This window comes from Gossypium hirsutum, chromosome A02 (assembly GCF_007990345.1).
Source record: "Gossypium hirsutum isolate 1008001.06 chromosome A02, Gossypium_hirsutum_v2.1, whole genome shotgun sequence".
NCBI lineage: Eukaryota > Viridiplantae > Streptophyta > Magnoliopsida > Malvales > Malvaceae > Gossypium > Gossypium hirsutum.
In genome coordinates this window covers 5,016,940-5,068,609 of record NC_053425.1, presented here as the reverse complement: position 1 = coordinate 5,068,609, position 51,670 = coordinate 5,016,940, and the positions used below count along the sequence as shown (strand labels likewise).

General features: G+C 36.5%; 1 protein-coding gene and 1 long non-coding RNA gene across 2 annotated transcripts; one reads left to right on the top strand and one right to left on the bottom strand.

Moving 5' to 3' along the window:
• Nucleotides 1-18,035: 18,035 nt before the first annotated feature.
• LOC107936249 (repetitive proline-rich cell wall protein 1) lies at nt 18,036-19,226 on the top strand. Its single transcript, XM_016868941.2, has one exon. The coding sequence runs from the start codon at nt 18,111-18,113 to the stop codon at nt 19,026-19,028; it is 918 nt and encodes a 305-aa protein (XP_016724430.2). The 5' UTR covers nt 18,036-18,110; the 3' UTR covers nt 19,029-19,226.
• Nucleotides 19,227-29,091: 9,865 nt separating this feature from the next.
• Nucleotides 29,092-30,070, bottom strand: LOC121214880 (uncharacterized). Its single transcript, XR_005910626.1, has 2 exons — nt 29,637-30,070; nt 29,092-29,440 (listed from the first exon to the last, which is right to left on the bottom strand). It is a non-coding gene; the product is annotated as an uncharacterized lncRNA (long non-coding RNA).
• Nucleotides 30,071-51,670: the final 21,600 nt, after the last annotated feature.

Below are 51,670 nucleotides of genomic sequence, written 5' to 3'. Positions count from 1 at the left end.
GGAGTGGGTCGGGTCGACTCGACCCGGGGCCAAAACGACATCGTTTTTCGTTAAAATGGAGGGGGACCAAAACACACCGTTTTGGTCCCTATAAAAGACAAAATTTTTTAAAAAAAATCATTTGAACGGGGAAAGTAGAAAAAAAAAGGGAGAGAAGAGGGAGAGGGGGAGGGAATTCGGCCATGGGCCGGTCACCGTCCTGTCATCGGACGATCGTCAGAGCCGGCGCCGACCACCGTGTACGGTGGCCGGAAAAGGTAAATTTTTTTTTTGTTTTTTTTTTTATTTTCGAATATATGTATGTATATATATTATATATGTTTAAGAGTATGATGAAGAAAAAATCGATTCGAAAAATAAACAATCACCTTGGTTTCTGATGTTTGATATTTTCATTTGTTTGATTCTCTGATTTCGGGTGTTCGAATCACCGCTTTTGTATGTATTGAAATCTAACTTATGTATTGATTTCTTCCTAAATATTTGAAAAAAATAAAAACACTAAAAAAGAAGGAACCCTTTTGCTATGGTTTCCATTCGGTTTTTATATCTGATTTGTTACACTGTCTGTTTCTCTTTTTGGTTGCTATTACGTGCTCTATTTGCTTTGCAGGTGGTGGGTGAACGGTGGAGGTGACTACGGGGCAGGTGGCGCCAGGAGATGGGGTTGCAGTGGGCAGGTCGTGGCAGAGGCAAGTGGGAGCTGAAAATAGGGCTAGGGTTTCGGGTAGTTGGGGTTAATGATATTGGGCTTGCTGTATTGGGTTTGGTTTGTAATGGGTTGTGGGTATTTGGGTTTTATGTGGGTTAATTTCGATGGGTATTAGGTTCGAATGGGTTGTAGTGGGCCATTCGGGTTTGGGTTAGATATTTGGGTCTTAGGGTTTAATGTAAATGGGCTTATGTAATGTAAACAGGCCCAAAATTGGCCTACAACAGTTGCCGCTCTTTGTTCATTGTTGTGTAACGGGAATAGAGCAAAGATACAAAGAAAGGCCAATTTTGCCCAGTCTTGCTGAGTCTTGACTTCTTTGGTGCTCTTCTTGTTCAGATAGTCTCTTTCCAACCCGTCGCATTTTATAGCTTTGGTTCGATCCACTGCATCTTTTGATATGACTTGTAGCTTCAATTTACTCACATCTTCATGGGTATGAGGTTCCTAGCTTCGATCTGCTTCACTGTAACTTCGGAAAGATGAGATTTACAGCTTCAATTTGCTCTTCTATCGCTTCAGTGAAATAAGGTTTGTGATCTTTTCTTCTACGACTTCAGGAAGGCAAGAGCTGATATCCTCGATCAGCTCCACTGCAACTTCAGGGAGACAAAATCAGGTGTCTTCAATCAGCTCCAATCTTTATTCTTTACTTGGCATGTGATCCTGAGCTCAACTCATTTCTCGCAATATGAATTAACTCTATAAAAACAGACATTAAAAACAGAAATTGAAAATAGCTCAGCATGTGAGCCAAAGCTCAACTCACCTCTCGCAGTATGAGTTGGTTTTTTAAACTTAAAAGCAGATTTTGAAAATACCTCGACATGTGACCCGAGGCTCAACTCACCTCTCGCAATATGAGTTAATTTTTGAAAAATATAAATTGAAAAAAACAGAAACTGAAAATACCTCAGCATGTGAGCCGAGGCTCAACTCACCTCTCGCAATATGAGTTGATTTTTTTGAAAAGCAGAAATTGAAAAGCAAGAATTGAAAATTCCTCAGCGTGCCCTGAGGCTCAACTCACTTCTCGCAATATGAGTTGATTTTTGACAAATAGAATTTGAAATTACCTCAACGTGTCCTGAGGCTCAACTCACCTCTCGCAATATGAGTCGATTTTTGAAAAACAAAAATTGAAAATACCTCAGCGTGCCCTGAAGCTCAACTCACTTCTCGCGATATGAGTTGATTTTTTGAAACATAAATTAAAAAACAAAAACAGAACATACCTCAGCGTGCCCTGAGGCTCAACTCACCTCTCGCAATATGAGTCGATTTTTTGAAAAACAAAAATTGAAAATACCTCAGCGTGTCCTGAGGCTCAACTCACCTCTCGCAATATGAGTTGATTTTTTTTGAAACATAAATTAAAAAACAAAAACTGAACATACCTCAGCGTGCCCTGAGGCTCAACTCACCTCTCACAATATGAGTCGATTTTTGAAAAACAAAAATTGAAAATGCCTCAGCGTGTCTTGAGGCTCAACTCACCTCTCGCCATACGAGTTGATTTTTGAAACAGAAATAAAAATATCAGAATACCAAAACAAATCATCTGGTGGAACTCAAGTGTCTCTTCCTTGATCTAGTATAACTATCATTCAAAATTTCTTGCTCTGCTGGAGTACCTGTATATGTCACGCATGATGTTATCATGATATGCACATGTTGGTCTTAAATGCCTTTATGCCTACATGATCATGCTATGAGCCTTGGGCTTGTTTGTCATATGTCCCTTTCTGTCATGATTTTTGATGATCTGCGTTCATTGCTTTGATTCTTGACTTTCTTTTCAGGCCCTGTACCCGTCCTCAAGCTTCACAAATAATCTGCGTTTCTCAGATATCGCTCTTTTGCCCCTAGTTGAACTTTGTCCTTGCGTTGAGGCTCTTGTACTTATCAAATTCTTATCCGGGTAATGCTTAACATTTCTTTTGTTTAGAGTATGTCATTTCACTATTTATCATGTGAATAAATCACACAATGAAGTGCATGAAATTGGTCAGGTAGGGACAAAAAGGGTATCTCACATTTATTTATTTCAAATGTAGCAAACGAAAAAGTTAATCAATGATAGTAAGAAAAAGTGTCATAAAGAGAAATGGGATCGCATTCAATGGATACAAATGCTCTAGATATTCAACACATGAACTCTTCCATGTTTCTTAATCAAGAATCTTTTCAAACATGACTTCTTGCTTAGAAGATTTTGAGCTGCTGAAAATGCTTCAAATATTATAGTCTTGCTGTTTAACCCACTATTCAACCGCCTTGCTCTTTAAGCCCGGGTTTGCCTCATTAGAATGCCCTTTTGGGTTTTCATCCTAATCTTTTATGTTAATCAAGACGGCCTTTTCGGGTTTTCACCTTGATCTCCTTTTTTTTTAGGCATAATATTTCTTCACAGCATCTGAATTCACTGGATTAGGTAACTCCTTCCCATCCATCTCAGTGAGAATCAAAGCTCCACCCGAGAATGCCTTCTTTACGACGTATGGACCTTCCCAATTTGGTGCCCATTTTCCTCACAGGTCTTTTTGTATTGGGAGAATCTTTCTTAGTACGAGTTCTCCTTCGTGGAATTCTCTTGGCCGTACTTTCTTGTCATGGGCTGCGATCATTCTCTTCTGATACATCTGTCCATGACACATTGCCTTCAAACGTTTTTCTTCGATGAGGTTCACCTAGTTATATCGAGCTCGAACCCATTCTGCGTCCTCTAATTTCAACTCCATCAAGACTCGTAGAGAGGGGATCTCAACTTCGATGGGTAGCACAGCTTCTATTCCATAGACCAAAGAGAAAGGGGTTGCACCCGTAGATGTCCGCACAGATGTGCGATATGCATACAAAGCAAACGGTAGCTTCTCGTGCCAGTCTTTATATGTCTCGGCCATTTTCCTAATGATTTTCTTAATATTCTTGTTGGCCACTTCAACAGCTCCATTCATTTTTGGGCGATAGGGTGAGGAGTTATGATGCTTTATTTGAAATTGCTCACATACTTCTTTCATCATCTTGTTGCTCAGATTCAAGGCGTTATCTGAAATGATTCTTTCAGGCAAACCACATTGACAAATGATTTCCCTTTTAAAAAACTTGCAAACTGCAGTCTTCGTCACGTTGGCAAACGAAGCGACTTCTATCCACTTTGTAAAGTAATCAATAACCACAAAGATGAATCGATGTCCATTAGAAGCTTTTAGGGAAATTGGCCCTATGACATCCATGCCCCACATAGAAAAAGTCCACGGAGAAGTCATAACATGAAGGGGCGAAGGGGCCACATTAATCTTATCGCCATAAATTTGACATTTGTGGCATTTTGTTGCAAAACTATGCAGTCGCTTTCCATCATCAACTAGTAGTAACCGAGTCTCATAATCTTCCTGGCCATAGTGAAACCATTGGCATGTGTCCCACAGATTCCCTCATGGACATCTTCAAGTATTTTTCTAGCTTCAACAGCATCCACGCATCTCAAGAGCACCCGATCTTTTCCTCTTTTGTACAGGATGTCCCCATCAAGAACAAATCCCGCTGCCATTCTTCTGATTATTCTTTTGTCATTCTCATTGGCTTGTTCGGGATACCTTTGATTCTTGATATATTCTAAGACATCATGGAACCATTGCCGTCCATCTAGCTCTTTCCCAATGCTGAAACAATGTGTAGGGACTTCATATATGCTCATTTGCAGAGGAATTATTTTTGTTTCTCTATTTTCTTTGAACATTGAAGTCAAAGTGGCCAGGGTATCAGCCAATTGGTTTTCTTCTCGTGGGAAGTAACTAAAAGTTACTTCTTTAAATTCTTTGATCAGTTCCGCCACTAGAGCACTATATTTGACTAATTTCGGATCTCTTACTTCCCAATCTCTACGGATTTGGTAAATTACCAGCGCCGAGTCTCCGTATACCTCTAAAGTTTTGATTTTTCGTTCAATTGCTACACGAAGTCCCACGATACAAGCCTCATATTCCGCTATGTTATTGGTACAGAAGAAGTTTAATCTGGCAGTGAAAGGATAATGGTTCCCTTCTGGTGATACTAAGACTGCTCCAATCCTATGCCCCAATGCGTTCGATGCACCATCAAAGCTCATCTTCCATGACTTCTCTTTAGGCAACTCACACTCTTTTTCTGTAATGTACATTAAGTCTTCATCCGAAAAATTAAATTTGAACGGCTCGTATTCATCCATTGTTCGAGTTGCTAAGAAGTCAGCTATTGCGCTTCCTTTTATTGACTTTTGGCTCACATGGACAATATCGTATTCTGATAGTAAGATCTGCCATCGTGCCATTCTTTCTGAGAGTGCAGGTGATTCCATCATGTACTTTATTGGATCCAGCTTTGAAATTAACCATGCCGTATGATACAACATATATTGCCTGAGTCTCTGAGCTACCCAAAACAATGCGCAACAGAATTTTTCAAATGACGAATACTTTGCCTCATACTCTGTGAACTTTTTGCTGATATAGTAAATCACATTTTCTTTCTTTCCTGACTCGTCGTGTTGCCCCAGTACGCAACCCATTGAATTTTCGAACACAGTCAAATGCAATATCAATGGTCTTCCCGGAGTTGACAGTACTAGCACTAGAGGACTAGACAAATATTGTTTTATCTTATCAAAGGCCATCTGACATTCCTCATTCCATTCTCCCGGGTTATGTTTTCGAAGAAGCCGAAAGATTAGGTCACACTGGTTAGTAAGTTGAGCAATGAACCGAGTGATGTAGTTCAACCTCCCTATAAATCCTCTGACTTCCTTTTGCGTGCGCGGAGGTGGTAACTCTTAAATGGCCTTTATTTTATTTGGATCAACCTCGATACCTCTTTCACTGATAATGAAGCCTAGCAACTTTCCCGAGGTACCTCCAAACGTACATTTAGCTGGATTAAGCTTTACCTGAAACTTTCTCAGCCTTTCGAACAACTTCTTGAGGTTCACTACATGCTCTTCTTCCCCTCAGGATTTAGCAATCATATCGTCGACGTAGACCTCTATTTCTTTATGCATCATGTCATGGAATAAAGTCACTATAGCTCTCTAATATGTTGCCCCAGCATTTTTTAACCCAAATGGCATCTCCTTGAAACATTGTTACGAAGGTAGTTTTTTCCATATCCTCAGGGGCCATCTTGATCTGATTATATCCCGAGTATCCATCCATGAAGGAAAATAATGAATGTTTTGTTGTGTTATCCACCAATGTATTAATGTGTGGTAAGGGAAAATTATCTTTAGGACTTGCTCGATTCAAGTCACGATAATCCACGCACATTCGTACTTTGTCGTCTTTCTTTGGTACCGGGACTATGTTAGCCACCCATTCTGGATATTTGGAGGCTTGTAGGAAGCCAGCATCAAACTGTTTCTTGACTTCCTCTTTTATTTTCAACAACATCTCAGGTCTCATCCGTCTTAGCTTTTGTTGAATGAGTTTTCATTCTGACTTTAATGGGAGCTTATGGACCACTACATCTTCATCCAATCCTGGCATGTCTTGATATGACCATGCGAATACATCTTTGTACTCGCGGAGTAAAGCAATCAAATTATGCCTAGTGCCCCCTGAAATAGAGGTCCCGATCTTCACTTCTTGCTTCCTTTCTTCAGTTCCCAAATTTACTGTCTCAACATGTTCTTGATGAGGTAGAATCTGTTTATCTTCTTGTTCTACCATTCTTAGTAAGTCAGGAGACCAGACATAGTCTTCAACATTTCCCTCAACTTCAAACTCTCCTAAACAAATAGCCTTTTCGAAATCGATTTCAGGACTCGTAACAGGTTTGTTCATGCCATTGATATCTGAGCACCTGAAAGCTGAATAGAAAAGGAAACTATAGAGGAGCATCAAAGTATTGGGACCAACAGGCATAATGTGAGATATATGCAATGACAGGTTGTGAAAAGAGGGAAAAATTATGAAGTTAATGAAAATGTAAAGACTATGACACAATGCATCTTCATTAATGTTCATTTAAATGATAAAGAGCAAATCATAAGCTCTTACAAAAGAATCCCTCTATTACTTAGGGACAAACAAAAATAATAGTGTTAATATTGAGCATTACTCTGGAGAAGATTTAGAAACTACAAGGAGCTCCACAGCAGTCCAATTGTTCAAAACAAATCCAAGAGGACAAGGGCGTATCGTTGAAACATCTTTAATTGCATCACTTCATTTGTCAATGACATTTATACTGACATTCTGAAGACCCTTTCAATTAATAACATCGTGCTTCGTGGATTATCTTGCCCGGGGTATATCATTCCTGCAGATGTAAATGTTTTTGACAAAGGAGGGTACGTTATGGGTCCCCATTCTATTTCTCGGCCTAAGGTTCTTGCGATCCTTCTTTCTTGATCTTTCTTCCATTGTTTTCTTCTTTGGTGCACATCTGGTTGGAACCCTAAACCGTATCGAGCTTTGTGATGTACTGGCTTTAAAGCCCTGACTATTCCTTACAGGTACCTTCGCAAACCTTTCCTTGCTCGGGCTCCTCTTCCCACAGTCATCTTGATGCTCATCCTAGTATTTCTCCACAGTTTTGGCACGGGAATTTTGTTTCCCTCAACGACGAATGTGACGTTGACAAATTTAAGGGATCGGAAGGAACATTCTATAGCATCTTTACTCACTTCAATGTATGGTGCGTCGGTAGAAATAGATGCTACAATGTCTTCTTCTCCCTCGGCAGTGACCAAACAACCATCCATGATAAATTTCACCTTTTGATGGAGGGATGATGGGACCGCTCTAGCGGAATGGAGCCAGGGTTTTCCCAAAAGGCAGTTATATGAGGGTGTAATGTTCATGACTTGGAACTCGGCATCATATATATAGGGACCTACTTTTAGAGGGATCTCGATCTTCCCTATGACTTCATGTCTTGTCCCATCGAATGCCCTTACTGTGGAATGACAGGGCCTTAAATAGGACAGATCCATCGGAATTCTAGAAAGCATGGCCAAGGGCATGACATTGAGTGCCGACTCATTATCGATGAGCACGTTCGGTATTATGTAACCCTTGCAGTGGGTTGTGATATGCAATGCTTTCACGGAGCCTCTACCATTGGGTGGCATTTCATCATCACTAAAAGAAATGAAATTATCTGCGTTTAGATTATTCACCCATCTGTCAAGCTTCTCAACGGATATATTGTTTGCTACATAAGCTTGATTCAACACTTTTAACAATGTGTTCCGGTGTGGCTCTGAATTTAACAGTAGAGATAAAATCGAGATTTGTGCTGGTTGCTTATTCAATTGTTCTACCACATTGTACTCACTGTGCTTGATAAATTTCAAGAACTCCTGTGCTTCCTCCTCATCCACAGGCTTTTTAGTTTCTTGCACGGGTGGAGTTTCCTGCTCGACTTTGGCCTCATACATCACTGCCTTTCCTTTTTGCTTCTAGTCACTGTTTTTCTTTATCGGCTCAATCTCTTTAAAATAACACCGCCCACTGCGGGTAAAATGGCCTACCTCCCCAACATCTCCTGTTGTGGTTTCGGATTTTTCACCTTCAGGTGTAACGATGTTGATATCGTATTTCCACGGTACCGCCTTGTCGTCCTTGTAAGGGAAAGGAGATGGTACTTCAATGATCATCTTTGGTTTTACCGGCTCCTTCTTCGCGTCGTAATAAATTATTAACGGTCGATCGGCGCTATATGGGAAACCTGACGATTGATTGTCAGAGGTGCATATTTCTCCTCTATCGGCCTCTTCGCCTTTATTAATGATCCCAATCTCCTTATTATCCATCCGGTCTTGAAGTAACCTTTTAAATTCCTCACACGACTGAATGTCGTGCCCTACAATTCTATAGAAACTGCAAAAACCTTGATCTCCTTCTCTGAGATTTCTGTCGGGGCGACAGAACAATCCCTTCTTAACCAGTACCTCCCAGATTTTCTGCAAAGGCGTCCTTATTTCCAAAACACATCTTTTGACTTACCATTCATCTTCTTTCCCCACCACGCTCACATTTCCTTCGGTATGGTTAGGGAATGGGTTCCCAGCCGTACCGCCAGTACCATCAAATCGCAAAATGCCCGCATCGATGAGTCCTTAAACTTTCCTTTTGAAAGCAAGACAGTTTTCCGTAGAGTGTCTCTGGTTCCCAACGTGATATACACAATTAGCGTTTGGATCGTACCATTTCGGGTATGGAGGCTTAAAGTGTGCCATGTAATGGGGAGATATTAATTGTTTTTCCAAAAGTTTTGGGTAAAATTCCTCATACGACACAGGGATATGAGTAAATTGTGGTCTCTCGGAATTGGGCCTTACTGGTCTTGGTTTGTTTCTGGGTTGGCTTTGAGCAGGTACAGTGTTTTATTGAAATGTGGTGGCGGGTCTTTGATTTTTCATGGCGTATACGAGGTAGGAATGAGGCAGTGCTTGGTAGTAAGGGGTTTGAGGAGGATAATAGAAATTCGGAGGTGGATAATTTCGAGGTCGGGGTTGGTTTGGATACGAATTATGGGTATAACAGCTTTCCATTCCCACCATATGGGCTTCTGGTTCTTTCTTCTTCATGGGCGCTACCCTTCTTGAACTTTCTTGATCTTCCATTCTACCGCTTTTGACGGCGTTCTCTATAAGCTCACCGGATATTACAATATCCGCAAAGTCCTTCGTGGCACTTCCCACTAGTTTGTCATAAAACGGTTCCTTTAAGGTGTTGATAAAGAGGACGGTTATCTCCGTTTTTGTTAGCGGGGGTTCCACTTGGGCCAAGACATCTCTCCACCTTTGAGCGTATTGCCTAAAGGTTTCTGCTGGTTTTTTTCCATCATTTGTAGAGTCATTTGATCAGGCACCATATCCGATACATGCTTGTACTGCTCACAGAATGCTGACGCCAAGTTCTTCCAAGATCAAATCTTTTCCCTACTAAGCTGGTTGTACCATCGAAGAGTCGATCTTACTAGACTATCCTGAAAACAATGTATGAGTAGCTTATCTTCATTCACATAACCAGTCATCTTCCGGCAAAATATGATGAGATGCGCTTTTGGGCATCTTGTCCCATCGTACTTTTCAAAATCCGGTACCTTAAACTTTGGAGGCAAAACTAAATCGGGTACCAAATTGAGCTCTTTAGCGCTCAGTGCAGAGAAGACTTCAGTGTATTCTATCGCTTTGAGTCTTTCCTTTAGGCTCCTATATTTCTCCTTTGTATCATGATCATCCAATTTCAACCTGGCTATCTCTATCGAATCGTCCAAATCTAGAACGAGTGGATCAATAGGACTAGCCCCCGGGTTTGATACGAACATTCCTTGCCCCAGATTAGTAGGTGGCGCAAGTCGTTGCTCCAGGCTTGTAGGTTCCCATTGAGCGTACCCTCTTTGTGTTAAATAGGCGTGCGGTGGAGTAAATCCTGGCGGATGGGGCGGATCCTGATCGAGGTTAACCCTTGACTGTGGTTCCACAACGTCAGGGTTCATAGGTCCCTTTCCTTTTTCCAGAGCCGACATCATTTCCATCATCTTGGCCATTTGATCCTTCTGTTCGAGCGATTCTTCTCGATATCTCACTATTAAATCTCTTGTCTCTTGCTGCGACTTGGCCAACTGCTCTTGTAATTCCCTTTGGATTCTTTCCATCCTTTCAATCCTTTAATTGAATTCAACCTCCATTACTCTAGCTTATCGGCGTGTCCTATACGAATGACGTGGTTCCAGTCTTGTGGTATTACAACTGCGAATTGTATGTTTTAACCTCAGCGAATGATTATGGGATATGCAATGAATGAATAAATGAATGAATGCATAAATGTCAAATGAATGTTAGTCGTGAATAAATATGCAAGAATTTAGTGTTGACTTCAAGACGGCCCCTATTTAGGCATTTCATTTATCAAAAGAGTCCATTACAAAATATTTTTCCATTTTTGATTAAGCCATTACACAAACTTCCTAGCTATATCGCCATATTTCTTTACTCGTGCTAAGAATTCTGATATGTTTGATCTTCGACTTGGAGGGAATTAGCAAATGAGAGTTTCAGCTTCTTCCGATAGTTGTACCACGTGCATGGCTACCCTACGAATTTCATTGATCAAATAGCTAAGTTGCATTTCTTTTTCTTGGAGGCCCTCTTCATAAGCACAAATGTCTCTATCATACTGACTATTCTTTTCTTCCAAAGCCTCCAAGAGAGTATCTAGCTGTTGTTAACGATCTTGTAGCATGTCTTCTAAATCTCGTATCCTCTCTTTTAGTTCTTGACATTTAGATCGACTAGTCATTACCTCGGCAGACACAGCTTTATATTCAGCGTTCTTCTTCCTTAGCTCCATCATAGCCCGCGCAGCCTTTTCTTCTTCTTTCTTTGCTTTTCCTTTCCAGAATTCCATCCCTCTATTGATGTTGCTAATTTCCTCCTTCCATTCTGTTGACGATTTGCCCAACCTACTGTTTTTTATTGTGCCTCTTAACTTTTTATTTTCCAGATGAAGATCCCTTAAGTCATTTTTTACAACTTCAGCTTCTTTTTGCGCTTTCTCAGTTCTGGATCTTTCAATCTGAACGTTGATCTTCAGTTGGTAGTTTTCTCCTAAAGAGCACTAAGGTTCTGAGGTATCTTGGCCTTCTCCGTTCAAATTCTTGTCTTGCCATTTTTAGCTTAGATGGCACTTCTTCCGATAAAGGATTCTGGACAGTGTAATTTGTCGACGAGATGTGTTGACTATTCATTCGTTGCTTTCTCCATATGACGTAATCTTGGGTGAGGGTGTCAGCGTATAGAGCTAACTCCATGAGATGAATTCTCCTCCAAGACTTTGCGGTATCTCGGACCCTCTTCATATATCCCTCACCTGCAAAAGCAAACTCAGACTGTGCTAATCCTCCGGTGGCGGGTATGAATTGTTGTGAAAAAAATTACCTTTGAACCATTAACGGAGCGTATCCAATTCCTCCCCATAACCCGAGTAGTGGCACCCAATCTTGATTTCCAACCTTGTATAACAGAACCGAAGGGCGGATCCACGGTGCTCTCCAGGTTACATCTTCAGCTCGAAGGTTCTAAAAAACTAAAACACAATACTCTTCGGTGACATCCCTTGGCCATTCTTTCTCAAGATAGGCTTCCAACGGAGCGAAAGTTTTTGAAAACATGTGGTACGGTGTGTGCTCTACTTTCCAGAAATGGCTCAAAATCCAGACATTGTGTAACTGCGCGCATTCGATAAAGCATCCTTCCCTTTTTCTCCTACAACTGCTTAGGGATCTGAAGGTCTTGGCCAAAATAGTTGGGATAGGGTTGATTCCTTGCTTTAACTTTTCAAAGAAGTCCACTACTGCAACCTCTATATGTCCCAGAACTTTTGGAAAGACGACCAATCCGTAAATGGCCAAAGCGAATAGATTCACTTTTTTCAAAATATCGGGATGATTTAAGACTAAATCCCGTAGAGAAAACCACGGAATGCAGCTGATTTCATTCTTTTTCTTTATTTGTTTCTCGGCCCACGTGTCGGTCAAGCCAGTCAACTTTACCAGCTTTTTCTTGAAAATCATCGGCTTGGGCTCCTTCACATAAATCTTGTAGAATTGCACATTATCAATACGAAGTAAAGCAGCGTACTCTTCCACGGTTGGGGTCATATCTTCTTGATTGAAAATGAAACACTGGTAAGCCAGATCCCAAAATCTAATCATGGCCTGAATCAATCTTTCATCTATGTTGATGGCGATTAGGCTGGCTATATCCCCGTACCTCTCAGTGAAGATACCCCTAGTGTCCGAGTCCCACTAATTCCAAACCCGAACCAAATCTTTAAGGTTATTCTGGCAAACATTCACAGTTACGTGCTCGGGCAGATTGGCAATACATCCCTCCGCTAGACTATCCCCTTTTTCTTTCTGAGTTTTTAGAGACCAGTCCCGAACCACGGCATTCTTCTCAGTTGTTTGTATAATTGACTCTTCCATTAGAAACCCGTTTTTTGGCAACCGATCTCTAGTAACACCTTCCTAATATGATGCCTATAATGCATGATGAAAAATAATAATAAAGATAAACAACCTTGGTTAGTAATCACAACAAATATAAATTACAGAAAATTCAAATAAAAAGTATAAATGCCAAAGAAATAAAAGGTAAGAGACATTTCTCCCATGTACTTATTTTGGTGACTATTAACGGACAGAGGTTCGGCATGGCTCTAATTAGGTGGCTCATACAGTTCACCATATGTGATTTCGGTTCTAGACAGGTACTCGAATTGTTCACACTATCGTCTACTAAGACTAGTATGAAGCATCGATCGTAGCCCATCACAGGCTCACGAGTTCAATTCGAGGGATTACATTTACTTATGCCTATGCGGAGGGACAAGTTAACTCATGAAAGCATAAGTCATATGTAATCCGAAAGTATTCACTAACCTGTGTAGAGGGACAAGTTAACTCACGAAAGCGTAGCGTTTACTTTCACTTAAACGGACGGAGCCTGGGTAGAGAGCTCTTGTTATGCAAAATGCAAGTGCACGGTGTGTGGGGAAAAACTCATAATCTTTTATGTTTTATTTAAAAACTAAACTACAAAAACTAAAAAACTGAGAGCTGAAAATCAACAAGCTAAAACAAGTTAGAAGAATATTTACAACATGATGCATATGCATGACTTTTCAAAAACACAATTTTGGGATCACGACTAAATACTAATTTGAACAAGGAATTTTGAAAATTTTGACAATACACATTTAATTCGACTCGACTCTCAAAAATATTTTTCCATTGGAGTTGCCAGCTGTAGCGACGTAAAAATTTTAGCTTGGTCGCTAATTGTGGCGATTTAGTGAAAACTTGAAAACTGAAGTTTGATTTTAAAATAAAAAGGGAGTCGCCACCGATCTTTTTTCTAGGTGTGATTGGACACCTAATAAATCATTCTTCTTTTGAGAGAAAATTCATTTTTTAAATGAAAAGAAAGCCGAGTTTAGGTCTACATTAAAAGCCAGAGGAAAAGTAAGGTTCGGGAGTCGGTTACGCGCGAGGAAGGTGTTAGCACCCTCGCGACGCCCAAAATTGGTATCTTGTTAAACACATGTTGTCTTGATTTTCAAAAATACGAGTTTAATGTAACATTTAATCGTGATCTGATTGAAAAGACGAGAATTTTTTAGTTTTTCGAATTTTTTAGAAGAGTGTTCCGTCTTTAACACGAGTCGATTGATGTTCACCCAACATAGCGATGAAATTGATGACTTAATGTTAAATCAGTACATTGCCTTGCTTATTGAAATTGATTTAAATCATGAATAAGAATATTTTTTTATCAAAAACAATAGAAACTTATAACAATGCTGTAATAAAAGGCGACTTACGAATATATGAAGCGGATGATAAAATAATAACTATAAAGTATTCACGATGTGTTTGATATTATGCACGATAATAATAACATTAAACACGAAAGAAAACAATGGATTATATATATACATATGTTATATAATAATATGTAAGGTGACGGAAAATGTAATATTAAAAATACTAATAATACTACACCTACATAGGCGTATATATGTGTATATATATATTACATAATAATAGTATTGAAGTACGCATAATATATATAAAATGTAGTATTTAGAATACATACATAGCATAGTATTCAAAATGTACATATAAGATAGTATAAAACTAACTAATATAGTATAAACATATACATATATAAAAAATGCATATACATAATATATAAAAGAAAATATATGCGTGTAAATATATGTACATAAGATCGTATAAAAATATATAATTATGATACCAAAGTATATACATAATATATATATATGAAAACGTAATATAATATTAGAAATATACATACATAATATAGAATAAAAAATATATATATATGTAGCACATGCTAAAAGAATATTCACACAAGTACACATATATATGTACTAAAATATATATGTAATAATATCATTTAAAGAAATACATATTAGAAATGTCTATACATAACATGGGATTTAAAAATATATATACATAATTAATAATAATAATAAGTAAATATAATGCAAATAGTAAATATAAAAGTAAAAAGAGAAAATATAACATATAAGCACAAATTAAATATAATGATGATATAAAAAAATAAAATAATAATATGTTAGAAATAAATAATAAATATAATAATGTAAAATGGTAAAAAAAAAGTATATTCATACGTATATAATAAAACATATAATAATAATACCAATAACAATAAATAATAGTAAATATAATAATAAAAAAATTATCAAAATTAATTAATTTAATAATAAAGGAATGAAAATAAACTAAAAGGACTAAAATTGAATAAAAACCAAAGTTTTAGCGTTGATTTGAAATAAAAATAAAAGAAAAGGACAAAATTACAACATGCGCTAACCTGGAGGGGCCAAAAGAGTAATTTTCAAAAACCTTTAAAACGATGCCATCACTGAGGATCAATTTGAGAATCATAACAAACTTCAGAGCCAATTTGTAAATAAATATAAACCTGATTTAAAACACTAAAAATGCGGAAGGACCGATTGTGCAAATAGCCCCTAAGAGCAAAAACACACGGATCCTAGCTGGAGCGGGTCGAGTCGACCAGACCCGGGGCCAAAACGACATCGTTTTTCGTTAAAATGGAGGGGGACCAAAACGCACCGTTTTGGTCCCTATAAAAGACAATTTTTTAAAAAAAATCATTTAAACGGTGAAAAAAGAAAAAAAAGGGAGAGAAGAGGGAGAGGGGGAGGGAATCCGGCTATGGGCCGATCACCGTCCGGTCATCGGACTGTCGTCAGCGTCGGTGTTGGCCACCGTGCACGGTGGCCGGAAAAGGTAAAATTATTTTTTTTTTGTTTTTTTATTTTATTTTTGAATATATGTATGTATATATATTATATATGTTTAAGAGTATGATGAAGAAAAAATCGATTCGAAAAATAAACAATCACCTTGGTTTCTAATGTCTGATATTTTCGTTTGTTCGATTCTCTAATTTCGGGTGTTCGAATCACCGCTTTTGTATGTATTGAAATCTAACTTATGTATTGATTTCTTCCTGAATATTCGAAAAAAAAATAAAAACACTAAAAAAGAAGGAACCCCTTTGCTATGGTTTCCATTCGGTTTTTATATCTGATTTGTTACTGTCTGTTTCTCTTTTTGGTTGCTATTACGTGCTCTGTTTGCTTTGCAGGTGGTGAGTGAACGGTGGAGGTGACTACGGGGCAGGTGGCGCCAGGAGAAGGGGTTGCAGTGGGCAGGTGGTGGCAGAGGCAAGTGGGAGCCGAAAATGGGGCTAGGGTTTCGGGTAGTTGGGGTTAATGATATTGGGCTTGCTGTATTGGGTTTGGTTTGTAATGGGTTGTGGGTGTTTGGGTTTTATGTGGGTTAATTTAGATGGGTATTAGGTTGGAATGGGTTGTAGTGGGCCATTCGGGTTTGGGTTAGATATTTGGGTCTTGGGGTTTAATGTAAATGGGCTTATGTAATGTAAACAGGCCCAAAATTGGCCTACAACAAATTTGATCTAGATTTTAAAAGTTTCAATAAATTTAGTCTCAATATTTATGTAAATGTTAGTAGCTAAATTTGTTAAATTGTTATCAAATTGACAAAATGTGCAAACTTTGAATATTAAATTTGTTATTATACCAACCAATATTATTTACAATTGACAAAATATTTAATGCAGTAATTAATTATCTTTAATTACTCGCTTTCAAAATTAACAAGAATTAAATTGCTTCAATTTTTTTAAATAATTAATTTACTCAATTTCAAAATTAAAAGAGACAAATAATTATTTACCAATTTTTTTCTATACAATACCTTTTATCCTTCCAATCCTTTAAAAATAGATCATATCCCAAGTTTTGTGTGGTTAAACTATGGAAAATAATAAAACAAATGATTATTTTGATTTATTTCATATCATATCCCATTTTCTAAAACAATTTATGGAAAGATAGAAATGATATTTCGCATCTTAAAAAATATTACATCTTTTTCCTAATTTTTTCTTAAATTGCAATAAATAAAAACTAAGTAATTTAAAGAAAAATTAAGAGCATTAAACTCTCTTTACTTTCTTTTAAATAAATTTAATTTCTTGTCCCAAAAAAATTTATGAGTAGTTAAAGCTTACCAATTGAGATTAAATAAAATCCCGGATGAAACACTAAATTTACCGACAATGTTTCCTACAGTCAATTTAGCGACATTTTAGATTTTATGCGTCAATTTATCTGTTGTTCATGTCTCGATCTTCTTGGCCTTATAAAGAAAGTAAATATAAATACCTCATGGAAAGAGAAGTAAATATAAATATGTATACATAATTTAAAGATATAAGTAATGATTTAATTTTACTGATTGAGTCTTTATCCGATTAGTATGGATATTGTTATCAATACAAGAGAACATGGGTTTGAATGTGTTAGAACTCATTATCCTTCTATTTATGAGTTAGGGAGGAACTATGAATAGTTCTAAGCATTGTATGAAAAAGAACACATATGTGATCCTAAGTTTTTCTTCAAAGTTAAAATATGTCATAAGTTTTTGTACTATTTATAAATTTAAGATTTAATTTTTGTATTTTTACTTTTAGAAATTTAGTCTCTCTACTTTTTAAATTTCAAAATCCAGGTTCAACTATTAAAATTAATGTTAAATTCGGATTCATTACAACATCATTTTTCAGTAACATTTTGAGCCGCCCATGGGCCAAGCCAATGCCGGATTCCAAAAAAATTAAAGCCCAAACCTTTTTTGGGCTGGCCCATCCAAAAAGCTCGTTTCACTATTTAAAAATTAATAAAATTTTTAAAAATATTTTTAATTGATATTTATATAGTTTTATAATTAAATTTAAATAATAAAAATATTTTTTTCTTATTTAAATTGAATTATGACTAGGCTGAGCCAGCTTGAGGTGTAAAAATATTTGTCCAAGCCCGACTCAAGTCGGACTAAGCCTATTGGGCTACCCAACCCTTGATCAAATTTAGTTACATTACTACCAAATGTTTTTTTTTAAATCACATCAACAAATTTAATAAAAAAATTATTAAAAGTAAGACCTAAAATTTAAAAATAAAATTATAAGAATTAAATTCTAAATTTTTGAAAAGTATAAGAACCTATGATATATTTTATAATTTTCTTCAATCATGACTCAGTCTTGCGTATCCATAGTCCAAAATTTCAACTAACTTGTACCTACATGGACCCTATTACATTCATGAATAATTTAAAAGATTTAATAACATCTAGCAGACTATTTACAAAGGTACGTAAACAAATAAATTTTTTGACATATGCGCTAACAACAGCGCTCCAAAACTACTATAAAAAGAACCCTTCTCATGGCACCATGGAAAGCCAAGACTCAATGATGTCTACAACACACTTGCTAGTATTCCTACTTGGAGTGGTGACTCTCACCACTCCCACATTTGGTACCTATGAGTCACCAAATTATGGGAAACCCCCTACTCCTGTATTCAAGCCTCCCAAGGTGAAACCACCACCATATGAACCTAAGCCACCAGTGTATGAACCACCAAAAAAGGAGAAGCCTGAACCTAAGCCACCGGTTTATGCACCTCCAAAGAAAGAGAAGCATGGACCCAAACCACCAATGTATGAACCTCCAAAGAAGGAGAAGCCTGAGCCAAAGCCACCAGTTTATACACCTCCAAAGAAAGAGGAGCCTAAACCTAAACCACCAGTATATGAACCTCCAAAGAAGGAGAAACCTGAGCCAAAACCACCGATTTATACACCTCCAAAGAAAGAGAAACCTGAACCCAAACCACCCGTATATGAACCTCCAAAGAAGGAGAAGCCCGAGCCAAAGCCACCGGTTTATACACCTCCAAAGAAAGAGAAACCTGAACCCAAACCACCAGTGTATGAACCTCCAAAAAAACCTCCAATGTACGAACCTAAGCCACCAAAACCACCGGTTTATACACCTCCAAAGAAAGAGAAACCTGAACCCAAACCACCAATGTATGAACCTCCAAAAAAACCTCCAATGTATGAACCTAAGCCACCGAAGCCACCGGTTTATACACCTCCAAAGAAAGAAAAACCAGAACCCAAGCCACCAATGTATCAACCTCCCAACAACCCACCAATATATGAGCCAAAACCACCTAAGCCACCAGTTTATGCACCACCAAAGGAAGAAAAGCCAAAACCTAAACCACCAGTTTATGAGCCTCCGGCACATGAGCCACCATACGGTCACTATCCAGGACATCCACCTTTGGGGAAGCCTCAATAGAATGCTCCCATCGACTAGCCATTCCCAACAATTGAGCTACTAGAAAAATTAGTATTTATAATAAGAGGAACTGCCGGCTGATGTTCTGTTTTATTCTTGTATGGAATGTAGTAATGTTTTCTTTCATGTTTGAAGAGAGACCAGTTGCTCATGGCTGTACTCATTCGAATGCTTATTCTATATCTTCTTCTTTCTCAATGAGCAATATCCTGATGATTTCAAATAAATTTCAAATGCCAATTGCACGATTATTTATCATAGATTTTGTCCTGCTTTCTCATTCATGTGCACACCTTTTTGCTCATCCAAAATAGCTCTGAATCAACATAGCGTTTACTTATGTTCCACTACATGCATGGAGAAATGGTGGCAAATATATTGGCCTAACATAACAAAAATAAAGTTAAGGCAATGATCTACATTACTCTGTACTTTCATTTATCATGCATACTTGATATTTTAATGCATAACAAAGTCAAAATTGTTGATTAAAGAGGGGCGGGTATTTAAATAAAATAAACATATTCATAGGCCCGGCCCATATTTAATAAGGTATTTTTAAATTTAAGAAAGATAAAATAAGTTAATTGCTCAATTCGTATTAGATATTGTAATTATTTAAGTTTAATTACTTTACCAAATTAATATTTAAATATTATTTATACTTAGATGTTGCAACTGTTTAACTTTATTTTTACCAATTTAATGTTTAGCTACTACTTTATATTAATTTGTCAATTTGAACTAAAAATGTTACTAAATTTATCATAAAATTATAAATTCTATAAAAGAAATAAAACTTAAAAAAGGAATTTTGGAAAACTTTGTGGCCGAAATACAAATTTATCCTAATTTTAAGCACAGGATCAAAATAAAAATTTTAAAAACTTAAGAGAAATTAAATGGGTTTAACAAAATTTAGGTGTCGACGGCCCTACCACTCTGAAATCCACCCCTGTGCATTTGAGTATGAAATATGATCTTTTAAAAATCCCTTTAAATAAATGAGAAATTTTTTAAAAAAAATTACATATTCATGTTTGAATTATTAGAAATATTTAAAATTTTATTCTTTTTATAAAATAAATTTTTATTAGGATATTTTTATCATTTAATATTTTATTTAAAATTATATCTTAATAAAATTTGTACTTGAAACACATTATAATTTTCAATATTTTAATTTTACCTTTTCAATTAAAATTTTGTTTACTTTTTATATTAATTTTTTTATAAATATATTTTCTACATAATTTTTTATTTAAAAAATAAGTTTATGATAATTTAATATAAATTTTAAATATCTTTTATATGCATGATATATTCTTTTATGATGATATCATATTTATTTAATATAATTTAATATCTTTTTTAAGTATACCTAACTTTGGGCACCTTATCGATGCAAAGGTCCCCCACAGCATCTTTGAGTTTGAGAACATGCGGAAAGTATCCAGTTTATTAAATAATTAGTTGAAAAAATAATCGATGAACTTAAACTTATTTTTTTTATTAATAATAATATTGATGTTTATCGAATTACAATTTAATAATCTCTTATATTTTTATTATTTAATAATTTATATTATATAAATTTTGATGTATAAATAGTTTTATATCTATTATATGTGTAAAGCCCAAAATCTGCCCGGGCCCATACCAGCAAACCCCCCGCATGCCCATCACCGTCTGCACCCCATACCCCCACGCGTCTGACACCAGCTGTCACCGCCCAAGCACCTGCCACCACCGCCCATGCCCACTTGCTCTGCAAAACCTGCAAAACAACAAAGAACAGAGAGCAAAAATAAGGCTATAAAGCCGAAACAAGCATGTAAACAAGCGGGCTTCCGATTTTTTGTAAAAAAAAGAACAAAAAGAAACGCATTAGCAGAAAGAAATAAAAGCAACAAAAATAGGAAAAACAGCGATTTCAAGGTTTTCGTTTTTTTGTGTTCTTATTTTTTTCTTACCTTATTTCGAATCTACTTGACAAATCTAAAAGAGGAGTTTATTTACTATTTTCGGTGTCGATTTAGTCGACGTTGGCTCCTCCGGCCTGATGGTCGACAGATCCTTGTGGTCTGGCTGAAACCGCGACGGTGGTGGAGGCGTATTATGTGCCGGTGAAGCCTAAGAGTCGGCCAAGGTAAAGAATAGGAGAAAAATGGGGGCGGTTAGATATGAGTTTTAGTAAAAATGACAGAGCTCAGTGGTTCTTTTTTGTGTTTTTTTAATATTGAAACGGTGGTGTTTAAGGGTGGGGGCCGCGTGTTGATCCATGCCCAGACCCAATTTGTGCATTTATATGTCAAATGGGAAATTTCCACAATTAATCCCTCATTTTTGCATCACATTCCAGCAGACCCCATTAGCATCCATGTGTTTTATTTTAATTTTTCCCCAAAAATTTGTACACCATTCCATTTTAGTCCACTCCAAGGTGTAGCGTTTTGGGACCTGGATTATTTCTAGTCCTAGTCCCTATACATTTATATACTTTGCATTTTTTAAAAAAAACTATCTTATTTGTAAATTATTCCTTTTATTTTAGGTTTAATTTTAATCTAGCCTTTTATTTGTATAATCTGCTATCTTAAAATACTTTTAATATTTTTGTATATGTTAGTTTTCATTTGTTCAATTATTTTGAGATTTCTTTTATCCTATTATTTTTACATTTTTCACAATATTTTTATATACATATTATTATACATATTATTCTCATTGAGTGTTCAATTTATAATACATATTATCGTGAAGACTCACAATATTTTTGTACATGAGTGGAACTATCTTAATAGCTTTAGCTTGTTTTATAAAATCATCATTTTAAAATTCTTTTTGAGCTATTTTAGTACTTTCATATAACATCTTGTTTAAATATTTATATATATTACTTATTTCAAATTTATTTTTCATCTGTTATTATTTTAAACCTTTTACTATTTATTTTAAATTGCTTTATAAATCATTTATTTTACTTGGTTCTATGTATCATTTTTGTTGTTTTGTACATTGATGATTTTAAATCGTTTCATGCTATTTATTTTAAATCGCTTCTTGTAATATTTATCTCAAACGTGTTTTTACATATATTACTCATCTAAAATTAGCTTGTTATTCATTTTTTATTTATTTTAATTTGCTTTGTATATTATTTGTTTTAAATCGTTTTTTACCTCATTCATTTTAATTTGTTTCATATTAGTTACTTCAAGTTGTTTCATATATTATTTTGTTTCATTTCTTTATCATTAATATTGATGCCAATATAATATGTGTTGTATGGTTATTATCATTAGGTACTTTGTAGTTCGTTTACTCATATTGTCATGTTATTGTGATTTATCGTAGTAGTATTTTATTTGCCAATTATTTTGCCACGTTTATATCATCATTTTTCCTCGTTTCATTCAAATCACATCGTGCATTAAAGCTCGAATGCATACATTTAATGTAGATTGTTTTACCTTATTCCGAACAAATCAAATACACATCGTTTTGAATTTCATACTTGTTATTCTTTCATAAAAAGAAAATTTTTCTAAATAAGGCAATATTTCGCGTTTGGAAACTCGAGAAAACGTGCCCTAACGTGCTGGGTTTCGATTTCTCGTTTGACTAAATAGCCAAATATCCTCTCAAAGCTTCAAAGTATGGTTTCATTAAACTATAAGGTGATCTTGGTTTTGATGGTTTAGAGTATCGTGTCCTAACGTGCTGGATGTGATATTCCTTCGGAACAAGAGAATCTTATGTTTCAATTCACGATCAGATTTTCTTTTAAGGATCGTATTTTTTAAAACTCTTCAAATTTTCAATTTTCGACACTAAGACACTAATAAATCAACTAGGTACCAATTTTGGGCGTATCGAGAGTGCTAATCCTTCCTCGTACGTAACCGGCTCCCGAACTCATTTTTCTGAATTTCGTAGACCAAAATCGTTGTTTTAATAAAATTAAATCATTTATTAAAAACAACCACTTTTTGAGGTGACCCTATCACACCTCGTCAAAAAAGGATTGGTGGCGACTCCCGTTTTCATTCTTTTTTTAAATCCAAGTCGACCCCGTTTTCATCCAAAAAATGGTGTCAACAGCTTGGCGACTCCACTGGGGAAAATAAGAGAGTCAAGCCATGTGTTGATTATTTCTTGTCTTTCTGTTGAAAGTGGAAAATTCGATTTAAATTTACGATCCTCTCATTGCATCTCTTCTGTTTTGAGTTATTTTTTTATCGTGTTCTGTATTTTATTTTATACCTCTGCACATTGCATTGCATGACCGCTGGTCATACCCTTTTAAGTGGGAGTGAGAAACTACGCCTTCGTGAGGTTTTCACCTCCGCATGGGATAGTGAATCGCTTCCGGGATACATCCGTACCTATGTCTTCGTGAGATTTTCATCTCCGCATGGCCATAGAGAAATGTATCCCCCTGAACCGAACTCGGTCCGCATGAGCCTACAATGGGTGAGGATCGAGGAATCTGCTGGTTCAGGTACCCTTACTTTAGAACCAAACCTCATGTAGTGAACCTTAGGAGCTCACCCTAGGTAGAACCACTTCGAATCCCTAGTATTCACCCAAATAGGTGTTCTATTTATTCTTGCTTGCTTTTGCTTTGTACTAACATGTTTTCTTTTTGTCATGATTGCATTGCATTTTCATCATAAAAAGAGGTGTTGATTCACGTTCAATTGCTAAATAGAGAGCTTGTCATAAGAAAATGGGTTTCTTGATAAAGTGGATGACGATACGGTTGTCCTAATACAGTCCGAGAAGATAGAACAAAAGAAGGATGATAGTTCAGTAGAGGACTATACGACTTTGCCTCGTTGCCTGAAGACTTAAGATGACAAAGATTATTCGAGAACCGCTAGACTTTTTAAAGAGAAGCCAACGAGCATCACAAGGATGAGTGAGTAACGAGTCGCGGCCCGAATCAAGTAAAATGGAGATAGAAGCGACGTCCCTTTTGAAGAATTCATGAGACTTACCTTAACGCTCGATTGAAGAAGAGGATCGAATGACTCCGCCTACGAGGGCAAAACTGTATATATCCATTTTATGTAAAGAGATTTGTTTTCTAGTAAAGTTGTTCTAATAGAATTGAATCAAGAATCAGCGTCTCTTTTTGCATTCATGCATCTGCATTACATTTTATTGCATGCATTTTTTTCATTCATTAACATTACATTTCATTGCATACAATAAATTTCCTAAAATCCAAAAGTGCATTGAGTTCAGAACTCTAGTACAGAGACAGATAGATGATGAAGATTTGGAATTCTCTGAAGATATCGATGGTATGGAAAGGAAAGGTGTTTGTGCCTTTGAAGAAGAACTAAAAACGAAAAAACCTATCATTTTCTAAATCCCTAGAGGTGTTCTACACAACTGGACTGTGGAGGAGATTTTTGTAATTTTTAGGACCATTTCAGAGTAATATTCAGAACACTCTTATTGCTCTAAGCCTGGGAGCAATAGAAAATCCTTTTGTGAAAAAGGCACATGTCCATTATTCTTTATTTCAACGAAATGCATCTTTGTGTCTTGTTTTGGCAAACATCCTTTTGTTCCTTCCATTTCATTCATGCTCATACTACACAGATAATTATCCTTGGATTCATTTGTTCGTTGAGTCTTCTTTCGTTCCTATAACAGGTCTCTAGATATCAATGATATGAGCGACACTGCTATTGACTCAGAATCTCCTTTTGAGCAAGATATGTGTCCAGAGGTACCTCAAAACTTTGAAGACGATCGAGACTGTAGCTTATCTCCTGATTGTTAAGGATGGTAGAACAAGTCGAGAAACAGATCTTGCTTTACAAAGAATCAGTGAAAATTGTGAGCTTAAGAGAAGAGAAAAAGTTGATTATCAGAGCCTGTATCACCGCGGAGACAAAGCGAGATGTCATTCAATGATGTTTTCACATGACCATACCAAGATATGCCTGAGCTACTAAGACGTGCGGACACTGTTGAGGCTAAAAAAATGTGTTTGAGGAACACATGCATTGATATTGTAATGGCCAAGTGAATCATGAAATATGGGTACTGCTGGTCCACAATGGAAGGGGATTGCATCAGTTATACCAAGAAATGCCACAAGGGCCAAATTTACAGAGACAAGATTTATGTGCTTCATTTATCTCTTCATGTTATGACTTTTCCATCGACTTTCTCTATGAGGGGCATGGATGTCATTGGGCCGACCTCACCAAAAGCTTTTGGCGGTTATCGATTCATCTTTGTGTTCGTCGATTACTTTATCAAGTGGGTAGAGGTTGTTTCATATGCCAATATCATAAAGTCGACACTCGACAAATTTCTTGAAGAATCATATGTGAATGAGGAATGCCAAAAAGGATCATATTAGACAATGCATTGAATTTGAACAACCGCACGACATCAGAAGTTTGCAGTCTGTTCAAGATTAACACTATATCGCCTCAAAATGAACAGTTCAGTGGGGGCAAAAAAAAAAGTAAAAAAATGAGAAAAAAAAAAGAAAAAAAAAAAAAAAAACCAAATAAAAGAAAAACCTCTACTGGAGCAACTCAGTTCTCACTAGTATATGGAATAGAGGTAGTTTTACCCATCAAAGTTGATATTTCTACCCTTCAAGTCTTGTCAGAGCTGAATCTGGATGAAGCAGGTCCAAGCCCGATATGATCAGTTAAATTTGATTGAAGAGGAAAGATTCAAAGTTATCCGTCTTGGTCAAAAGTACCAAAAATAAAATACGCGAGCTCACCAAAAAAAGTTCGCCCCAGAGAATTCCAAGAAGGGGACCTGATGTCGAAGAATATTCTTGCCATACAAAAGGACTTCAGAAGAAAATGGATGCCAAACTGGAAAGGACCTTATGTGGAAGGCCTTATCTGAAAAAGCGTTGATATTGACAGGATGGATGGCAAGAACCTGCCTAATCTCGAGAATTCTGATTCAAGAAATAAATACTTCACTAAAAAAAACGAAAAGAAAAATGAAAAAATGAAAAAGAAAAAAAAAAGAAAAAGAAAAAGGAGAGGCCAAGGCGAAAACCCGCAAAGGGCGCCTTGAGACCAAAGGGTTTTGAATTGAAAACCCATGAATGGGCAGTTCAAATTTTGTTCAAAGGTGGGGCATGCAGTAGTCTCGCCCTTTCTGAATTAATAAGAAGGAGAGATGCTACATCTTGGGGCATCAACAAAGCCTTCTAGGACTTCTAAACACATATCAAGTTCAAAAGGGTCCTTAAGAAGTTTGGGGCAGAGAAGCTCATGCTACGATATCTGGGGCACCTATTTCCATTTTATTCATTTTTTGTATTTTTGACAAAATACATCATCTTGATTAATTTATTCTCATTTTGTATTCTAGCAAAATTTGCTATCCTGATTAATGTGTTCATTTAGAGCTTTGCTCTCAACAAATTTTCATCTTATCCACTGTGATAATATTTTCCATCTTATTCATCTCGTATCTCAGCAAAATTTGCTATCTTGATTGATTTGTTTGTTTAGAGCTTTGCTCTCAACAAAATTTCATTTTGTCCATTTTGATAATCTTTTTCAAGCATTTTTCATTGAAATAACGATTAATGGACTGACAATACACATGCAGAAGGAGTTCTGCATATTACTCTGAAAGTTTCTAAATAATACGAGGACCTGAAACAGGACTATTGTTTAGAACTAACCAAACCTAAGGGTTGGAAACATTTGAGAAATGATAGTCTAAATAGCGACTATTTCTTTGGGTTTTCTGTCAGAGGTACTGGCTGAACAAGAAGGCATCAGCGATAGAACCTTGATGAACAATGAGGAATGACAACCTAAGCATTAGAAATGGATCATTCTCATGACATTCTACAAATATAATACATACACATCTAGTTAGGAGCATTTGATTCATTCTGATCATGTCATCCTAAACACTAGGCATAAATAGGTCCATGAAATGGATTTTGCAGGTCATGTTCCCCAGAGAACAGATCAAAGAAACAAATCCTATCTCCCTGTATTTGGCAGTGGAATAGATTGAAGATTGCAGATCTTGCCTTCCTGTATTTGGCAGCGAAGAAGATCGAAGATGGCAGATTTTACCTCCATGTGACTACAGTGGAGTACATTGAAGCCGATAACTCTATCTCCCTGTATTTGGCAGTGGAATAGATTGAAGATTACAGATCTTGCTTTTCTGTATTTGGCAGCGAAGCAGATCGAAGATGGCAGATTTTACCTCCCTGACAACAGTGGAGTACATTGAAGCCGATAATTCTATCTCCCTGTATTTGGCAGTGGAATAAATTGAAGATTGCAGATCTTGCCTTCCTGTATTTGGCAGCGAAGCAGATCAAAGATGGCAGATTTTACCTCCCTGACCACAGTGGAGTACATTGAAGCCAATAATTCTATCTCCCTGTATTTGGCAGTGGAATAGATTGAAGATTGCAGATCTTGCCTTCCTGTATTTGGCAGCGAAGCAGATCGAAGATGGCAGATTTTACCTCCTTGACTACAGTGGAGTACATTGAAGCCGATAACTCTATCTCCCTGTATTTGGCAGTGGAATAGATTGAAGATTGCAGATCTTGCCTTCCTGTATTTGGCAGCGAAGAAGATCGAAGATGGCAGATTTTACCTCCATGTGACTACAGTGGAGTACATTGAAGCCGACAACTCTATCTCCCTGTATTTGGCAGTGGAATAGATTGAAGATTGCAGATCTTGCCTTCCTGTATTTTGCAGCGAAGCAGGTCGAAGATGGCGGATTTTACCTCCTGTGACTACAGTAGAGTACATTGAAGCCGATAACTCTATCTCCCTGTATTTGGCAGTGGAATAGATTGAAGATTGCAGATCTTGCCTTCCTGTATTTGGCAGAGAAGCAAATAGAAGATGGCAGATTTTACCTCCCTGTGACTACAGTGGAGTACATTGAAGCTGATAACTCTATCTCCCTGTATTTGGCAGTAGAATAGATTGAAGATTACAGATCTTATCTCCCTAAGCAATAGTGGAGTAGGTTGAAGACGACGGATTTTACCTCCCTGACTACAGTGGAGTACATTGAAGCCGATAACTCTATCTCCCTACATTTGGCAGTGGAATAGATTGAAGATCAAGGATGGAATATTTTACCTCCATGTGACTACAGTGGAGTACATTGAAGCCGATAATTCTATCTCCCTGTATTTGGCAGTGGAATAGATTGAGGATTGCAGATCTTGCCTTCCTGTATTTGGCAGCGAAGCAGATCAAAGATGGCAGATTTTACCTCCCTGACCACAGTGGAGTACATTGAAGCCGATAACTCTATCTCCCTGTATTTGGCAGTGGAATAGATTGAAGATCAAGGATGGCAGATTTTACCTCCATGTGACTACAGTGGAGTACATTGAAGCCGATAATTCTATCTCCCTGTATTTGGCAGTGGAATAGATTGAAGATTGCAGATCTTGCCTTCCTGTATTTGGCAGCGAAGCTGATCGAAGATGGCAGATTTTACCTCCCTGACAACAGTGGAGTACATTGAAGCCGATAACTCTATCTCCCTGTATTTGGCAGTGGAATAGATTGAAGATCAAAGATAACATGTCCGGTCTTCCTATATTGGTAGGAAGTGGATCGACGATGCAGATCTTGTCTTCCCATATTGGTGGCGAAGTAGATCGAAGAAAGCAGATCTTGTCTTCATGCATTAGCGTGAAGTAGATCGAAGATGCAGATCTTGTCTTCCCATATTGGTGGTGAAGTAGATCGAAAAAAGCAGATCTTGTCTTCATGTATTGGCGTGAAGTAGATCGAAGATATCAGATCCTATCTTCCTATATTGGTAGGAAGTGGACCGACGATGCAGATTTTGTTTTCCCATACTGGTGGTGAAGAAGATCGAAGAAAGCAGATCGACGATGGCGGATTTTACCTCCCTGACTACAGTGGAGTACATCGAAGCCGATAACTCTATCTCCCTGCATTCAACAGTGGAATAGAGTGAAGAGCACAAGTCTTATCTCCCTAAGCAGTAGTGGAGCAGACTAAAAACAACAAATCTCATCCCCATGGAGTTGCAGCAAAATAGATTTAAGTCATGTTTCTCTGGAGCGCAGTGAAGTGGATTGAAGCAACGAGACACAGTAGAACAGAACGAGGCTACTTGAAGAAGAAAAACACCAAAAGAAGCCAAGGCTCGGCAAGCCCGGGCAAATTTGGTCTTTCTTGGTCTTTGCTCTGTTTTCGTTACACGACAACGAGCAAAGAGGGGCAGCTGTAAAGCCCAAAATCTGCCCGGGCCCATACCAGCAAACCCCCCGCATGCCCATCACCGTCTGCACCCCATACCCCCACGCGTCTGACACCAGCTGCCACCGCCCAAGCACCTGCCACCACCGCCCATGCCCACTTGCTCTGCAAAACCTGCAAAACAACAAAGAACAGAGAGCAAAAATAAGGCTATAAAGCCGAAACAAGCATGTAAACAAGCGGGCTTCCGATTTTTTGTAAAAAAAAGAACAAAAAGAAACGCATTAGCAGAAAGAAATAAAAGCAACAAAAATAGGAAAAACAGCGATTTCAAGGTTTTCGTTTTTTTGTGTTCTTATTTTTTTCTTACCTTATTTCGAATCTACTTGACAAATCTAAAAGAGGAGTTTATTTACTATTTTCGGTGTCGATTTAGTCGACGTTGGCTCCTCCGGCCTGATGGTCGACAGATCCTTGTGGTCTGGCTGAAACCGCGACGGTGGTGGAGGCGTATTATGTGCCGGTGAAGCCTAAGAGTCGGCCAAGGTAAAGAATAGGAGAAAAATGGGGGCGGTTAGATATGAGTTTTAGTAAAAATGACAGAGCTCAGTGGTTCTTTTTTGTGTTTTTTTAATATTGAAACGGTGGTGTTTAAGGGTGGGGGCCGCGTGTTGATCCATGCCCAGACCCAATTTGTGCATTTATATGTCAAATGGGAAATTTCCACAATTAATCCCTCATTTTTGCATCACATTCCAGCAGACCCCATTAGCATCCATGTGTTTTATTTTAATTTTTCCCCAAAAATTTGTACACCATTCCATTTTAGTCCACTCCAAGGTGTAGCGTTTTGGGACCTGGATTATTTCTAGTCCTAGTCCCTATACATTTATATACTTTGCATTTTTTAAAAAAAACTATCTTATTTGTAAATTATTCCTTTTATTTTAGGTTTAATTTTAATCTAGCCTTTTATTTGTATAATCTGCTATCTTAAAATACTTTTAATATTTTTGTATATGTTAGTTTTCATTTGTTCAATTATTTTGAGATTTCTTTTATCCTATTATTTTTACATTTTTCACAATATTTTTATATACATATTATTATACATATTATTCTCATTGAGTGTTCAATTTATAATACATATTATCGTGAAGACTCACAATATTTTTGTACATGAGTGGAACTATCTTAATAGCTTTAGCTTGTTTTATAAAATCATCATTTTAAAATTCTTTTTGAGCTATTTTAGTACTTTCATATAACATCTTGTTTAAATATTTATATATATTACTTATTTCAAATTTATTTTTCATCTGTTATTATTTTAAACCTTTTACTATTTATTTTAAATTGCTTTATAAATCATTTATTTTACTTGGTTCTATGTATCATTTTTGTTGTTTTGTACATTGATGATTTTAAATCGTTTCATGCTATTTATTTTAAATCGCTTCTTGTAATATTTATCTCAAACGTGTTTTTACATATATTACTCATCTAAAATTAGCTTGTTATTCATTTTTTATTTATTTTAATTTGCTTTGTATATTATTTGTTTTAAATCGTTTTTTACCTCATTCATTTTAATTTGTTTCATATTAGTTACTTCAAGTTGTTTCATATATTATTTTGTTTCATTTCTTTATCATTAATATTGATGCCAATATAATATGTGTTGTATGGTTATTATCATTAGGTACTTTGTAGTTCGTTTACTCATATTGTCATGTTATTGTGATTTATCGTAGTAGTATTTTATTTGCCAATTATTTTGCCACGTTTATATCATCATTTTTCCTCGTTTCATTCAAATCACATCGTGCATTAAAGCTCGAATGCATACATTTAATGTAGATTGTTTTACCTTATTCCGAACAAATCAAATACACATCGTTTTGAATTTCATACTTGTTATTCTTTCATAAAAAGAAAATTTTTCTAAATAAGGCAATATTTCGCGTTTGGAAACTCGAGAAAACGTGCCCTAACGTGCTGGGTTTCGATTTCTCGTTTGACTAAATAGCCAAATATCCTCTCAAAGCTTCAAAGTATGGTTTCATTAAACTATAAGGTGATCTTGGTTTTGATGGTTTAGAGTATCGTGTCCTAACGTGCTGGATGTGATATTCCTTCGGAACAAGAGAATCTTATGTTTCAATTCACGATCAGATTTTCTTTTAAGGATCGTATTTTTTAAAACTCTTCAAATTTTCAATTTTCGACACTAAGACACTAATAAATCAACTAGGTACCAATTTTGGGCGTATCGAGAGTGCTAATCCTTCCTCGTACGTAACCGGCTCCCGAACTCATTTTTCTGAATTTCGTAGACCAAAATCGTTGTTTTAATAAAATTAAATCATTTATTAAAAACAACCACTTTTTGAGGTGACCCTATCACACCTCGTCAAAAAAGGATTGGTGGCGACTCCCGTTTTCATTCTTTTTTTTAAATCCAAGTCGACCCCGTTTTCATCCAAAAAATGGTGTCAACAATATGCATGATTTTATATTGTTTTTTTTAAAGGTGAATTCATTAATTTATTTAATAAATAGAACCATACAATTTAGGGAAAACAAATAATAAATACTCATCGTAGATGGAGAAGTATAAGCCTTATCAACACAACAAAAGCTTTAGCCTCAACATCGATAAAACATTATAACACGTTGATAATTGATTTTATCACAACTCAAGCACAACAAAAGTGATTGTAAGCACTTTACACGATAAGGAAATCAGTCTCGGATGGTCCAAAGTAGCAAACAAAAATTGACAAAAGAATCGAGCATTCATCAAACTATAGAGGACGACAACAAAATCATTCCTAAAATCAATTGTAAAACTAAGATTACATGCATAAGTAAGACTAAAAACCATGCTACAAGAGCAGACAAAAACTTCTAAAACTAAAGACTTATTCAATAGTGGTAAAACAAACAAAAAAAACATATAAAACACAATACGGGTCCAAATCGACTCATGAAATCATTTATTATTCTGAAATATTCTCAAAACAGAAACAAATTAAGAAGCTGACAAAAAGGCACCCACTTTTCAAGAAAAACTATTAGTGGCCGGTGGAATTTTAACGAACGACAGACATTGTCCATCACAACTTGTGAAGACAACAAAAATATTCACAAAATAGATCTGTAAACTGAAAAAGAGAAAAGAGTTGTAGAGTGAATAAAAAGAAGAAATAAAGAAAGAGTTGGTGATAGAAAAAAAAAGCAGGTGATAGCCTATCACCAGCTGAGCAAAACAAAAGATAAGAAATAAACTGCTTAATATTTTTTTTTACTTTATATAATTTTTTTTATTGTTTTTATGTATAGCATTATGTCGGAAATTTTCAATTCGCACCAAACCTTATGCGGATATGAGGAAAAAATTCCAGCTGATTAAATAATTAGAGATTGAAATTGGTCAAAGGATTGGTGTCAATGTCACCTGCACGATTTATGTTATCTACAAAATGTGTAATCTTTAAAATCAACCTTTCACTTTGACTTTTCCTCCACTGTGTTTTGTTCCCTTCCTTTTTTTGTCAACACCTAAAGCAAATTTTACCTGCTCAACATTTGTTTGAGTCAGTGATGACGCGTTTTCTCGAGTCGGTGATGGCTCTTCTTCTTCTTCTTTTCGCTAATGGTTGAAGGTTAAGGCCATTGTTATTAGAATGAACACACCAGCTCTCTGAATTTGATTTGGTGGGTGACGTTTAATAATGTGATTTGTTTTCGTGATTAATTTACTTTTGTTTATCATTGTAATATTGAAGGAGAATATCATTTAAATGTTAGATAAAAGTTTTAACAAATTTGTTGTGATTTGTAATAGTTAATTATGATTATAATGATTTATTTGTATTGTAATTATAATGGTACTTATTGCTTTAAAAAACACTTCCAATAATCTACTAAGATATAAATATTTTATAACAACATATAAAGTTATTATTCTATTTATTTGTTTTGTGCATGTATCGTTTTTTATGTTATAATCGGATTTAACATATTATTTACTTAAATAAATTTTGATAGATTTATAATCAGGGTCAAAATTAAATTGTAATTTTTAAGATAATAAAAATATAATTTTTAAAGAATTAAATCAAAATTTTATCATTTTTAAGAGGGGTCAATATATAATTTTATATTTATTAATTAAAAATTTTAAAGGGCATATTTAAGGGCCCAAGGCCCTTACCAGTCCCCTAAATTGGCCCATGTTTGTAATTTGTTTTAATCGATTTTAATGGAGTTTTATATTTGTGTCATTTTCTTTTCTTTTTTGTGCACTTTAGAGTTGATTATAGGTCGAGCTGTAATGTTGATTTAAAAAAAAATCAAGCTTGACTCATTTCTAGGCCAAGTCGGCCCAAAAGCTTGCTTCACTTTTCAAAACATTAATAAAAAATATAAATACATTTTTATATTAATATTATATAATTAAATTTAAATTTAAAATATTTTTATTATTTAAATAAAATTCGAGTCGTGCTGAATTAGTTCAAAATAGAAATTTTTTGTTCAAGTCCAACTCAAGTTGAGTTGGATAGGTTGTCTAGCCCTTGGACAATTCTAGAGTAGAGCTGCCAATGGACCAAGCCATAACCTAGTTTCAAAAAAATTTTCAAGCCCAGACAATCTGCACCATCTGTGTAATACCCCACACCTAGTCTAGACATTATGATCAGATCTAAAGGAATTACATAAACTCATTTTAATTCTAGATTTTGAATTTCGAAAACGTGAAATTTTTTACAGTATTAATTTTGGTAAATTGCTTTCCAATTTTTAAGAAAACATTCATTAAAACTATATGTTAAATTTCAGAAAAATACTTATATGATTACTTTATTTTGCAGCAGAAGTGTCTAAGTTATTGCTTTGGAAAAGAAAATATGGTTTTGTATGTAAATTACGCAAATATCAGTTTAACGATGATAACTATCAAAAAGTCCCAACGAAATAAGCCAAAAACTGTAAAACAAATCCAAAAATACCAACAGTAAAAAAAGTTCAGTTAGCATAAAGCCTTTTAAAAATTGTTTAGTTTTTGAGAATCCAACCCGAGTTTCTGTACACCGTCTGATCCTAAGTGTGTTGATCACCTAAAAGGATAAAATAAAGGGTAAGCTAACAAGCTCAGTGTGTAACTCAACCTAAACAAATAGAACAAAACAAATACAATCATAGTAACAGATACAGATGCAGATGCAGATGCAGATACAGATACAAATCCTACCACTATCTGCTACACACCATCTACGTTCATCCCTACACACCAATTAGGGTAATTAAATACCCATCCAATCCTACACACCTATAAGTGAGCATATGTCACTTTTCAGAATAGTGCAGTCAGGCTACCAGAAATAATGCGGTAACTGCCAGAATCGCATAAGTGTGGTCAACCCACCAGAACAGATATGTGGTTAAAACCACTAGATAAGGTAAATAATTAAACTGTCACACTCCCTTCGTCGCATCATTATCCAACCCCAATGCACATGCAAACACTAATCAAATAACAAATGCATATATATCATACATGTTGTACATAGCAGAACATACTATCATGCTTTCAGTAGTTGCACTAACAGAAGCAGAATATCATATTTCATATTTAAAAGTCATGCAAAACACATTACAGAACCTATGAAGTGGCTAACCTCGAATTGCACTTCGAATACGGTCCTAACTAAATTTATAGAAAATGGGCCCACACAATCTAATTAGCCCAGCCCATGTAGCCTACATGGCCTGGTACACGGCTATGTGATGTCAATAGTGAATTTTTTGGCTTCACATCGTTCGCTGTTTTTTGAGATTTTTGTTACACCTGGTCATTTTTTGATGCTAACACCACGGCGAAGATTCCAGAACCTAAAAATGACATTCAGAACAAACAATTAGCAATGATACACTAAACCTGTGCCACTAAGTCAGCCACAACCACTAACCTTTGGCCTTAACAAAACGAGTCAGCCCCTAATTGAAAGCTTTGATCACTTATCTTTGAAAAAATTGCAACCTTACGAATCCTTAGTTCACCGAAGGGTTAATCATTACCAAATCTTCACCTAAACAGAACCAAACAACAACAATCAACAACATAATAACTCAATTTCCAAACTCATAAAACACAGCCTTCTTCCACCAATTAAGAGACCTTACCGAACCTCTAACGCACACCAAACCACACCACAATGACGTGTTACCAATTAGCACCACCAAACAAGATGGCAATAAGAACCAAGAAGGCAAGGAGAGAATAATTAAAAAGAATTTTTAGGAAAAACAAGGAAAATGACATATTATTGCTTTATTGTAACAAAAGAAAAGAAGGAAAGAGAGGAGAAAAGAAACAAACGTGAAAGGGGAAAGGAACAAATTGGGACAACAAAAGGTGAGAGAGGGAGAGTGGAATAGTTGAGAGATTTTTGGGAAAATAATTTTCAAAATGATTTTTTTTAAAAACTACCCATATCCCTCGCTAACTCCAACTAAAATTGATACACCATCCTTATCAGATCTCCTTTAGAATTCAAACTCAACCAAAATTCTATCATATGAGCAGCCTAGACTGAGAAATAACAAAAATATTCTTGCCTTGTACACACAGGATTTGAACACAAAATCCCCAGGTAAGCTGAAGCCTTGTCACTGAACCAGCCAGCTTATTTTTTGTCAACAATTGGGTGAAAACAAAATATAAACTAGATAGCCAAATTCAGGGGTTGGGACAAAAATAAAAAAAAAATTAAGGGAAGAGGTTTTGAACACATGACCTCTAAAACACAATCACAATATTTAATCACTAAACCAGATTAACTCATTTGACATTTTTTAATAATTCAAAAACAAGAATTTTTGGGAGTTACAACCCCTTTTACCATTCACAAAATTAATAAACATCAATGTAACACCCCAAACCCAGTCTAGACGTTCTGGCCGAATCTGGAGGAGTTACATCAACTTGTTTGAAAATAAAAATCCAATTTGGAAATCGTGTGATCTGAAATCTTAATTTAGCTAAGCTCAAAAAAGTTTTAGGAAATCTCAAATTTGAAAAAACATATTTCACAGCATGATCTATTAAACATTTATTTATAAAAATAGTGAAAACTTTTAGAAATTGCAATCTAACTTTAGTAATCACATGATTTGAAACTATTAATTTTTGGCAAAACTCTTACATTGTTATTTAGAAAAACTCATGCGTAAAACTTATTCATTTTACGGAAAAACATTTAGTTTGATACTTAATTTTGTAGCGGATATTTTCAGATTTCTTAAGTTTTTAAAAACCAAATTCCAATTTGTCAAATCCGTATGATTTTTCAGTTTTACGTTTAAGATCACCCAAAAACCAACGAACAGATCAAAAAACCAAAAACAAAACCAAATTTGAAAACTTAGTCCAAAAATCAAAAGTCCAAAAATCATAATTAAAAATAATTCAAACCATTTTATATGGGAAACCAATCTGAGCTCCCGCACACCGTCTGATCTAAAACTTATTGGTTACTTGAAGGGAAAACAAATAAAGAGTGAGCTTTACAAGCTCAGTGTGTAACACATCCCAAGCAACAAATCATGTACACATAAATAAGTAGATAGGTTTTCAGATACATATTCAAATATATTCTCATATACAGAATCAAATGTATTTTCATAATCAGATACAGATGCATATCCAGATTTATATACAAATGCAGACACAGATTCAGATACAGATGCAATCACAGATCCTACCCTATCCGCTGCACACCAACTCTGTCCAACCAATCACACCAATTAGGACTACAAGATTCCATCCATCCAATCACAACGGGTCGTAATGGTACGTCACTCATAAAGGTGTAGTTGAGCTGCCAAATTAATATTATGGTTTAACCGCCAAAATTGCAGTAATACTGCCAGAATACATTTTCTCTATCACATATCAAACTCACCCCGATGCACATGCATAAAAACTAACACATATATTTCATAAATAGATGTTATGCTTGCTTTTCATATGTAATCATGCTTTCAGAATTAATAGAATATAAATCGTACATGTACTTTTCACATACCTTACCTATTTTACGTATAGGCACATATCAACAGATGTCACATTTCAAGTCTTATTTAAGTCAAACAGACCCCACGGAAGGTCTAATTACAAATTTCAGAGTTAAACAGGCCCAGGTGGAGGTTTTCAAAAAATGAGCCCATATGCTTATGTAGCCCAACTGGCCCAGCCCGTGTGGCCCACATAACCTAACACACACCTGTGTGGCACACCACGGTCGTGTGATGTCGATAGAATATTTTTCTGCTCTACATCATTCACTTTTTTTGAGTTTTTCGTTACACACCTGGTCAATTTTCGAAGCTAACACCACAACGAAGATTCAAGCACCTAAAATGTTATCATTCAAACCGAATTTAGTTAGCATGCTAGAGAATTACACGTCTCCTGCCACATGTTTTTATCAAGTTTTAGGCCTTAACCCAAAACATACCAATCATTAATCAAAGGTTTAAGCACTCACCTAACAAAACAACGATCCTAAAATTCCCTAGCATGCTAGAGAATTACACGTCTCCTACCTCACGTTCTTCTCCTAAACAGATCCAAAAATAGTTAAACCAAAAATCCACAATCAATCTACCAACTACACTTAACAACACTTATGAAAATTAACCAAATAGTACTTACCAACCAAACGCTTAAACCACACGAAGGTAAACCTGATTGGGTTAATGTCAACAATGAATCGAAACACAAATAATAGAAACATAGATAAGTAAGAATAAGGAAACTTGTAACGCCTCAAATTTCTGTAATTTTGACTTTTGTGATTGTTGAGGATGGAAATATCGAAACTTTTGTTCTGATTCTTTTTGGTATATATATGTGGTTTAAGAGGTTATGTGCTTTGGGGTGTGTTTGGGAGGTCCCAAGTTCAAGTTTTAACTTTGGCTAAAATTTGGTTTTATTTGAGTAAAGCCTGACTTTAGGTCAGTGGGCTTATAAGGAATTGATGGTAAAAACCTAAAAGAATGGGCTTGCTGATCTAGTGGTTAAGATGTGTGTTGGTGTGTTAGAGGTTTGGAGTTCGATTCCCTGCAGTAGTGATGAAATTATTTTTGTTGCAAGTTTCAATAAAGTGTTGGGTTTTATTAAAATTCTGAGTTGAGAGTTTTAGGAAAAATTAGGGGTTTTCTTATTTCCTTCTTTTTGGCAAAATATTTTCTCTGCCATTTTTTCTCTTCCAAACCCTAGCTGCCGAACTTCTCTTTTTCTTTTTCCCTTCTTCTCTGTTTTTTTCTCCTTCATTTTTTTTCGATTAGTTGTGACGTGTTGCTAGTGATTTCATTGGTTCGACAAGTTTGGGTTTTAATAAAAGTTAATGGATTTTTTTGAAAATTGTTTAAGAGGGATTTTGGTTGTTGTTTAGGGAATATTCTAGGGTGTGTGGATCATTAATCGAGCTCTTAACAGCAAGGAATCACCGTTATTCATGGCCATAGCGTCTAGGCCGGGTTTGGGGGTATGACATTTAGTGATATCAAAGCCTGGTTCAAAACTCGACTGTGAATTTTGGGTTCTGAAATTGGTTTTAGAGAAACACTTTTGAATGTTTTCAAATACTCTGATTGAGTATGTAGTTCACCGAGTCTCCGGCACTGATCTTGTAAGTTTCTAAAACTTTGTATGAAATTGTTTGAAAGCATGCTTAGAATATACTGAATTCCTGTTTGAAAATACTAATGTTTATTGTGAAACTATTGTAGGTGGTATGCTTATTGAAACACTCTAGGTAGTGTAAATTGAAAATCGTAGTAAACTACGATTTACGATAACAAACTCTGAGTACTCTGATAACTCTTCTGCATAAAATACCCGATAACAACTATCAAAACTGTAAACTGACTTGCATAAAAAATTTTAATATAGATTAATTCAAAATTACGATGAGTAGAAGTGGTACTCGTGGACGGAGTACTAGAGGCCGTAGAGGGATTCGAGCTGAGTCCATTACATTTGATACGATCCCTAATCTGGACACTAGCGAGACGCCGGTGTCACCTATTACTGAGACTAGTGATGAGTCTCAAGATCATACAGTTGGGGACAATGTATTGCCCCAAGCCATGCTGTGAATCCTGAAGAGGGTCACTGGGGCTAATGCTGGATCTGGAGGCCGTGGGTCGGTTACAAAACGACTCCGGTCCAATGGGGCTGAGGTGTTCAGGGGCATCGCTAGAGTTGCTTCTAATGCAGCTGAGTTCTGGATGGAGGCCACAGAGTGTATTATGGATGATCTGGAATTTACTGTCGAGTAGAAGCTCACGGGGACTATTTTGTTGCTTCGCGATGAAGCATATCAGTGGTGGCTGACAATGAGAGATGGCACTCAGCCTGACAATCTGACGTGGGATTTGTTTAAGATGGCTTTCTAGAGCAAGTATGTGGGGGTCAGTTACATCGACGCTAGGAGGCGTGGGTTCCTGAATCTTACTCAGAGAGATCGTTCAGTGGCTGAGTATGAGGCTGACTTTCTGAGGCTAAGCCGTTATGTACGAGGCATGGTGGCGACTGAGTATGAGCGCTGTATTCGTTTTGAGGACGGCCTTAGGGATAACTTGAGGGTCTTGATAGCTCCACAGATGGAGAATGAGTTTTGTCGAGAAGGCCAAAATTGCAGAAGAGGTTAAGCACGCACAGCGCCAGAACCATGACAGTGGGAAGGCTAAGAGAGATCTTGAGTCTTCAAATGCTGGGGTAAAGTCTAGGAAAAAGGCTAGATCTAATGGGCCCTTGAGAGTTGGGCCTATTGTTGCACCTGCTAGGGTGGCGATTTGTCAGCTTTGTAATAGACGTCATCCGGGCGAGTGTTGGAGGTCTACTAGAGCTTGTCTTAGATGTGGATCATCTGAGCATCGTGTTAAGGACTATCTATTGAAGTCTAATAAAATGCAAGCTTCGGCTACTGAGACTGCACAACCGTCGAAGGGAGTTTAGCAGCCACCTAAGGGCTGAGGCTAGACTAGCGTGATAACAGTATGGGCCGAGGACAGGGAGCACCGGGTAGAGGTGCTAGGCCGAATGAGGTGAGGCAGCCTGCACTTGTCTATGCTGCACGTCTTCGTGAGGATAGAGATGCTCCGGATGTCATCACTGGTACGTTTTTAATCCTTAACATACCTTATGTTGCACTGATAGACATAGACTCTTCACATTCTTATGTTGCATGTTCTGTGTCTAAGACTTTGTGAATACCGTATGAGAGCACTTCTAGTGAGATTTTAGTGGTGAGTCCATTAGGGCAGTCTATTAGGGTTAGTAAGCTATTCAGAGAAGTTCTGTTGGAAGTCCAATGAATGATATTTCTGGTTGTTCTGATGGAACTTCCGTTTGGGGAGTTTGACTTAATTCTGGGTATGAACTGGCTGGTGAAGCATCGTGTAAGTCTGGATTTTGCTGAAAAGAGGGTGATTTTGAGGACCGAGGAGGATAATGAAATAGTCGTGATTGAATAACGATGGAATTATCAGAGTAATGTGATATGTGCATTAGTGGCAGAGAAGCTAGTGAGGAAAGGATGTGAGGTGTTTTTGGCCTACATCAGTGCCTCGGATTCTGTGAACTTATTAGTTAAGAACATCCGTACTGTAAAGGAAATCCCAAATGTCCTTCCAGAGTAATTACCAGGATTGCTTCAGAGATATGAGGTAGAATTTGGGATTGAGTTAATTCTAGGTATAGCTCCGGTGTCTATCACCCATTATCGAATGGCACCGAAGGAACTGGCAGAATTGAAGGCTCAAATTCAGGAGTTGTTGGATCGTGGGTTTATTCGTCCCAGTGTGTCTTCATGGGGAGCACCTGTTTTGTTCGTAAAGAAGAAGGACGATACAATGAAGATGTGTATCGATTACCATTAATTCAACAAGTTGAGATTAAGAATAAGTACCCACTTCTAAGGATTGACGACCTATTTGATCAGTTCAGAGGGGCTTTAGTGTTTTCTAAAATCGATCTGCGGTCAGATTATCATCAGTTGATGGTAAAGTAGGCCGGTGTGTATAAGACGGCATTTAGGATTCGTCATAGGCATTACGAGTTTCTAGTCATGCCTTTTGGGTTGGCTAATGCACCAGCGGCATTCATGGACTTGATGAACCATGTGTTTCAGCCCTACTTGGATCGATTTGAGGTGGTGTTCATCGAAGACATTCTGCTGTATTCTAAGTTTGAGGACAAGCACGACGAGTATTTAAGAGTGGTTCTACAGATCCTTCGTGAGAAACAGTTGCATGTGAAGTTTAGCAAGTATGAGTTCTAGCTTCGGGAAGTGACATTTCTGGGTCATGTAGTTTCTGCGGAGGGGATTTGAGTGGATCCTCGTAAGATTGAGGCGGTGTTGGATTGGAAATAGCCGAAGAGTGTGTCGAAAATTTACAGTTTTTTGGGACTGGTAGGGTATTACTGACGTTTTGTAGAGGGGTTCTCGTTGATCGCAGCACCGTTGACTAAGTGTAAAGGAGTTCCTTTCGTTTAGACTGACGCGCAGCAAGAGAGCTCCGTAAAGCTGAAGACAGTTTTGACTCAGGCTCCAGTTCTGATAGAGCCTAAGCCTAATAGGGACTTCATGGTTTACAGTGATGCGTCACATATGAGTTTGGGTTGCGTCTTGATGCAAGACGGTAAGGTAGTTGCCTATGCGTCTCGACAACTTAAGACTCATGAGGCTAATTATCCGACGCATGATTTGGAGTTGGTTGCAGTAGTCTTTGCATTGAAGATTTGGAGGCATTATCTGTATGTAGAGAAGTGTACCATGTACACTGATCACAATAGCCTCAAGTATCTCTTCACTTAAATGGAGTTAAATCTTAGGTAGTGTCGATGGGTTGAGCTACTAAAGGACTACGACTGCAGTATTGAGTATCACCCTAGAAAGGCCAATGTGGTGATCGATGCACTAAGCTGTAGGGTTATGACCAATTTGAAAGCAATGTTTGCTCGATTGAGTCTTTATGACGACGGAAGTCTTCCAGCAGAGCTACAAGTGAAGTCGACATGGATTGAACAAATTAGAGCTAAGCAGTTAGAGGATAAGACTCTTGAGATGCGATTTCGTCAGGTTGAGACTAGGACTACTATAAATTTAGGGCTAAATAATGATAGGGTATTGTGCTTCCGAGGTAGGATCTGTATACCAAATAATGATGATTTGAAGCTATCGATTTTGAGGGAAGTGCATAGTAGTCCTTACACTATGCATCATGGTGGAAACAAGATGTATAAATATCTTCGAGAGTTGTACTGGTGGCCACGGTTGAAATGTGAGGTTAACGCCTTTTTTGCTCGCTATTTGACGTGTTAGTAGGTTAAGGCTGAGCATCAGTTACCATCGGGTTTGCTACAGCCAGTTAAAATACCAATGTGGAAACGGGAGCGAGTAACGATGGACTTCGTTAGTGGGTTACCCCTAACACCCACTAAGAAGGACTCTGTTTGGGTAATTGTGGACCGATTAACCAAGACCACACATTTCATTCCTATTAGACAAACTTCTCTCTACAGAAGTTGGTCAAGCTGTACATTTCCGAGATAGTGAGGCTACATGGGGTACCTGTCTTGATCATTTCTGATAGGGATCCTCATTTTACATCTCGGTTTTGGGGAAAGCTTCATGAGGCTTTGGGTTTAAGGCTAGACTTCAGTACTGCTTTTCATCCTCAGACAGATGGTCAGTTAGAGAGGGTGATCCAAATACTAGAGGACATGTTGAGGGGCTGCATTATCGATTTTCGAGGCAGCTGGGAGGAGTACTTGCCTCTAGCAAAGTTCACTTACAACAACAGTTATCAGTCTAGTATACAGATGGCACCGTATGAGGCACTTTATGGACGTAAATGTCGCACACCTTTGTACTGGACTGAGTTGGGTGAGCGACGTGTTCTGGGTCCTGAATTGGTATCAGAAACTGAGGATAAAGTCCGTTTGATTCAAGAACGTCTAAAAGCGGCTTCTGATAGACAGAAGTCCTATGCTGATCTAAAGAAAAAGGACATCGAGTATTCGGTGAGGGACATGGTTTTCCTTAGGGTCTCGCAATGGAAAAAGGTTCTGAGGTTCGGTCGCAATGGTAAGCTGAGCCCTCAGTTTATTAGGTCGTACCAAATCCTGAAGTGAGTAGGGCTAGTCACATATCAATTAGAGCTACCTCTAGAGTTCGACCGCATACATGATGTATTCTATGTCTCGATTTTGATACGCTACTTCTTTAATCATATGCACGTAGTGCCCGTGGAGGAGATTGAGATTTGACTGGATCTAACGTTCAAGGAAGAGCCTGTTCAGATTCTAGATCGCGATGTTAAGGTCTTACGCAAAAAGTCTATTCCCTTGGTGAAGGTCCTATGGCAGAATCATAGCACTGAGGAGGCTACTTGGGAGCCACAGGATTCGATGCGACAGTAGTATCCTCACCTTTTCTGATCAGGTAAAATTCGAAGATGAATTTTCTTTTAGGAGGTAGAGTTGTAACGCCTCAAATTTTTGTAATTTCGACTTTTGTGATTGTTGAGCATGGAAATATCAAAACTTTTTTTTTATTCTTTTAGTATATATATATGTGGTTTAAGAGGTTATGTGATTTGGGCTGTGTTTGGGAGGTCATAAGTTAAAGTTTTAACTTTGGCTAAATTTTGGTTTTATTTGAGTAAAGCCTGACTTCAGGTCAGTGGGCTTATATGGAATTGATGGTAAAAACCTAACAGAATGGGTCTGTTGGTCTAGTGGTTAATATGTATGTTGGTGTGTTGGAGGTCTGGAGTTCAATTCCCTGCAGTAGTGATGGGATTATTTTTGCTGCAAGTTTCAGTAAAGTGTTCGGTTTTATTAAAATTCCGAGTTGAGGGTTTTAGGAAAAATTAGGGGTTTTCTTATTTCCTTCTTTTTGGCAAAATATTTTCTCTGCCATTCTTCCTCTTCCAAACCCTAGCTGCTGAACTTCTCTTCTTCTTTTTTTCTTCTTTTTCGTTTTTCTTCTCCTTTATTTTTTTCTTTTTCGATTAGTTGTGGCGTGTTGCTAGTGATTTCGTCAGTTCAATAAGTTTGGGTTTTAATAAAAGTTAAGGGATTTCCTTGGAGATTGTTTAAGAGGGATTTTGGTTGCTATTTATGGAATATTCTAGGGTCTGTGGATCATTAATCGAGCTCTTAACAGCGAGGAATCACCGTTATTCGTTGAAGGTAAGTAGATCTCTCGTTTTGAGATTTGCCTATTCTTAATAATATGACTTAAGAGACTGATTTTGGGCTCGGTATTGTCGATTTTAGGCTTTGGAGTGCCCGTGGTTGGATTAGCAATGAAAACGAACCAGGTGTGTACTCTGATTATGCAGACAACGAGTTTTGGCGAAAGCCTAAAAGTGGCCTGTCGATGCTCGTGTGGTAGCCTACATCGCGAGACGCAAGCGTGTCACTGATGAGCCAGGCTGTGCGTGAGCCACATGAGCGCGACGGACACTGGCGTGTGATGGCTTATAGGCCGTGTGGGAGGCACGGGCTCAGGCAAATAGGCCATGTGGGCCACACGGGCGTGTGGGAATCTGGGTCAGGCCGTGTGATCCACATTGGCAAGGTCAATTTGGGCCGTGTGACCCACATGGGTGTGTGAGCCCACACGGGCAAGGCACACGGACGTGTGAACCCCTTTAATTTGAAATGTTCTGTAAGGTTGCACGGGTTGTCCAAGTCAACTGTGACCTGTAATAGGGTCGGTAAGCCTTATCTAGACTTTTAATTCTGTGATGTATGGGTATGCATGATATACCTAGCATGATTATCTGATTTGTTCTATTCTGTAAATAAAGGTCTGATCTGTTTGTCTGCATTATAGCATGTCATGCTTATATGATGCATTACATCGGGGTGGGTTTGAAGTGAAGGGAGTACTGAAGGGCTTCATAAGCCTGTTATCTGGTAGCTAAGTTGCATACTTACGATATGTGCTGTGATGCGGTACTTTATGGTGTGTAGGGTTGGATGGGTCGTTTATATCCCCATATACGGTGTGTGGCGATGGGTGGGTCGATTTTATCCCCACATAGTGGTTGGGTTGGACGGAGATGATGTGCAGGGTTGGTGGCCATGATATTTATGATATCTGATCTGTTATGCATACGATATCTGTATGGCTAAAGCCGAATAACTGTATTATGTTATCTGTTTGTATGCATGTTGTTTGTGGGAGTGTACACACTGAGTTGCGAAAACTCACCCCTTTATTTATTTATTTGTCCAGGTAATCCCCAGCAGTAGATGGATCGGTGTGACGTCAAGCTTGATGGTGACCACTGGTAGACATTTACGGATTTTTGAGTAACACTTTATTTTGTCTGCTTTATTTAAATATTTATTTTGGGTTTATTTTGGGGAATTTAAATTGTTAAATTATTGATTTATGAATTAATGATGTTTTAGCTTCCGCGTTAATAAAATGTATTCACTTAATATCTGGAATAGAAATTTTACGACTTAGGTAAAGATAAAAAATTGGACGACTTCTAACTTGCTAAGGTTTTTCTAAAAAGCACTCACATGTGACGCCGCCAGATTCGGCCATAGCGTCTAGGTCGAGTTTGGGGGTATTACAAAACTTTTTTGCAACAATTGAATAGAAGATTTTCCAAAAAAAACCACAGGGAAAATTCCAACAGAAACAGAGGGACTAATGTGAAAGAAAGTGAAGGAAAGGAAGAGTGGGGAGAAGTGGACATACTGGAGAGATTTTAGGGAAACCATTTTTAAAAAATAAAATAAAATAGCACAAATAAAATCCTATCCTATTAAATTTTACCTTAGAGTTCAAAACAGAGACTAATTTCTACTAAGCACATATGAGGATTTGAACACAAGACCAAAGGATAAGGTAAAGTCTTACCACTAAACTAACACACTCATTTTTGTCATTTATTGAGCGAAAATATTATTTATTTTAGATGATCAATGATAGGGATTAAGACAAAAATATAAAATTCCAGGGAAAGATTCAAACCCAAAACCTCACGCACACAAGCACAACACCTATCCATTGAACCAAATTAACTTGACATAATTTCACAATTTTAACTCAAGAATCAAAACCTAACCACTCTAGGTTTCACTAGAGGTGTGCATAGGCCGGGCCACCTGGCCCGCCTTAAATTTGGGAGGGTTTGGGAAAAAATATAGGCCCGAAAAATGGGCTTAGGCAAAAAAATTAGGCCCGTTTAAAAAACAGACCTTGCCTCAAGTAAGGCATTTTTAGCCCGAACCAAGCCCGGCCCGGCCCGAATTTACTACATGACAAAAAATCTATTTTTTAATATTATTTCCTTATTGTTTTCTCACTATTTTGCTACTATTTTACTATTATGTTGCTACTATTTTGTTGTTATTATTTAGATATTGTATAAAATTTATTTTATTGTTAATTTATTTTATTATTTTAAACACATTTGTTAATTTTGTTATTATTTTAGAAGCATTTGCTTGTTAAGTTGCATCTATTTTAGTGTTATTTAAGTATAGATATTTTTTAAAATTTATTTTCAATATATTGAGAAATATTTATTTTGATGTTTTTAGTATTTTTGATAGTTTATATATATTTTAAAATTATATAAAAATTAATATGGGTGGGCAGGTCAGGCCTGGGTTTTAACATTTTTATTCGGGTCGGACACTATATCTCAAACTTCGAGAATGAGCTTGCCTTTATTTAAAATTAATATATTCTAAAATTTTTTAAAGGTTGCTCGGTTATTTAGGATAAACAAGAAAAGTCGAAACCCAGTAAGTTAGGGCACGTTTTCTCGAATTTCCTAATACCAAATATTGCCTTTATTTTAAAACAAATTCTTACTTCAAGGTGACAAAGTGTCATACCCAGTAAGTTAGGGCACAACACCTCGTACTTCCAAAAATAAGTATTATTTTTAAAAAAAAAACTCGTATAGCGATTTAAAAGAGTATTCCGTTATTTATATTAAATGAGAAAAAATCGAAACCCAGTAAGTTAGGGCACAATTTTCTCAAATTGTCTAAATACGAAACTTGTTTTGTTTTAGAAAACACAATTATATGCGTCGAGTAAAGGACCAACGTAATCATAATCACATGGTGAAATGAGAAACAAATCGCAGCATTGACATGCATAATAATAATAACAAAGGTGATGATATAAACACAATAAGAATGACGAGTAACATAAACTTGCACATATATAGATACATGTATGAATAAACGAATAAATATAATGAAATAATGATAATGAGAACAAAACGAAATAAAATGAAATAAATATGATGATAAATGAACTAACAAAACAAATTGTAGTGTAAATTTGATTTTAAATCGAGGGTAAGCAAATAACATATGAGAAAATAAACAAACTTAAAAAATGATAAAATAATAATAGTGGTATAAATATAAATAAGTATTATATGAAACAAAATAATGATATAAAATAAAAAATTTTCAAAGTTCGAAATTACATGAAAGTATAAACGAATACATAATAAAATCAAAGTATTATATAAAAAAACGTAAGTGTATAAAAGAGAAACCATAATAATAATAGTAGTAGTCATAATAAAAGTAAGAATAATACTAAATATAACAATAGTGATATCAGTTAATAAAAAATGAAAAAAAAATAATAGCTATAAAAATAAAAATAAGAACCATGGCAATAAAGAATAATGGTAGTAATAATAATAATGAAAATAAGAGTAATATTAATAGCACATTAAAATACAATTGTAAAATAATGACAATGGTAGTTATAATATATGGGTAATACATAATAGAAAGAATACAAAAATATAGTAATAATAATAAACAATAACGTATATGTGTGAACAATAATGGTAGTACAAAAAAAGAAGTAATGATAATAATAATAGGAGTAATAATAATAATATAATGATGATAAACAATAATAAAAGGAACAAAAATAATAGTAATAATAAAGATATTTAATAATAGTAATAATAACAATGATACAAATAATAATATATACATAAAAATAATAGTTAGAAATAAAAATAATGGAAGTAGTAATAACAATAGTAATAGTAATAAAGATAACTGCAAGAATAATAATAATAATAATAATAATATATAATTCATTAATTTAATTAAAATATCAAAAAATAAGAAAGAGGACTAAATTAAACCTAGAGTAAAAGTTCGGGGCTGAATCAAAAAAATAAAAATAAGGGGAAGGACCCATTTGGAGTGCGCGAATAACATGGGGACTAAAAAGGAAATTTTTCCTTTCCCCAAAACGCTGCACTTTAATCGGGACCAAAATGTAAACGAAATAAAATTTAAGGGGCGAATTTAAAAGCATAACAAATTTAATTGAAAAATGATGAAAAAGCGGAGGGGCCAAAAGCGTAAATAACCCCTACGCTTAAAAAACACGCGGATCTAAAGCCGGACGGGTCGGGTCGGGTCGGTCCAAGAGCAAAACGACGTCGTTTTGGACATTTGAGGCCAGCCCCAAAACGACGTCGTTTTGGGGGCCTATATAAGTCAATTTTTTTGGAAAAAAACATTATTTCATCCCTTGTTTTAAAAAAAAATTCAAGAAGCTCTCTCTCCCCCTCTTCTTCATCCCTCATTCCGGCCATGGATCCAGCTCCGTCCGCCGTCGTCGCCCACCGCCGGCCACCGTCGCCGGCCACCGTTCGGAAGGTAAATTTTTTTTAAATGTGTATATATATGTATTTAGTAAAAGGGAAATAGGTTCTAAAAAAAATAAAATGAAATAACAAAAACGAAGATAATAAACCTTTTATTGAAGCCTTTGAACTCTTCTTTGTTTTTTTTTTGCTGCGATTTTATGCCCGTATTTTTATCTCTTTCTTGTGTTTAAATCTATTCTTTTTATTGATGAAAAAAAAAGTCCCTTCTACGTTGTGTTTTGATGGCTTTTATATCCTTGTTACATGCTTTATTTTATATTATCTATCTTTTCTCTTCCTTTTGCAGGTGTAAGTGGAGTGGTGGCACAGTGGTAGTGCTTGCAGACGTCGGTGGTGGATGGGATGGAGAGCATGTGCTGAACGGCTAGGGTTTCCTTAGCTTTTTTCTTTTGTTGTGTGTGTGGGCATGGGTAGGTTTGGGTCTTTGGGGTGATTTGGGTAGGTTATTTGTTTTGGGTGTAGTGGGTATTTAGTGGGCTTGGGTTTGGGTCTGGGTTTAGTAGGTTTTGGGGTTATTGGCTTAGTGGGTTTTGGGGTCAAATTTGGGCTTGTACAGCTCCCCTCTTTGCTTGTTGTCGTGTAACGAGAACAGAGCAAAGACTTAAGAAAGACCAATTTTGCCCGGTCTCACTGTGCCTGGCCTTGTTTAGCGCTCCTTTTCTCCAGGTAGCTTTATTCCAATTTTGTTGCTTCACTTCGCTTCACTGCTCTACTGCAACTTTAAGAAGGTAAGGTTTGTTTTGATCTGCTCCACTGCAACTTCATGGAGATAAGACACGTGACTTCAATCAATTTCACTGAAACTTCAAGGAGATCTGCTGTAGCTTCGATTAATCCACTGAAACTTCAAGGAGATCTGTTGTAGCTTCGATTAATCCACTGAAACTTCAAGGAGGTCTGCTGTAGCTTCGATCAATTCCACTGAAACTTCAAAGAGATCTGCTGTGGTTTTTAGCTGCTCCAACGCCATTTCAGTGAGAAGATATTTGATTTTCAACCTATTACCCTACTGCTTAGGGGTTAAGGCTTGTCATCATTGATCTGTTTCCCTACTGCTTAGGGGTTTAGATCTGTAAACTCAACCTGTTACCCTACTGCTTAGGGGTTTAAGGTTTGAAAATTTGGCTTGTTACCCTATTGCTTAGGGCAATAATATCTATAAACTTCAGCTTGTTACCCTACTGCTTAGGGGTTAAAGCTTGGTGGTTTGAATCTGCTTCACTGCATTCGAGGAGGCAAAATTCGATGTATTTGATCTGCTCCACTGCAACTTCAGGGAGGCAAGATCTGTGATTTTCAACCTATTACCCTACTGCTTAGGGGGTTAAGGCCCATCTTCTTTGATCTGTTTCCCTACTGCTTAGGGTGATAAGATCTACAAATTCGGCTTGTTACCCTACTGCTTAGGGGGTTAAAGCCCTTTGAATTCAATCTGTTAGCCTACTGCTTAGGGGTTTAAGGTCTGTACATTTAGTCTGCTCCACTGCGACTTCAAGGAGATGAGACTTGTAACTTCAGTCTGCTCTACTGTACTTCAGGGAGATAAGGCTAGTGACTTCAATCTGCTTCACTGAGGCTTCAGGAAGACAGGATTCGCTGGATTTGATCTGTTCCACTGCAACTTCAGGGAGACGAGATTTGTAATTTTCAGCCTATTACTCTACTGCTTAGGGGGTTAAGGTCTGGTGAATTCACTGATTCTAGGAGCATGACCTGTAGAATCAGTTCTATGTATTTATGCTTATGCCAACGAATTATGATGCTATGATCAAAATGAATCAAATGCTCCTAATCAGATGCGTTATTAATAATATATAAATGTATAGGTGCAACATGTTGTGAGCGGGAATCCCTTTTAATGTTTAGGTTGCCATTGCTCTTTGTTCATCAAGGTTCTTTCACTGAAATGGTACCCTGTCTTCTTGTTCAGCTCAAATTTTGAACAGAAAACCCGAAGAGGTAGTCTCAATTTAAACTCTTTCTTCTCATATGCTTCCAATCCTTGAGTTTGGTTAGTTCTAAATAATAGTCTTGTTTTAGGTTCCTGTACTATTTAGAAACTTTCAGAGCAATATGCAGAACTCTTTTTGTGAAAATGGCTTTTAGTCCATTAATCATCATTTCAATGCAAAATGCTTGAAAAAGATTATAGTAATGATGGAATTGAAATTTATCAGAAACAAAATTTGAAGGGAATAGATTCATCACGGTCAACAAACATTGCTGGAATACAAAATGAATAAGAAGGGAATAGGTGCCCCAGATATCCCAACGTGAGCTCCTCTGTACTAGCTTCTTGAGGACTCATTTTTGCCCAATATGTGTTTAGGGGATCTAGAGTACTTTTGTAGATGCCCCAAAATGTAACATCTCTCCTCCTTGTTAATTTTAGGTATCATAAGACCATCGTATGCCCCACCTTTGATCAAAATTTGAATCGCCCTTTATGGGTTTTCAATTCAAAATCCCTTTGGTCTCAAGGTGCTCTTTGCGAGTTTTCACCCTGGTCTCTCCCCTCTTTTTTTTTTAGGCGAAGTATTTCTTAACCGAGTCCAAATTCATAGGATTGGGTAAGGTCTTGCCATCCATTTCAGCCAATATCAATGCTCCTTCAGAAAAGGC

Excerpts from the sequence above, each read along its gene's own strand:
- LOC107936249 (XM_016868941.2), top strand. The coding sequence starts at position 18,111 with ATGGAAAGCCAAGACTCAATGATGTCTACAACACACTTGCTAGTATTC.